This window comes from Camelus ferus, chromosome 2 (assembly GCF_009834535.1).
Source record: "Camelus ferus isolate YT-003-E chromosome 2, BCGSAC_Cfer_1.0, whole genome shotgun sequence".
Classification (NCBI taxonomy): domain Eukaryota; kingdom Metazoa; phylum Chordata; class Mammalia; order Artiodactyla; family Camelidae; genus Camelus; species Camelus ferus.
The window spans coordinates 37,690,211-37,762,299 of NC_045697.1; the positions used below are offsets into that span (position 1 = coordinate 37,690,211).

At 41.7% G+C, this 72,089-nt stretch overlaps 1 protein-coding gene across 2 annotated transcripts; it reads right to left on the minus strand.

The window, feature by feature from the left end:
* Window positions 1-12,428: 12,428 nt before the first annotated feature.
* KDR (kinase insert domain receptor) lies at window positions 12,429-55,993 on the minus strand. Of its 2 annotated transcripts, XM_006177337.3 has the most exons (30): window positions 55,613-55,992; window positions 51,879-51,972; window positions 49,770-49,966; window positions 46,734-46,864; window positions 46,262-46,430; window positions 45,548-45,687; window positions 44,765-44,942; window positions 43,229-43,343; window positions 42,976-43,139; window positions 40,982-41,138; window positions 39,730-39,853; window positions 39,100-39,208; window positions 37,937-38,278; window positions 35,762-35,908; window positions 34,930-35,061; window positions 32,516-32,622; window positions 31,951-32,086; window positions 31,486-31,590; window positions 30,021-30,134; window positions 29,352-29,440; window positions 28,594-28,747; window positions 26,583-26,680; window positions 24,111-24,233; window positions 23,856-23,967; window positions 23,451-23,550; window positions 22,942-23,047; window positions 21,642-21,793; window positions 16,656-16,755; window positions 16,062-16,147; window positions 12,429-14,304 (listed from the first exon to the last, which is right to left on the minus strand). In XM_006177337.3, the coding sequence occupies exons 1-30, from the start codon at window positions 55,677-55,679 to the stop codon at window positions 14,082-14,084; spliced, it is 4,071 nt and encodes a 1,356-aa protein (XP_006177399.1). In that variant the 5' UTR covers window positions 55,680-55,992; the 3' UTR covers window positions 12,429-14,081. The 2 variants fall into 2 exon arrangements, with proteins under 2 accessions (XP_006177399.1, XP_014408443.1); XM_014552957.2 differs by lacking the exon at window positions 16,062-16,147 and having other exon boundaries at window positions 14,115-14,304; window positions 55,613-55,993.
* Between the last annotated feature and the right edge of the window lie 16,096 nt (window positions 55,994-72,089).

Genomic DNA, 72,089 nt, shown 5'->3' on the forward strand with positions numbered 1-72,089 from the left:
CTCTTAACCTTAAGTCTGCCACTCCACCTTTAGGAATAGATCTCTAAAAGAAAGAAAAAAGTGACACCACTATGCTTAATAAATTAATATTCATAATGTAACAAACATGGGTAAAAACCAAATGTCAAACAACAGGTGACTGATTATTATCATACATTTAATAATGGAATACTATGTGACCACCAAAAATCAAGATTTAGAAGAGTATTTACTAACACGGGGAAATGTTCACAGTACATTTATAGTGAAAAAGCAGATCTACAAAACACCACGCATAAGGGGGAGGGTATAGCTCAGTGGTAGAGTACGTGCTTAGCATGCACGGGTCCTGGGTTCAATTCCCAGCACCTCCATTAATAAATAAATAGTTAAATAAACAAACCTAATTACCTCCTCCCCATGCATATCATTATGCAAAAAAACACCATATATATCCACATCCCATTATATCCTTATATATCTATTTGTACTTATACATACAAATATACACACATATGTATACAAAATACATGTCTCTGTGTTATTAACATTTAGTCTCTATATATATTCTAAATATACACATATATACTAAATATGTATAAAATTATTTATTATATGTATTTAAAATATATATGGTTAAAACCAAATAAGAATAATGTTAGGTACAAAGTTATAAGTGATTTTAATTTCCTGAATTTTAACAATTTTGTACAAGGAACATATATTACTTTTATGACTTGAAAAAAAGGCAGTAAAAAGAAAGATAAAACCAAACAAGTCACTCCAGTTCACCTCATCACTCACAGTGAATGGTCTCCCTCATCCAGACTTGATTTTCCTTCATAATAAACCCAGTTTACTCAGGCACACGGTCCAGTGCTTCAATGGCAAAACCATGGGCTTCAACCACCCAACTCTTGTTGTGTGGGGTCATACATTTGCTTTCAGTTTAAACCAGTGTTTCTTTCACTGTGAATCAGAATTGCTAGGGAGTTCAAAAACTACTGAACCCCAGGATATTCCAAGGTCAAGCCAAGGTTTTCAGGGGCAAACCATCTGAGTCAGAGTTTTCTGTTCACTGCACCTGAAAGCATTTTGACAGGTAAATGCATCTTTGCAGACATCTCCATCGTTGTTTTCCTTAAATCTTCAAGGCAGGGATTTGCTTTGGGGTTTTCCCACATAGGTTCCTCCTGGGCTGAGTTCTTTGCCTCTAAATTGCACCACTACTGATGTCTGTTTCTTGGGGACCTAACAAAACCCATCCAAAGCCTGTTCCATGGGATTTTGCACATTCGTAACACATTAAGGACCAAGGATGTGAATGGATCTACTCAATCATTCCAAAATTTTTATTTTGTGTTTTCAAAGAATGTTTTGTGAAGAGTTATCTTTAATACAACAGTTACACTGTATTTCAGTCAGTGTTGACTTTAGGTATAACTATCAAATGAAAGCAGTATTTGAATATCTTATGTTTTTGGTTGGTACATTGTGGAAAGTTTGGGGCACTAGGATCTACATATTCCACTTTTATAAGTTGCCAAGAAGCTTCAAAAAGTTTTTTTTCATGCAAGTGTATTCATAAAATCATTCTTAGTAAGGAAGCTGTTATAAATAGGACCTGCTTAAAAGACTTCAATAAGCTCTTGGAAATTAAATCTGCCAGAGCATCAGTTCTCAATACAGACCATCAAAAGCACCGCGTCTGCACAGTTGGTGGGTACAATGGAGAGGGAGGAGGAGGGGGATATCAGTATCTCATGAGATACAAAGTGAAAAAAAAAAAAATTCAGAGAACCGCAAATACGAATGACAACTTTCAAACTGACCCACCACTCTATCCATCCTGGCGCTAGAAAGCAAGCTGGTCTGAGGAGGGACAGCCCTGCACCTTTCAGGGACTAACCCTTCCCAGGGGTGGCTGTACAATTAACGCGAGTTGCGGGCTGCCAGTAAAACTTAATAAGCTGGGCCCACAAGATGGCAGGGTCACTGTGGGAACCTGGTCAGGCCCACCACACTACTGATGGTTTTCATGCCATTAAACAGCAAGTAAGTTAATAATTGTGGTGGTTTATCTCAACACTCCCTGCTGCTTTTAGTGCTTAGCTCAAACGTGATGCTCATCAGCTTCTGCTGGTAGCAAGAGGGAGAGTTTTATCAGGAAATGTAAAGATCACTTTGTGATGATCATTTCGCCTCTGGGCAAGGCTACCCTAAGTGTCCCCACAAAGCTCTTGGTGGACGTTATCTCCTGAAAGCTCTGGAAATGAGTACCATGGTGTTTAGTGCCTGCTCCGCTCCACACCCCACACACTTTTTTAAAAAATTTAATACTGGGCTGTCTTAAATCACACAAAATGGCAGTTGATAAGATATGGAGGAAGCTGTGTTTTTGTCTCAACCTTGCCCGGACTCTCTCCTCCAGTCCCACTTGGTTCCGGCTGGCCACAAAGCCACTTATGTTCTTGTCGTCCTAAGTCTACTGCACAGACTCCATTATCTGGTTCGCTAAATGCTCAAGGCAGTCATACTGTCCCCTCGGATGGACTCAGGACTTTACATACAGTGCAGGATCTAAGGAAGACTGTGGACTAAGAACCCCAGCAGGCAGTGGAGGTCAGCAGTAGCTTAAGACTAACTTTTAATGAACAAGAGATGTCACTTAAGAGAAATCATTAGAGCTTCTACATAGGGTGAATCAGTCTCTAGGAACTGGCCATCACAAATCAGAGGGTGGAAAATGTGGCCAACATCCTTTTAAAGAGAGCAGTTACATCACTAAGCCGTCACATCACAATTTGCCTCAGCAGGGGATACATGTCGGATTCTCAGATCAGACCTTGTCAGTGTTCAAGTATTTCTGACTGGAAGATGCATAGAGGAGACCAGAAGAGAAAGAACGTCACCTCGCTGAAATGTCACTGGCCAATCGCTCACCCTTAAGCATCTTCTCCTGCCAAGCACAGAAAAGCCTCAGAGCCTGACTATTGGAGTGCTAGCTGGCTAATTCAAAGGAAAAAGACTTTCCTTAGATTTTGCTTAAAAATCCAGAATTTTAACTTGCAATGATTTCCTCGCCATCCCATCCCAACTGCTGGCTATTTGCCTGAGAAACCGTGTCTCTATAAAATTTGAAGACACTCAGAGACATAATTACAAGTGTTTTCATTGATTGCTTTGTTCTGATGCCATCTCAAAAATTCCCAAACAACATAAAGTTAACTATGACAGAAAAGCCCCAGATGAGTTTACAAAGGTCAGGCTAAACGAGGCTGACAAAGAGAGCGGGCAGAGAAGAGCATATTGTAATGGGCTCTCCCAGCCTGTTTTTCTAATGCATCTTATTTTGGGTTGATCTTAATACTGATTGGAGTCTGAAGACTGACAGATTTCTCCACAAGCCTAATGACAAGGTGTTCCTAACGAGTCCTAAAAATATTGACTATGAGTTTAAGCACTTGAATCAGCTTCTGGGCTTAAAACCTGGATGCACTCCTTCTTACTAACTGTACAATTTTGTACAAATAAATTCACCTGCCTAAACCGCAGTTTCCTCATCTGTAAACTGGTGATGATGTTAGTACCCGGCTCACAGGGTTGTCATGAGAACTGCATTGGGTAACAGATATGTAACAGACACATATGTATGCCCTGTCGGGCATCCACCTGGTTGTTCTGGACGGGTGCTTGGCCTCACCGAGATCAGGTGGCAACCTCATGCCACTGTACCAAACCCTGTGTTAGCAGGAAACACTGAGTGGACTGGCTGCTGTATGGAGCTTTGGTAGGACTTCTTCAGAGCCTCCCTCGGAGATGACTCTTTCGCCCTCCCGCTATCAGGGAAACAAATGGACCCCCCCACCCTCCTCCCCGGCAACCCAGGTCCTTCCTCCTCTGGAGCCTAGTGGCTGCTGATGCTGCAGAAAGCTCAGCCTCTTGATCCATCATCAGTCATCATTATCATGATCTGGCAGGAAGAGATACCTGCCCGCGGTCCCCCCTGGGGGGGCCTCACCGTAATTGACGAACCAGCCACACACGCCCCTTCCTCACGACTTAATATGCTCAACAGCTACTCACACCCCTGTAGGGATTACACTTTACATTGTGCAGCTTTACGGAAACAAACCCTGGGCTTCCTCAGATTCCCTTAAACAGCTCCTTATCTCTGAGGGGGAGATCCTTATCAGGGCCAGATGGGAGAGGGCCTGTGCTGGTGCCAAGTGACCCCAGGAAAGCCTGGGGCCTAATCAGTCTGCAGGCCTGAAGAGGGGCCTGAACAGAGTCCCAACCTGAACCAGCTGGGAGGCCAAAGCCAAGGGAGGAGGCTTCCTCCCTGCCTTCTGTCCTCCATAAACCTGTCAAAGACCAAGTCTGGGCCAAGATGACCCACATCAGCTCCTCTTTGCAGGTGACCAGGGCTTCCTCTGTTGACCTTCATGCAACACGGAGCTTGAGCTTGCAAATCCCAGGAGACGACTGGGCACCTTATCCAGAGTCAAAGTGAAGCCTTGGCCCTCTCCAGGGTGCTGTGGAAGGACTGTTTTGGTAGTAAGACGGCTTTTTCACTCATGAGCTAGCCAAGCCCCTCCAACCCCCAAAGAAACAAATCAACACTACTGGTTTCCTTTTGCCGAGATGGCAAGGTAGACCGAGGTGGGAGAAGCAACTCACTTCCCACACAGTCTTCTCAGGGTTTGGGGGATTCCCAGCCTTGACAGGCACTGAAAACACTTCTTTCCCTGGGTTGTAACAACTCAGTTAAAGGCCTCGTCTTAAGGATCCCTTGGGGGAGGGCTGCAGCCCACTGTAAAGGGGCCCGGGGGCCAGAGGGGCCCTGCTGGAGTTTCCCAGGCTGTGACTCACAGGGCCGCTTCCCTGCTCGCCCCAGCCTGGACTCCAGCTCCTCGGCCACTGTGTCTCGGCGCCTCTTCCTGTCTCCAGGCCGCCCAGGCCCCTGGACAAAGCAGAAGTCTGGAGTCCACGGCAAATACTGAAGTGTTGTGTATATATTTGGGCGTCATCTGTGGAAGCAGCTATTTTGAAAACAAACCAAAAAAAATAATAATAGTAACTTCCCTGCCCTCAGAAGAACTTGGTGAGCTCTTCGAAGTGTCTGCTTGAACGATTTGAGACTGAAACCTTGCTTTTCACCTCTTGAAAAAAGAAAGGAAGACACAGTACATTCTTTTTCACTGATCCATGATAACAGGTAAGGGAATGCTGAGTGCTTATATGCTGAGCACTGTGCTAAGCACTTACATCCATTACTTTAAATCATCCTTAGAACCACCTTTTGAGATGTGTACTGCTGTTATCTCCATTTTATGAATGAGATGAGAAAACGGAGGCTCAGAGAGGTCAGTAACTTGCACATGATCACACAGCTAGTATATGGTGGAGCCAGGATCCAAACATGGGTCTGTTTTACTCAAGAGCCCAGCTTCCTGGTCTCTAATATTCTGGGCTGAAAGGGAACTTGGAGACCAGCTGATCCCACTGGTGCTTTGGTCCTCAACTCCTCATAATTCCTTAACACCTCTCCGACAGCCTTACAGAACAATCTCCACTTACTCCAGGGAAGGGAGAATCTGTGAGGCGTAAAGGAATGGGCATGTGATGGGAAATCAGATGCCCCAGGGTCTGCCATTCCCATGGTTTCTATCCATTGGTCCAATTGCCCTTTGGGAACAGCAAAGAAAGTCAGAATACTTTCCATGGGAGCCCCTTCATATACTAAAAGTGATCCCTTGCGTATTCCCTTAAATCTTCCCCAGTCTAACTAGTTCCAGTTTCCCAGCCATTCTTTATGTAAGGCCACCCTGGTCACCTTCCCGGGTTTGCTGCAGCTTGTTCTCTCTTAGGTGTGGTTGCAAGAATGGAGTGTCAAAATCAAGTTGGTGTGACCAGCTTGGAGACAGTGGGACAGCCCCCTCCCCTGATCTACACATACTTATCTGGTTACACAAAGTAAAATTTCCCTCACCTCTTTGGAAACTCCAGCATACCCTGAAAAAACAGTCAACAAAAACCCATAAGATTTTTTTTTTTTTTTGCTCTTGCTGGTACCCAGGAAAACAGACTAAAATGCCAAAAATCAATTTGCTGAGAGCCAATGAGCTAAAATGCTGTTTACCGACTGGCCGAGTGTATTGTTGTATTCCACAGACACTGAATGCCCGTGCTTGTCCAGACACTGTTCTGGACACTGGAGATAAAGCAGTGAACAAAATAGACAAAAATTCTTGTCTTGGTGAAGCTAACATTCTTAGCATAATGGAATTGCTCCAGCCACTTTTGAGTTCTTCTGATTGCTTTGAATGTCATTTGAACAGTGCTTCAATTGGCATATGTCTTAATTTTGAATTTCTGGCAGTTAGTAAGAAAAATTCAGCATCTCATATCGATGGGATTAATTTGGATCTCTTTAAGGAATTTACATATAAATGGCAAATATGTAATACAATCTTATGCTGAAATTGATGAATTTGAATAAATCATTGAAAATGATTAAATATATTCATGGGATTTAAGCTTATGTCCACCAACTTTTGAAAAACTGAACTTTCCATAAAATGAAAGACATGAGCGAAAATCAGTCTATGACATGTTCACAGAAATCTTCAATACAAACTGACGTAAACTTTATAAATGATTCTAAAAGTCTGAGGTCTATTGATAAATTTAATTTGATGAGTTAATCATTGGGCAAACTGGCCATCTGACAAAATTATTTTTAGCAGATTGGTCAGTCCAGCTGATTTTAGCAAACTGACATTTATTAACCAATTTAAAGCTATTGCTAAGCCATGGTGCTCCATTCCAAAATTTGTGCAGAAAAATCAAATTAATTTATTGGAGTCAGCCTTTGAATCCTGACCAGGGCACTTTTCTGAATCCTGACTCTGCCATACTACAATCCTCCCAGGAACATGGCATCCAGCCACTATTCCTCATGCCGTGAGTCCTCATGACAGTCCTCAAACCTAGTGGACCAGGGACAGCAGAGAATTCCACTGGAGACCTCCACCCAGTTTGTCAGTGGTAAGTTAATTAACAATCTTTGAGAACTACCTATTATTCAACAGGTTATAAACCTAACTTCTCTACCACCAGCATCATCATAAAAAAATAGTTACCTTTAGTGAATACTTTCCACTTACCAGGTAGTATGGTGGGTGCTTTCCATAAATACCTCATTTAATCCTCATCCAGCTGAGGAAAGTAAGACTCAAAGAGGTTAAATAACTTGCACAAGACCAAACGGCTACTAGACAGTGACCCACTTTCTTCCCCTTGCAATCAGATGTTTATTGTAACACTAAGCTTTCACATTTGGTCAGAGTGGATTTGTCTTATAGATAAAGCTGCCTGAAAGATGGGGCTATTGAAGCCAACACTTATTAAGACACTGAAAGGTAGCCGGCCACCTTCACATGTACCTTTTATTTGGTTGGTTGATTTCTCAGAAGACGAGTCAGCTCACTGCCCCCCATCAGGAGAAAGGATCCCATCCTGGTTCCTATCTCAAACATGAACACGTCCCCAGTGTGTAAGCAGACTGTGTTCAATCCTGGCATGACCTTGCCTATTGCAGGAGCTTCAAATCTTAACTGCAGTCTTCACTTGTACCATGGTGAGAATAACACCTAACACGAGCGCCCATGGCAAGGATTTAATGAGATAATGTATGAGTACCTTGCTGAATGCCTGGCATATGGTAGATGATCGACAATCAACATTAGTTCTCTGCCCTTTAACCTACTCAGGTCTGAGTGACTGCAGGGCTTCTTCTAATGTCCATCACCATGACACAGAGAAATACAATGACAGTTGAATCCTTAATATACATCTATCTAAAAATTCTATTATCATGATTAAACATGCTCTCATATATACGTCATCCAAAATTAATACTTACTGGCATTTTTTAAAAGTGAACATTATGAACTAATTCTATAAGATCTGACTCAGGAATGGTTTCTGGCACAACAACCTCTTGTCTTGTTCCTCAGTCAAAGAAGCAGTAAGCTCTCCAGCAGTACAAAAGACTACAAGAATGAAGCTGGGCTGAACACTGAAATTTACTGATGAATGTGGTGATAAGCAAAGAATGGGGGTCTTTTTTTCTCTCTTCATGACAGGTCCTCAAGGCAATTCGCCAACCATACTAAGAGGGGGAGGGGGGAAAAGCACAGCAATATGTCATGATCTAGTCATGGCGACTGAACTAAAAGCAAATTCATTTCTACTGACTTCAAGTATATGCTGCTTAAAAGATTCTCAAGGTGGTTTAGACAGGAGAAAACTTTGATTTGTAAAACAGACGCATTTGTGAAATGTTGCAGGTTACCTGATAGCATTTTGAAATGCCCAAGGGGAAGTCATTACATAAAACAATCCTTACTGAGGAATCCTAGTTAAACTAGTGACAATGATGAAATGTATTCTTTCTGTACTTTGGATTTTCACCCACCAGAAAAGTTTAAAATGTAGGACAATAGTATAAAGGTCAACACAATGCTCCTTATGACAAAACAAAGGATTCCTCTGGATTGCCATACAATGCCTGCCAGCACGGAAGTCTTCTAGAAGCACTGTCAGAGTCTCATCTTGCTTTACAAGTGAAATGTACATTTTTCAACATGAGATGAACCGGACAAAAATAAGCCTCATTTCCTCAACCTTCTGTAAGAGGGTGTCCTACTTGGTTTTTAACTTGAGCATCCTGACTCTAAAGCCAAATTAAGTCCCCCCACAGTGGAATCTATGTTTAGAATACCTTGAAGGGTTCTTGAACTCAGCCCTTTATTCAAGAACGACTAATAAAGTCAGTAATGAGAACTATGCTCAGCTTGTTAAGGGGGAGCCCTGAGACATCTAGAGTTCTGGTATAAGATTGAGATTCCTCCTCTCTATGGTTCCGTCAATAACTCTTAACCTATGCAGCTCAGAAAACAGTTCTGACCACGGCCAGCTAAGGTGCCTGGCTTTAGTGAATGCTTAACAAGCATTTGTAGGAACCAGCAATAAGGACCCTTTTATATCTCCTACTCTGGCTTGTCACCCAGTCTACACTGTGATGCCTCCATCTTGCTTTAAGGCCCCTATTAATAAAATGAGTCAATATTAATAAACTCTTTACAAAAGAGTATCTGGCACACTGAAGCATTTTTAGAGTACAGTTAAATATAAACAAACACATAAATATTTCTTGCTGGAAGTTTAATGCTAAGGGCTGAATCTTCTGTACTTGATTTCCATGGAAGGTCTTGCTTCTGCCCAGTATGTGCTGCTGGATCCTGTCTGCCGGTTCTCCCAGTAGCTTGGGGGTTGAATGTGGAATGTTGCTGCTCACTGTAGATCTAGCCTGAATTCTCTGCTTTTGCGTCTGGGTTTTCATTTCCATTTATGTTCTCTCGGTGGCAATGAATGGGATGTTTTCAACCCTCTTTGTCAGAAGTCATTTCAGGTTAAAGAGATTCTTCACACCTAGTAGCAGGCTCGCACCAAACTTCTCCCTATACAGTGGCTCGTGATGAGTCATTTCATACCCGATTCCTCTGAAGTGCAAATGAGATCAGTCGGTGAGAGTATCTTTAACACTGAAGAACTCAACCCACTCACAGGGATTTATTCCCAGGAAATGTCACTGCTTGAAGAAGGGAGAGAGCAAAGAGCAAAGAATGGAACAAAACTGGAGCAAATTTCAGCTTTCTGATTCCCTGCCCTTTTCCATTGTATCTAAAAGGTGAGCGCTTCAAACCACTGAAGTGTGGCCATGTGCTCTCACCGGTTACTGGTAAGTCCACTGATCACAGGTTCTAAAGTCCTAAGAATAAATAAAAGGTGAAGCTAACCTAACAAATTAAACCATATATTTTCATTCTTCTATTTTTAAACTAAAAACTATGAGTGAAGCTATTGAATCTAATGTTGTTTTACAGGTGTCAAGAAGTCACATGGAGGTCGTAGGTTGTGTTGTAAAGAAAACAAAATCTAAGATACAACTTGACGCCTTCTCAATAACATTCATTTGATAGCTGTCAGCGTTTACTGTAATCCTTGTCTTATCAATAGCCTTCATTAGACTACTTTTTCCCTTAATTCAGAGCTCTTATCTCTGACTCAGACCTCAGCTGAGCCTGCTCTGTTCTACTCCTTTAGCTCCAGAACTTCGGGCCCGCTTGGCTGTGACATTTCTGTCTGGGTGGCTCCCCCCCAGATTCCTCTACTTCTCTCCAGTCAGATCGAAACCAGAGTAAATGACTTTATTTTACCTTTTTAACCTCTATTACCTAGGAGCATTCCATAACTTTTCCCCAAAAGAGTTGGACTTAAAACTGCTTTCACAAAGGCTGCCCAGATTTTTGCTTAGATCTAAACCCTTACTGTGGGAGAGACTCATGTAGAAAATGCACTTTATAAAAACAGGTTAGAACCCCCTTTGATCTGCGCTCACCACTCACTTGAAAGCACGGACATGACGTGCCTACTGCCCCTAAGGGAAGAGGGCACACAGATGCGGGAAGATGGGTGTGAAGAGCTCCTCTCTGAAAGGCTTTAGCTTTCTGGGTTTGCCTACATTTTATCACCTTGGTGATAAATATCTGAGAGAGGTAGAAAGAAAGACATACTAAGGGAGACAGGAAAACTGGGTTCAGTACAAAGTTGTGGGTTTAAGATTGTTACTTTTCTTCTCTCATTAAAGCAGACAAAGGAATGTGCATTGATAGGAAAAGTTAGTCTGGGGAGTAATGAACTTAAACCTCCCATAGCTCTCATCTCGTCTGTGATGTGGTTGAGGAGAAAGGCTGCTGGGCATGGAGGTGGGAGGGTTCAGAGGAGCGGAAGTGTAGTGGAAAGAGAGAAACAGAAGGCCAAGGGATGGAGGAGTTTGAGAGGAGGGAGAAGAACAAGGCAAGTCAAGGGACAGAATGAGAGAGGCCAGGAGCCAAGGGGAGACAGTGTGGCCTCACCTAAAACACACCAAACGCCTCCAAGTGAAAGCTTTGAAAATAAGACCATGCAGGAAGCACTTTAAAAAGCCACAAAGTGGGGGAGGGTATAGCTCAGAGATAGAGCTCATACTTAGCATGCACGAGGTCTGGGTTCAATCCCCAGTACCTCCATTAAAAAGAAAAAAGCAAAATAATAAACCACAAACTTCTCTTTGATACAGGGGCAAGTGAGGAGTGAAAAGGAGCTAAGAAAGGGGGAGAGGGGTGTGGAAGACAGAAGAGAGCAGAAGGAGAGGGCCAAACCTCACCTCCAATCATTCTGCCTGAGCTGCCGAAAGCATTTCTTTATAAAGTGCGAAGTTTCAACTGAATCCAAATTCTTGGCAATGGAAACAGCGCCAGGGGCTGTTATGAGCAACAAAATCTCTTTTTCCTAAAATGAAGAAAATTCTGTATTTCTGTGAGGTCTTCTCCATCTTGAAAAGCTTAGACTTTTCTTCCGTTCATTCACTGGACAACACTGGTTCCAGGGAAATGGGAAAGATAGGACCAAGAGGCCTGATGCACAGTTTAATGACATCTGCCAGAAGACCCTACTCTGCTAATTCCAGCTAGTGCCCCAGTCTGTAAGTGCAGCCCCAGGAAGCACATACGCCTGGAGCTACCCTCTTTTCCATCATAAAGCTGTGCAGAATGTCTCAGGGAGATGACAGGGTTTGAAAATGCTACAATGTATATTTTCCAACCCAGGGGAAAAGAGAAATAAACAATGCTGCCATGATTGACCACTGCTTGATGAAAACAAAGCTAGATCCCTACCTCACTCCATATAAAAAAATAAATCCCCAATGGATTTAAGCGTATCAGAAGAAGGAAGATAATTTAGAATTTGGGCTTAAGAATTGGGAAGACTTTCACCAATATTTTAAAAACTTAGGAGATATTTAAAAAAATAATAAAAGATAGGCCTATCCTCTGAATATTTAAACACTTCAAACGCTTGTATAAAAAAAATCCCACAAAGAGTTGGACTACTTTTTGGTGCCAATGATTTTTAGATAATTTCACTCACTGAATTCAGGCAAAAGTGATCATTCAAAAGGGCAGTGTTGGATCTGAGGTTCGGACACTGTACGGACAGCATAAACATTATCAAAAACAATAAATATGCCCCACACTTTCCTGCACTGTCAGGTCGGGCCCCTGTCTCGGGATCTCTTACCGCCTGATTTTCATGGTTGGTGATTCTAAGAGGCCCAGGGATTCCTCCAGGGCCACAAATACTGTTAGAGTACCTATCACGTGTCTCTCAGTCCATGTTTTCAGAATCTCAGAAGTGCTCGGAATAGAACGTGAGTGGGCATGCGCATGAATTACTTGTGTAATGCAGAAGAGGAGGGGAGAAGCAATTACACCTCAAGCCAGAAATAGTCACCCTCAAAACAGTTGGGATAGTATTATACCATTGTATTTTTTTTTTTACTAAGAATATGTTTATTGGATTATAAAGTATATAAACATTTTATGAAAATATCCTTTATCAGAAGAATAAGGGAACCAGTGAAAATAAAAAACAGCCACCTGGAGATGATGTCTGAGTCCCCCACCTCCAGCTTAGAAATGAGAGAAGTGACAGGGACAGTCACGCAATCTTGCAAAGGGATTCCTTCATTTTTCACTTTTTTTTTTTTTTAATAAAATGGCAACAACTGCTAAAAGCACTATGACCTTTGTTATGCTACATAATACTGATACAAAATGTGAATAGTACAAAGTTCATTATATATAATATAAGGTTTTAATATATTACATTTGTTTCTACATAAACAGACTATAAATATATGTGCCATAGCATGTTTTATAGTCATGGTTCCCAGCATCTCACACTATGGTACCAAACGAAAAATACGTTTTCTTTTTTAAAAAGGAAAGAACAAGGGCAGAAACCAGTAGAAACAGCTTTACATGTTAAAAGTCTAAATAATACAAGATGTTGTTATAACTTTGGCTACACAATAACTGTGAAATCTGGCTAATAATTACTCGGAGGGTGAACAAAACCAAATTGGCTTTTACTAGGGTGTAGAGGCCAAAGTTCTAAAATACTGACTGGTTCAGTAAAATACTGAAGGGAGCGGGGAGGCACGGAGATGGGAGAAGGAACAAGAGTCAAATCCTTCCCAAAGCTTTGACACCACAGCTTGACACAGACCTACTGCATTCAGGCTCAGACGTGTCACATCAGGACAGATAAGTGCGTATCCGTCCAGAAGCCAGAGCTGGTTTATACAGCCAGAAACCTTCGCCGCGCCAGGGAGCTTCCATCTGCATGTCCTCTCTTTGTGCAGTTCTGAATCAAGGATCAGCCTGGGAGACAAGGAACCAGGGCTGCATCACTTCCTTCCTGGGGCTTGTCCAGGAGACACGTAAGAGTCCGGAAGGAACTCTCATTAGGAGTCGGAAACAGCGCAAGGAACTCTGATTTGGCCCCAGTGGGAAGAGCACGCAACCTTCTAAAACCAGTCGCCTGTCTGAAGCCTTGACGGTTCCTAACAGACCCCACGCCCACCCCACCAGAGCCAGCACCAGGCACGCAGCACTCTCTAAGCCAGCCAGCATCTTCCTTTCCATCGGTCCAAACCCGCCATGTAACACGTGGCTTGGGACCCACATCCTAAACAAAGCTTCTTACATGGACTCAGCCCTAAAAGTCTTTCCCATCTTCAACACCTAAAGCACTTCCATTGCCTGATTTATCGTCCAGGTGTCGACTCCCCAGGTACTGCTACTTCTTGGACGATGACGCCATGTCTTGAACATCTTTTGCTGTAACTCACGGGGAGACCCACGGTAGGGGGCATGATACATGCTTTTTAAATGAATGAAAAAAAAAAGAATAAGGTCAACAATAGGGGAGAAGACACAAACACATTCTTAGGTCACAAGCATCTTCTCAGGAAATGCCTAGAGGACTGGCTCCCTGCAGTTCAGCAAGGTCTTTTTTTTTCTTTTTTTTCCTTTCTTGAAATGAAAATCAAATGTGGCTACTTCCTGGTGGTGGAAAGAACAACACTTGAAAATCTGAGCAGCACCTCTCATGTGATTTCCAGGAAGGGGGGATGTAAGTGCCTCCTTTTAAACAGGAGGAGCGCTCAGTGTGGTCCCAGACTCAGGCTGGAGAATCTGAGCTGCACTGCCAGCTTGCGGTCCCATCTCCACCAGCTTTAAAAGTTCTGCCTCCTCGCTGGAGTACACGGTCGTGTCTGTGTCATCAGAGTGATACCCGGACTGATAGCCGCTCGTCTGGTTTGAGCCTTCAGATGCCACAGACTCCTTGCTCTTGCTGGGCATCAGTCCACTGGGGAAGAAAGGGCAGCTAAGTGAGTTGGCAGAGAGAAGGTGGTTCTTTTGTATCTTACCCTAACCCCATCCCCAACCCCGTGTGGGTTGTAATCTTCCTGGAGACACCAGCCCCTATCTCTCCCACTTGTTAGTCAACATATCAGGTTAACTCAGACAATGTCTGTTTTCAGGTACCAGCATGAATTTGTAGTTTCAGATAAGTCCCCTTATTCAGGTCCAAGTCTTTCAAGCCTGAGATGAGATGAAAGGCAGTTCTCCCGAGTTATGCAAAGGCTCCAACCAATGGAACATTTTTATAGCCTTGCAGATTGACAAGTTTGTATACAGCGATAGGAGCCAAAGGGCTCTTTCATGACGGGAAAGGAAATTGGGATGCTCTGCAAGTCCATTGGTGCTTTCCCCCCACTGTCGATTAGGGGATTACAAGGCATGTGGATGGTGTTAATAAAATTCTTAAGCAACTTTAATAAGTCAAATCATGTGTGTGCAATCAAGCCAGACATGTCAAAACTGCTCTTTACTCATCAAACCCACATTCTTTGGAAGGAATGAGAACCTGGATCACTCAGCAGCAACCAGAGAACATTTTCAATGGCGTGGGATCGTGACAGATGGTAATCACGTCAAAGCTTAGAAAAAAGCTTAAAAAAGCTTTTTGTAGTTTAGTGTAGGTTGTATGAACCCTAAGCCATTTGGAAGTGTGGTGTTTTTTCCCCCTTAATAGGTGTTTTAGCAAGTTATTCATGTTAAAAATTGCAAAAAAGGATTTTATTAACTCTGTACTCATATACAGGTTAAAAGTTATTTCAAATAACTGGTAATACATTTTTTTCTTTCAATCAAATCTGAATCAAATGGACTTAAGTCTCAAATAATGGTGTGGTACACAGTCACTACTGAAAGAATATACTTTGAATCAATGAGTGAAATATGATTGGCTCTCACAATATCTTACTTTGGGCCCAAGGCAAGTAATAAAATTGTACAATGAAGTGTTTTAATGTTTTGGGGGTTGTTTTTACACGAGCATCACTCAATAGCCATGAGTGGTCCCATATTATCCAACAGTTAGATTATAAGTAGATCAAATTTTTTTTCTATTCTCACCTAGAGTAAACCTGCTAGCAAATAAATAACTACCCTGTATATTATTATTCTTACAAACACAGTGTCTCATTTATTTGTTAAGTTAAAAGCAGGTACATCTATTCAAAACAACTACAAATTCCTATGGAACTACATGGGGGAAATTATATTCAAAGCCAAGTTTAGTATTTTCCCCACAATTAAGTACTTAATAATTCAGTCAATAGTATTTAATTACTTTAAACAAATAGATATTGGCTTATTTATACATCATACTTCTTAAGAACAGATGCACCCATTTCTGTACAAGTTTCAAAATTCTTCAGAGTCTGCAAAGATGTCAATCATCTCGGTGGTGTTAAGGATCACACCCAATGACCTCTTTGTTTTAAGCCAGTACCACACAAACCACTAACCATAGTAAAGATGCCCAGAAATTCCCTACTATTCACAAATCCTCATAAAAATTGATCAAATCCTCTGATTTCAGATTCCTTTTTTAGACTTGCCAGTTAATTTGATTCGGTTCCGCTCTTTCTTAGGTTGATGCCAGTTTGCCCAACGGACAGACACAAAGAGGGAAAGCTCTGAACCTACACTGAAAGTCCTAAGTGCCTTCCAAAACTTTCTGCGGAAATTTGTCTTTTCTCTTTGGCTGAGCCTTACCTAAAAGATGGGGCTAATTTGGTTCTGTCTTCCAGGGTTTTCAGCTCTTCGGATGCAAGAACCATTCCACTGTCCGTCTGGTTGTCCTTTTTTAAGAGACAATGAGATGGCACAGTTGATTGAGCTTGTCCACTGACCAACTCCTTAATTAAACTGATTTCCTAACCCATCTATCGGACCACATTCCAAAGTTCTGTAGAGGGAGGTAAAGGCATCGTGACCCAAGAACCATGCAGGCTACAGGAGGAAGCAACTGCTTCCAAGAAATAGACCCAGGCCTGGAAGAAGAGAGGCACTTAGGATGAAGGAGCTGAGAAGACCCATTTCCTTCCCTCTTTCCACAAGGATACTATTCACACTTGAGTGGAAGTGGGCATGAAGCTGGACTGTCTGGAACCTTCTGCCAGGGGCTTCACTTATGGAAAAACCAAGGGTTCCCAAGAAGTTCCATGTCTATAATGACCCCTTGACACACGCCCTCAAGGACAGCCTTATAACGAGGCTCCAAGACTCTAATGCTTAGGCTAATATTTATCTAGCTAACGTTTCATCTTCTGTATTATTCCTGAGACTATTTTTAAAAGATGTACTTACATCTGGGATTACTTTTACTTCTGGTTCTTCCAACGGGATATCTTCAAATGTTTTTACACTCACAGGCCGGCTCTTTTGCTTACTGTTCTGCAGATACTGACTGCAAAAGAACAAATATTTATATTTGAGTGGTGGTATATTTGGCTACAGATCCCACAAGAGATACCTAAGTTCATTATCTTTCAACCACAAGTTTAATAGCCACCTTCAAAACATCCTCTGGAAAAAGAAAAACCAAACCAAACAAAAATCTTTCTCTGCCTGCACACACACTGAAGGCTTAATTTCCTGTGAAAGTCCATTTAAAAGTATAATACAACTGAAGGGCCTAGAAGAGCCGTTTTTCCTTTGAATCATACTTCTGAGGTCCAGGTCTGGACTGAAGACAACACAAGCAGACTCAAGATCAGCTGCCTTCTGCTTGGCTTCCTGATTGCCTGCGATTCCTCCACTGAGCTCCCTGCATATTACCGAGCATTGCACATCTCTCTGGCCATCTCCTAGGCAAGTTGTGCTAGACAATGCTCACAGAGCAACCATTCAATGAAAGATGGCCAGAGGAAACACCTGCAGAGCTCACTGAGTCTCACCTGGGTTCAGTGAAGGATGCTGAACCCAAAAGGGTCTGGAGACAATCTTCTCATTCTCCATGTAACAGAAGCTTACTGGGTGGAACGGAGGTGGGCTGAGTCTCACAGTCTCCTGTGTTCAGCTCACAGAGTTGGGGCTGTAGTTTGAGAGTTGCGAGATAGTTTGTCTATTTCTAAGTCTACCCCGGAAGACACAGATTTGGGAAAGTCATTAATTATTTCTATATCTCTGTTGCCCCATCTTTAAAAGGTACTGGCAATAGCTTTCCTTCCCTTACTCACAAAGATACCTGGAGGATGACTGACGTGATTAATGGTGGATGGTAAGTGGGTCTTAGAGCGACACGCCATCAAAGCTTGTTTTCCTCCTTTGCATTCCAAAGGGTACCAGTTTCTTTCAGGAGTCCAAAGAACAGGACTTGTCAGACATCACATCACCTGTTCCCTAGGGGAGCTCCTTCCCTGCCATGTGGCTTTGGGTGAGTCTGAGTGATTCTGTTAAAATCAGCCCAAGTGGAGAGAAGGAAGTCCTTTCCCAGGAAAGGACAGCAAATTCACTCTTCACTCTTAACCCAGTGTACTTCGATAACGGAAGCCCAGTCTCCCTCCCCTGCCCCAGGAGGCTGGTTCCTCCTCTTACATAGAAGAGAGTGAGGCTCACCAGTGACGTCCTCACTCAGGAAACTCCACAGGACAGAGAACATGATATACAAGAAGAGAGAAGCACCTACTTCTACGTCCAGTCCCTGAAAGTGGTGACTATCAAAATGTATTGGTACCACAGTCAATCATTCATTCATTCACTTATCCAGGAATCCTTTACTGAAACTCCCCCACGTGCCAGGCACTGTGTTAGGTGTTCCTCAACCACTGTCTCATGCATCCCCACAAACGGGGCCTCTCTAGGGGTGGCTATTATTCTCCCAACTTCAGATAAGGAACTGAGGCATAGAAAGGCTAAGGAGCCTGTCCAAAATCACCTATTGGAATATCTGAATTATTATCTTGAGGGCAATGGCAGCCGCTGAAGAATTTTAAGCAGGAGATTGACAAAGTCAGCTATGCCCTTTAGAAAGATGACTCTGGGTTGAGGAGGGTAAGACCAGAGGCCATGAGACCCATGAGGGGGTGGTTCCACTACTCTAGGAGAAGGAGGAGTGGCCTGACTAAAGAAAGGTGATGCCCACAGGGTCTGGAGGAGTGGACAGATCCCAGAGGTATCTGGGATGTAGCATCAGCTGGAGTTGGTGAGCTGGGACAGTCATGCGACTGCCCTAGAACAGCCAGCTCCTTCCTTTCTGAGCCCAGTAATTCCCAACACTGCTTGACCCTTCAGAGTTGACAGGGCATTTTCATGGACATCGTTGCATCTGCTCTTCAGAAAACTACAAAACAGGGCTTATTATTATTATTATTTCCTATCTGGAGATGAGGAAGCTAGGCCTTAGGGAGGAAAGGGCCAGAACAGGGATTCAAACTTAAGTCTTCAGACTCTGAAGCCCACGTGGGGTTGGCTTTGTTTGTTTTCACCTTATTCCACATGGACTCCCTTGGACAAGCATCAGGAAGAGGAGGAAGAAGAGAGCAGTGGGTATGACTACGCAAGTCTTTATGAAGCACCGAGTGTGCGCCCAGCCCTGCTCTCACCCACATGTGCACTGATGGTGCGGTGAGGGGGGGGGAGGGGGACCGTGGGCTGTGAGACAGACAAAGGGTGGAGAAAGGACAGCTTCACTTCAAGCAGTCTAATATGAGAGCCAAATTCAGGGACATCTAGCCAACAGGCCGTCTCAGGCATCAATCTACAGGGACCATTTAAATCATCACTAGCAATTAACCAAAATGAAAAAAAAAAAAAAAAAAGTTATGTGCCAGAACCTTTCTTTGGGAGAGAACTGAAAAGAAATCTTTGATAAGCTGCTTGGAGTGGGAGGTGAAACTCCCAGGAGAAATGGTGGAGCAACCGCAGATGGTCCCCAAACTGCCCTCCAAGAAAGATGAGTCCAATAAAGATGTGTTTTCTTGCAAGAAGCATGCAAACCTGGGGCTAGAGCTGATCCACAGGGGAAATTAGAGACGAAGCTAAGTCTAGACACTAGTGGGCCTTCCTCCTCACCCTTCCCCCACCTACCACTCAGCCTCTTCTCTAAATACATGCTGAACAAATATTTTCAAAATAGTTTAAAGGGGCAAAAAATCATGAGGTCGGCTCCCACTGTGATGTCTCTGTCCAGCTCTATTTATAACACAATGAAACTGAAAATTATAAGGAGGAAGCAAGTGAGAGACTCCTTGGCTTTTCTCCTTGACGGGAAATGTGAAAGATGAGTGAACAAGTCCCCTGAGAGTCACCCCAGCCTCACCTCTTCCTCCCCAGGGAAGCAGGACCACAAGAGAGCATCAAAATGAAATGTGCCGTGTGCAGACACCTCGATCTTGCCTTTCATTTAACCCAGATGATTAAAATGTGACCGTGGTCTCTTATTTTTATAAAAAGGGGGAAAGGAGGAGGGGGTTAAGTGGGGAAGTAGACATAAGGCTCTGATTTCCATTTTATTTTTCAAATTATGGCTGGATAAAAGAGAAACTGGACTGGAAAGACCAATTCGAAAATCACAGACAGAAAATCAGAGCCAGGCCTGTGTTGGGAGGGTGGTGTCACATTTGTCCACGCTTCTGGGGATAAATGCTAGCAGCCCTGTTGCAGAGCCAGCCTCACACTTGGCACTTCCATTACACACGCATGACTTCATCGACTCTCGGCACCATATGCAAAGCGCCCGAGTGAGCCAAGAGGCTGCCAGCTTGGGTCCTCACCCCACCTGGTCACAGAAAACCCAAGAAACATAGCTCATGATCAAATGGCATTGCGATAAAGCAGAAGGCAATGGTGTTGTGGGAATCATTACCATGCTGGAAGGCCAGCTGAACTTGAACTAGGACTTTTTAAATGTGGGAGTGGAATGATGGGTTTTCATTTCATTACTTTTTCTCTTTGAGGCCTCCTCCATGGTATGGAGTTAGGTATCAGAGGAACTGGATTCATCCTAGGGATGTGTATTTAACAGCTCACTTAATAGCTATCATTGATTGAGTCGTGTCTAGGTGCCAGACACTCAGAAATTCATTATACTATGTAATCCTCAAAGTACTCATTTTTGTACAACACCAGCATCCTGGCCTGGCTCATAGTGAAGATTTGTGCCAGGTCACAGCTGCAAAGAGCAGATTGGGAACCCAACCCAGTTCTCTTTAACTCTAAAATCTGGACCTTTAACCACAGTGTTGTATTCTCCCCGGGTAACTGATCTGAGCCTCATGTTTAACATCCACATCATAAAAGATAACAGTTTCTACCTTGCCCAGTGCTGGCCACATCTGATAACACAAGGAAAAGTTCTTGGGAAAATGCTGAAAGTTCTTGACACAAACGGAATGGGCAGCTCACTAGTTGGCTTCTAACCGCTTGGAGCTTTCTCCTGTCTCATGACAGTGTCCCTGCTGTCCTCTCTGTGTGCCTCCATGAGCCCAACTCTCCAGGGTGACTCCCACCTGCCACCCGGCAACCTGGCCAAGTGCTGGAGCCCTGTGCCCCTCCCTACAGCCCCAGCACACACGGCAGGGAGCGGCCAGGCTGGGCCCACGCTGTCAGGGGTCCGGTTGCAGGAGGAAAACACCCAAAGGGGTGGGAACAGCAACAAAGCAAAGTGAAGTAGTCCCAGGCTTAGTAAAAGGCAATTTTAATACCGTATTGTAGAAGCCAGTTCAACTCTCTCCTTATGCACAGGTGCTGGGAGAGAATAAAAGAAAGCTGCCTTTAGAAACCCCGCTACTTATCAGAAAAACACTGCAATACATATGTTTTAAATAAGCCCAGAAGTTCCATTATGCAAATAAAATGCTGAAAATCAGACTTGGGAGGGGCTTCTAAAGATGCACTGTCCAGTCTAATTCAGGACGCATCCCCGTGGCATCCTGTATCCTAGCCAGAGAGGCAGAAGTGTGTTTTCATAGATGCAAAGAACTCTTCCTTCCTGAATCTTTCCTAAGCCATTTAATTCATATTAATAAAAGAGTACATGGGGATAATTTAAATACAGATGTCTTTGTAAAACTGGTCTCTTTTGCTGGAGATTAACAAACTGTGGCATTCCAGTTATTTGCAGCTGCAGGGCCTAGGATTCTGGAAGGAAGAGCTTCAGCAGCAATGTGGACCACAGATGGAGGGAGATTCACCTACCCAGACCCTCTTCAAGGAGCACTTCTCAGGGTGAAGGTTAAATGTGCAAGGGAAATGCAGCAGCTTTATCCAATGTCCGTTCCTCCACCCCCCTCCCCAAGACTACCTGGAAGCCCTCTCTCCACCCCGCCGGGGGATGTGGACCAGATACAGTACCTGATTCCTGCTGTGTTGTCATAATGGAATTTGGGGTCACACACTTCCTCTTCCTCCATACAGGAAACAGGTGAGGTAGGCAGAGAGAGGCCCGAGTCCTCTTCCATGCTCAAAGTCTCGGAGATGGGAAGAACAATGTAGTCTTTGCCATCCTGAAACAACAAACACAGAGCGCTGTTGTTATGGCTTCAGTCCTTCAAGAGCCTTTTCATGGAAAACAAAGGCCATGGGGGCTTCTTGTTTATGGGGAACGTGGCTTTCGTATCTGAAGGCAAAACTTTAAGATGACTTTAAAAATGGCTTGTCAAAAACAGAAGGGCACTTGAAAGGGACGTGTATATGAAAGGATATTAAAGGAACTAACAATAACCAAGATGGGTAAGGGGACCACAGAGAGAGATGGCTACAACGAACATGCGGAGCTGGGAAATCATTTCTTCACCAAGTCCTGTCGACAGAAGCCAGGTCCTTGAAAGGGCATGTCATCCAGTTTTAGCCTCTACACTCCAAGACAATGGGAAAACTGATGACAGTCTAAAGAAAAGCAATAAATGTGCAGGGAAATGGGTCTTCCAAGAAAAGGCTGCACAACTTTAACATTATTTCATCAAGAGAAAGAAAGAAAGGGCAATTTGATGCCGTTAAATGTTTGGAAGGTTTATTGATAAAGACAGATTTGACCCATTGTCCCCCAGCTGGTCAAAAGCAGGAGGATATTGGTTTCTATTCACTGTAGTAAGAGGTGCTGACTAGAGATTAAAAACTTCCTAATGCGAAAGGCTACAACTCTAAAATCCTCCAGTGGAAGTTATGGAAGCCTGGGATTTTACCAAGGAAAAAGCCACCTATTTTGCAGGGTTCAAATGTATTTTTGCCTGAAGAATGTATTTAAAATTCCTTGAAATTCTGTCCACTGGAGATACCCGGTGTATCAACTAGGTTTTGGTTTTGGTTTTGGTTTTGGTTTTGGTTTTTATGAATATGAGATACACTCTTCTAAAGTTAAAATACATCAATATTTTATCAAATGGATACATCAGTATGTATTTTTACTGGTTACCAAAATACACATTGGTAAAAATAAAAGTGATCAGCTCCCAGGTTTGAAGTAGGATCTCATCTCTCTAAAGGGGTAATTATAGCTTTTAGAGAAGCATTACTGCTCCGACTGGGAAGAATTGTAGCTCCCTGTGCAGTGGCTGAGAGGCTGGCGTGGTGGCTGTGAGAAGGTCTAGGCAGCAGAGGAGCCCCTGACACCTAAGAACTCTTCGTAGAAATTTCTTGGATGGAGGTCACAAACCTGCTGAGCGTTAGCTTGTAACAGATTCCCCAAATGTTCCACCAGCTCTGAAAACGTGGGTCTCTGGTTGGGCTCCCCATGCCAGCAGTCAAGCATGGTCTGGTACCTAGAGAAGCAAAACACTGATGTCATTAACTGCCTCCTTCCTCCTGATCTGATGCTGAAAAGTAGCACGGGAATGAGCAAACATTTCTAAAAAGTCCACTGTGATGGTAAATAGGGATATGAAAATGTGTAAGACACAGAGCCCTACACTTGGAGCATCAAGTGTGTCGAGAAAAGGAAACATTATAAATCAACATCCAATAAAAACTGACTGGCTGGTATAGATAAAGTGCTGTCATTTCAAGAAGGATGACTCTGTACTTGAGATTATCAAAGAAGACCTCAAGGGAGAAGTAAGACACAAACTGGGCCATGAAGGAGGTTTATATAACAGAGAGTCTTCTCAGCAGGGCAAATTTTTGTGAGCAAAGAAGGAGGATAGGAACATGCTTGTAAAGTCTTACATTTCTGGTGTGGTGTAATCAGGGGCTCTCATCCGAGTTCCTTCTTTCAATCGCCTACAAAATTCCTCATCAATCTTTACTCCAGGATATGGAGAAGCACCTAGAATAAAACAGGAATGGGACATGACTGATTGGATTTTTCTCTTGCAGAAAGCCCTGAGCCTGATTCCTGAACACCTTCCTTCCCATACATACCTCTTTTCCTTCCTTTCTTTTTGCTTTTCTTTTCTTTCTTTCTTTCTTTTCTTTTTTTTTTTTTTTTTTTTTACATTTTACAACCCAAAGCCTCCAAGTAAGTTTCACCCAATAAAGGTGGAATACAGGCAAGGGAAAAAGCACACTGGAGCCACAGACATTTATCATTCTATTTGGGTATGGATGGAGGGACAAAGAGAAGAGACTTACCTAAGGAGAATATTTCCCAGAGCAGGACACCAAAAGACCACACGTCACTTTGAATTGTGTACACTCTGTCAAAAATTGTTTCTGGGGCCATCCATTTCAAAGGGAGGCGAGCCTATGGGCGTAGGGAACAAGGGGTGAGAACCCAACTCAGCAAATATCCGAAGAAAAAACTTCCTTTGTCTCTGAACACAGCTTGCTAAGAGAAGTTTGAATTCTGCAAGTTAACAGATCACTGGGTACATCTTTGAAACTTACATCGCCTTTCCTGACATAATCTGGGTCTTTATAAATGTCCCGGGCCAAGCCAAAGTCACAGATTTTAACTACGTTCTTCTCCGACAAGAGGATGTTTCGTGCCGCCAGGTCCCTGTGGATACACTGCAAAAGAATCGTGTACGTTAGGACTAGCTCGCATAGCTGATCTCTTCTACATCTGTTGTGACCTCATGCTTTAAAAAAATAAAAAAACCCACATCAGAAAACCAACTGATTAACAAGCACTGGGTTAACATCTTTTATCAACACTTCAGGAAAAAAATCTGTGAGTTTCGTTGAGACACACATCTGTTTATTCCATAAACAGCCCACGACTCTGGAATTAAATAATTAAGTTATAGCCTGATGATGGAGTCATAAATAGACTTCTCTTGGACACAATTAAGAATGTGTTTCTGGTCACATCCACACATCCCTTTTGCCTGGCACCATATACGGTTAAAACGTGTTATCCTAAGGAGGCCCCAGAGTGGGATTTATTTTGAATGAATGCATGGAAATCAGAAGCAAGGGGCTTCCCTTGGTTTGGTGCCCTTTGTCGGTTTCTCCGTTCCATATGTAACTGAAGCTGGACCAGCTCTGAGAAACAGTTCCCAGGGGGTGCTCATCCTCTTTTCAAAGTGCTGGATTGTCAGAGATGTCGATTAAAGCACGTCCAGCCTCTCACCTGTCAAGTGAATTCTCTGGTGCACTACAAAGGGAAACCAAATTCTCCTTGGCTTTCCTTCTATTCTTGCCTGTTCCTCAGTTTCTCTCTTCTCTGTATCCCTTAACTTCTTCTTCTTATTTTTTTTTTATTTTTGTATCCCTTAATTTCATCTGACTTCCTACACCTGAAAGATTTATGAGAGCACAGGAGTCTAGGGGAACTTTTAGAAATGGTGAAAACTCAAGTCAGTGCAGGAGTGCTGAGCGAGCTAGGCATAGCAGATCCCCCGCCTCCAACTGCGCGTCTGTATAGCACTGCCCTCTGAATGAGGCACGTTCAAAAGCACACTATCTGGCATGACTGAGCGCGACAGGAGCTTCCCCAAAGCACAGTCCTTTCTACTTTGCCCCCAACCAAAGAGCTTCCTTTTTCAAGCCAGCAACCAGGTGCTACTCAAGAAATCAGCTGGTAAATAAGTTCATTTGTACCATTTTTTAAAGATTCTGCATATAAGTGACATCATATGAGACTGGTGCCCTGAAATAAAAGCTGCACTTTCCCTTAACGACAGAAAAAGAAAAGAAAAGAGAAAAAAGAATCAGATAGTAGATACAAGGGAAGTTACAGGATTGCCCCCCACCCCACCCCCTATTCCCCTTCCCATCAAAGGAACCCTGCCTAAATGGGAGACTCTGGCCCTAAAAAATAATATTAATAAAATAAAATTAGAATCTTCAAGAAGGGCCTTTCTCTTTGGGAAAATCCGATAAGATCCTACGTCTCTCCCTTCCTTTTGGGAGAGAGAAGACAAGCGCTCCCAGGCAGAAAAATCTGAGATCCTGAGACTCTGGAAGTTGTGAAAAGCTTTAAACCTCAGAAAAAGAAATGGGTAAGGGATTCAACTCATTTAGAAAAGAAACCAGAACTTTAAGTCTTTCTTCCCACAGCAGGCTGCAGCAAATGCCTTCTGTCAACTAACAATTTCTCCTGTAACTTAATTTGAATTTTGTCTGGTTTGATGTCAAACCATCCATTTTACTCTTTCCAGGGGGTGACCTGCTCCCTCCGCAGTGTTTACAACCTTTGGAATGTTTGTAACTTGTCACGTACTCACCTCAGCCTTTGTTTGGCCCACTTTTCTAATTTTAGCCCTTTTAATCGCTCTCATCTAAAGCCTGTCCTTCCTGGTTTCTAATTATACAACTAACAAATACTTTTTGATGGATGGAGATGAATGTAAAATAAATTAAAAGGAGACTCTCCTGTGCCAAGATATCTGCAAGGCTCCGTCCCTCACCTCTTCCAGGTCATTACTCAAATGTCACATTCCCCTAAAGCCTTCCACGTCCACTTTGTTTAAAATTGACGTACGCAAACACAAAGACATACGAACATACAAACATACCACTCCTGTCTACTCTGTAACTCTTTCCTGCTTATTTTCCTCCACAGCGCTCACTCCCATCTACCCCACCAGGCATTGCACTTGCTCTATTGTTTGTTCCACCCACTAGGATGTCAACTCCATGAAGGTGGAGAGTCTTGCCTACTTGTTCACACAGTATCCTTAGTGCTGAGAACACCGCCTGCCCTTGGGAGATGCTCAGTAAGTATTCATCACATGAATTAATTTCATGACATTCTAATACCCTCTTATTTAGCAGAAATGGGGCCTCCTCAGTAGCGCTCTTTTAATAGTCCCAGGAGTGGTGAATGAATTGCAGTCCCAAGCAAACGTCGATGGACATCTAACTGGACATCTGACTTCCAAATCTGTGCCGTGAAGGGATGCATGGTCTCACCTTCCGTGATGCCAAAAACTCCATGCCTTTAGCCACCTGGAAGCTGTAACAGATGAGATGCTCCAAGGTCAGGAAGTTCTTGTACAGATCTTCAGGAACTGTCAGAAGTACAGGAGGACAGAGATTGGTATTTTGACCAGAAACTATGTATTTCTAAGTGTGAGAGAGTAATCTTCATTTTAAAAATTGGGAGTCAAATTTCAGGAAGTAGAAGCACCCGGAAAATGTTTCTATCTCCTGTAAATATGCTGAATCCTGGTATATCCTTAGCCTTCATCAGACCCCTTAGCAAAAATACTGGTTTTTCCATTTTTGCCAAATTGGATGAAAAAATCCAGGAGGCAAAATGGAGGCAAAATTGTCACAGACGACAGAGATGTAAAAGAGGGCTTTTCCAAATTTGCTTTTGTAAACTGTTTTTTTTTTTTCATGTATCCAGAGGGATAAACAATAGTTTCATATCAAGAACTCTAAAAATAAGACAACAATATTCAGGGTCATTGAACCTTTTCTCTCCAGGCTTTGTCCTGGAACAAAGGCGAAAGGTCAAACCATAATCTACAACGGATAACTAAAAATACCAGAAATATGTTTACTTCTCTCACTTTCAAGCTGAGAAAGTGCTGTAAGCACAGTAAATCTGGCCCGTAAGGATGCTGTTTCTCCTTCAAGGATATGAATGAGATGACAGGAACACAGAGCGAGAGATGAATTTACGTAAATTCGTGGTATTTACTTCCGTGCAATTGGTACAAATAAACATTAAGACATTAATGGGTGTTTCAGATAAGATAAGACATGGCTTCATTCCTGGAGACAAATACCAGAGTAAATGAAAACTCAGTTGTAAAATAACCTTGTATGTATTAAAAAAGTTTATGAACCTTTTTTTCAATGATTTTCTATGATTAGGGTGGAGGGCTCTCGTGACTAATGAATGAAACCCCTTTATTTTCCAGATGAAGAAATGGAGGCAAAATCCCAGGTCAACACCCCCTCTACTCCAATTGACTCCCTCACTCCCTTGGGTTTCCAGCTCAATGACTGCCATTTTGTGAGAGAGCAGATGGGGCAGAGCTGGCTCCACTCAGCGTGCGCCCAGTTATGTGAGGTCTACACAACCTCACCACGCTTTTTCAGACCAAGTTCCAGCCTCACACTGCCTGCTCAGCTTCTATGGGGGAGAAGTCAAATTCTAAGTTCTCTCTGTGGCCTTGTGTCAAAGGAAACCGAAGCGGATTTCTTCCAATATTTCATGGTTTTTCTTCTTTCGAGCTCACACTTCAAGAAGGGCCAGGTGTCAGGAATCCCCACCGCTCCCTCCATGGCACCGTCACTGCTCCCTCTGCGGGAAGCAGATATGCAGTGTATCCTGAAGCTGGAAGAGGTCCTGAAAGTCAGGCTGCGAACACAGCTCCCGTCATAAACAGCACTGAAGCATCAGGGGAAGCATAATGGGCTAAGGAAAAGTGGATTTACCAAGACTCCTCTGAAGAAGTGTGGAAGACTTAATGAGCCACGTGGGGAGGGGCAGAAACAAAAGATGCCTGCGCTGCCCGGGAGACGGCTGGGTGTGACTACGTGGATGGCTTCTGTTGTGCTGGTGAAGCAGGCGGTGTGGGGCTGAACTTCCGTGGGCGACGGGGAGGCTGGCAACCACCAGTGAGCCTCCTCTGCCCGTCCGGAAGATGGCACTGAGCCTCTCTTGCTGATAAGTGCTGACCCAAAACTTGAAGAGCATTGGTTTGACAATGCCAACTGCTTAGCTCTCCTGAGGGACAGAAATTTCTCAGGCTGCCCGTGCTCTGCCTCTCAACCTGGCCTGCTGCTTCTGTCGGCCTTCCACCCTACAGCTCTGGGGAGGCTGAATGGAGGATTCTAGAAATTCAGGCCTCTTTTAAATATTAGGTAGTTGTGGACTTTTCTATGACAAAATTCCTCATAACACCCTGTCACCTTGTCTGTTCCCACAAGAGCACGCGCTAGGTGTGGAAGAAGCAGTGGCAGGTACCTTCTTCTTCCTCCACATCACTGAGGGACTTCTCCTCAACAAATCCAGAGCTGGCTGAGCTCTGGCTACTGGTGATGCTGTCCAGGCGGCGTTTAGGGTCCACGGTGATTTCCCCAACGTACTCTTTCCCTTGCCGGAACCGTGCCCCTTTACTCTAAAATGAAGCAAATGAGCAAACTCCTTGAATATCAGAAAAATCTCTAAAACGTAGTAAACTATACAAACAATTATAACTATTAAAAGAAGACAAGTGGGACATAAAGTTCAAGACCATGGAACCTCTGGGCTGAAATTTTGGGTAAGTGTTCTACGTAGTAGATTTTCTTCCCTAAAGCCTGGTTGCTTTTTAGCTTGAAGAGCTAAGGGCCTTGTTTCAAGTTTCACTCAGACACACTTCCAACATTAGGCCGCTTTTGAGAGAGGGATTAACACTCCATAGGGCCAAATATGGCCAGGGTAGAGACAGAACAACCCAGAGCTGTCCTTCCCCTGTCATTCCTGTCCCTTAATCACACCCACCTTCCCCCTCCTTAGGCATCATCCACAACGGGTCAGGAGATTAGAGTCACAAAGATAACACATGAGAAGTACATGTCCTCCAGAAGGGAAAAGAGGATGTGACAACAGCCAAGAGGTGATGTGAAAAGATTCCTCACAAGTTCTTCACAGAATTTTAATGAAAAAATTTAACCTGAACAACTTTTGAGTTCTCCTCCATGTGTACAACGTGGCCACAGTTGAGTTAGGAAATGACATACCTTGTAGGGAACAAATTCATTTCTCTTGCTCCTTAAGTAAGTTGATAGGTTTCCAAACTTGCAGAATTCCACAATCACCATGAGTGGCCCTGCGGACAGCACAGTGTGCCAAGAAGTGAAAATGTGTTTTCACTCATGTTTCTCATCAAGTGCTTAATACATCAATGAGCCAGAAAATAATCATAGAAGAGGCTACAACCTTTCCCTGGAAATAGGATCAGAGAAATCAGCTGGTTGCAATTCCCTTCTGTTGTAGCTTTTCTTTTTCCAAAAGGTGATTCCACAACAAGATTAACCAACATTTCAGAAGAAAATCCACCCACTTGCTTTTCAACACAATCCCCTAAGATGACTCCATTTTAGAGTGAACTACTCTTCAAGTCTTTTGCTTTCAACTTTAAGGGGAAGTTCTCTTTTCTCATCTGAACACCTATTCCAAAAGTAGACAACTGTATTATAGTGATGTAGCATTTTTTTTAATTCACAGGAAGTTCTAGAATAATTTACAGCACCCCTTAAACCTCCATGAAATATGCTTATATCCAGGAATCTGCCAAAGTATCCTAAGGGAAGGGAATGAAGGCCATGGGAGTTGGGTGGTTTCCCTCAAATACTAACAGAGAAGTAGACGCCAAAACCAGGCAACCAGAACCATCCACAGACACTCACCCCCTGGCTTAGTACAGGCACCGAGAAGATTGACCACATTGAGGTGGTGACCAATATGAATGAGGATCTTGAGTTCTGACATGAGGGCTCGATGTTCGCTGTGTGTTGCTCCTTCTACAAATACAGAACAAAGAGGGAAATCACACATGTGGGCTTGACCTTAGCAGGATAATGCCCCACTGCATGCATCTCTGCAACTTCCCCTCCAGGGGTAATACCACTGTAACCCAGTTTACAGACTAGGTACATTAAAACGCAAATATAAATTATACTTTCTAATTCTAAATCAGATTCTTACTCTAAGTGCCCCCAGAATGTCTGCTACTTGAAGCAAGCCATCGTGAGGTCTTTTACAAAGTGGAGAACACATCTGCAGATGAAATCATGCCCAGATTTTCTTTTACAAAACCGGATTTTCTCATACCAGGTTGACTGTGCTTCTTAGCTCCTGATTATTTCAGTGCTTCCTCATAAGCATGTATTATATTCCCTCACATGTTAGGGGCTCTGCTGAAGTTCCCACCAATCTAGGCTGAGCAGGAAACTTAACAAGGGCCAGCTGGCAAAGCCAGATGGCACATGAGGCTGATGAGGCTGAGTGTGAGTTTGATCCTGCACAGAGTGGTACACTTCCTTCTAATTCACAGACATGGTCCACACCCCAGGTTTTGATGAGCCACCTCAAAATTACATACCCCCCTCAGCCACAAGGGAGAGGAAGCAAAAGGAGAGAGATGGCTTCAAAAGGCACATGACTCCTGGCAAAGGGTCAGTAGCACTGTGTCCACCAATGAAAGCACGTCACAATTCTAGCCAAGAGCTTTATACGCATCACCTCCCCAGATTAAAATGGCAAGACCAGAATCCCATTACTGTTAGGTTTAACAGTTGTTTATGCAACTTTTAATTTCAAAATGTCACCCATAATCTTTTTTTTCCCCAGCACAACCATTCTTAGTTTGCATATTATCTTTTATATGTGACCCTCTTTTACATGTTCCAATTCTAGGGAACATGCTGGTTTTTGTGTGTGTGTGTGCTACTATTTTTACTTATTATATCAAATTTATTTTTCTGTTTCCTGATGGTCTATAATTATCCTACTAATGTACCATAGTATGCTAAGAAACAATTTTGATGAAACCAAGGTATTTTTTTTTTCCTATAGCCAGGCCACTAAATACAGTTGTACAATCTGTGTCTTGCACAAGGGATCCCAGGCAAGGTGGGGCAGTAGAGGAGCTGAAATCCATTCTCAACTTTGCTTGCCAGGCTGTGGACCCTGGCATGAGGCTATAAAAGAGGAATTTTTTATCCAGTTTGCACAACAGCAACATACAGTGTGGCTGCATGCTTGGCTAGTGGGCCCACCTAGCCACAGAGCCACTGACACAAACCTTTCATTATGTTTAGAGATGGGGTGAAACAGATAGAAGGATATATCACCATATAAATTTGTTTTTACCTTTCAACATTTTGACGGCCACTGTCTTGCAAGTTGCTGTCTTGTCAATTCCAAAGGCATCTGCTTCAATCACTTGGCCAAAGGCACCACGGCCGAGAGGCTTACCTAGAGTCAACAAAGACAGGAACAACAAAACAGACTTGGACTATTTCACCACCAAGGTGACAGGCAGAGATTCCAGCTTGACAGAGTGACATACATCCCAGTTTAACATGGACGGTCCAGCTGACACCCTTGTCCCGGCTGAATGATTTAATACCTCCCTCTTCACTCTCCAAAATGGGTGATTATACAGGGCTCCTACTTCTAAGTGACTAAATGGATAATCACTCAAAATCAAGAGATGGAATGAATATTTCTGAATCGGAATCTGACATTTAAATAGACTAGATTTGTCACCATCCTAAAAGTAGAAGAGATGGCCTGGTAAACCCAGTATCAAATTAATATTCCTTGAAAACACACCTAGTTTCAGCCGGTCTCTGGGGAATTCCCATTTGCTGGCATCATAAGGGAGGCGTTCACAGTGTTCGTCCAACGGGAGTTCATCTGGATCCATGACGATGGACAAGTAGCCCGTCTTCAGTTCGCCTCCATTGGCCTGGAAAGCATTACTCCTTCCAGTCACACACAGCCTCTTGTTTGGCTGTTGTTTTTGTGTGCTTGTTATTGTTGTTTATAGAAGCCCCATTCTTAATGTCTCATTTTCTAAATGGCTCATGGAGTCTGAGAGTAGTCCTATTATAATCCTGCTTCCAGTGTCCCCTCAACCCCTAAATGAGCTCAGAATTAAATTCTTAAATCTTAATTACACTAGACAGTCCAAGCCCATTTCTTCTCTAGTTGCTTCTATCAATTAAAGCCCAGTGGTCCAAGCAAAAGAAAGTGGGCAAGAATGTTATTGTATAGAAATAAAATTGTGCCTATTGAGCCAACAACAATGGGAAGAACCAACCCAAAGAACCCTAGTCAGCTTTCATTAATCATGAAAGCCAACGTGCATGGGACAGAAGGGAAACTATTTTGTTACCCGCTTAACGGTCCGTAGAATGATGACAAGAAGTAGCCAGAAGAACATGGCAAGCACTGCAGTGCCCACTAGAATAATGACTTCCAAGTTTGTCTTTTCCTGGGCACCTGGGAAGACACAATTGAATGAGCGTCAACAATGGAAATTTATACCCTTTGATACAGAATGACAAAGTTCAACACTAATGCAAGATCTCAATGTTACCAAGTGGGGAAAATCCTAGACAGTCAGTCACACACCTCTAACTTGGATGGAGTTTACAGTATTCTTAATGGATAATTAAAGGTTTGCAAGACATTGCTCATGAAAACTTCCAACAATATATAATTCTAAAGTAATTAAGGAGAGAAATATTAATGTCTCAAAAGGACAAACAGAAGGTGTTTGGGAGAAGAGCACACTTTGACAGAAAGAAAACAGATCACGTTCTATAAAGAAGAAAGAAAGTACTCTATTTGGGGTAAATAAATGTCTGATTTTACACTGACAGTCTATGTTTTGATTTGTATGGAGTTTGAGGGAAGGATTAAGACAACAAGTAGGGAAATAAATGTAGTACTTTGGCCAGAAAGCAATGGGTGACCAGGCACTCACTAGGTGCTCATTACTTCAAATATGTCACATTTAAATACATCACTTTGTTTTCTCAACAACCCTCATTTTTCAGGTGGAGAAGCAAGCTCAGAGAGGTTAAGCTACTTCATCAAGGGCACACAGCAAGTTGGTGGAATGGTCAAGAGTTAAACAAGGTCTGTCCAACACCAGATAACATTACACTGCACTGTCCTCATGTGGCAGGAACCTCGGGGAGGAAAGAGAGCTGACGTGAGTACATCCCACGTGCCCTGGCAATATGAGTTTAAAACCACTCAAGAAAGGAAAGAGAAGAGAAAAAGCTAGAGGTCAGCAGGGAAAGCTGCAGATGCTCAGGACCCCAGAGGACAGCTCTAAGTGGGAAAAATTAAGTCCAGAGGAGGCTTTCAACTAAGAGTGATTAGCAGAGCAGTGATAAAGAAGCAATGGCCACTTAAGGCCTCCCATCGGATGAGGGCGGTGTGAATCAAACCGGGGCCACAAGCTGTGAGAGTGGCCCAGGCGGCCTCAAGAAGGCAGGAAGACAAGTAATTAGTTAGCAAAATAAGAGTGAACAGTTGAGAGACGAGCACCAAGTTTGCTTGGAAGTAGATTTCGTTTCTTGGGGGTATAACTGAAGTAATTCTCTATTTATACATAGAGATTTAAAAGTCCGTTTGTGCATAGTAAAAAAGTTCAAAGATTCGACTGTCTATATAAGCTGGTGCATTAATATTCCCATATTAACATTTTTGAACCTAGCAGCATCATTAAATATTTACCTTTTACTTTCTTAGTATTCTCTTCTGGTGAGAAGTAAATAAAACGTCGGTGCCAAGGTTACCTAGTTAAGCCTCGGTCACCAGCTGCAGACAGCTAACGGAGCTGAGGCAGGGCACAGCGGGGAGCTGGAAGTCTCCCTCCGGATTTGCTCTAAAGCATGAAGCACTTTGAAAGTGACAAAACCACCATGTCACTTGAAATCTTTATTTACTTCATGCATTTGAAATCTTTATTTGCAAGTGCAGCTGATGAAATGGAACTTGAAAAGAAGTCAAGGTATCGAGATGCAGTACTTGGCAACATAGATTTGACAGATTAAAGGGACTGAAATCTAGACTTTGAGAGACAAATTAGGATGAGTTCATAGAAATCCATCAGTTCCTCCATCCATCACCGCCCCTCTCACTCCCCTCCCTGCATACCATTCCTTCACCCACACAATACTGTTTTCATTGTGCCTCTGGTAGGTTAGTTTAAAAAAAGACATAGGAATATACTTTTGAAGATAAAATATTCTGTCACAAATTACCTTTCCCATCTGAGAATATGTCAGGACTCTCACATCATTCTTGCATACACATTTAGATAAGAACCTCAAATTTTTCATTTTCAGAGAAGCAATGGTCTATTGTTCACAAATGAATCTTAAATTATCTTTAGTCCAACAAAAACTATGAACCCTTGTGACTCTCTGGATAGCACTGATTTTCATGACTAGGCAGTAATTCTACCTAATAGATATAGAGGCATAATTTCCACAACAAGTTAATTGAGCCGTTCAAATGGAGAACGAATCACTGAAAGGAGGGCATTCCACCTGCCTGGCTGAGAATTTTTCCACATTGAGAACTGCAGGGATAGAAATGTGATGCAAGCAGAATTAAAATAACATTAATCATGCTTTCTGGTTAAAATAATATATACTTAAACTAGGAAATTTACAAAGAATATTAAAACCTGCCCATTTGGCTATGGTCCTGCCCAGCGTATACGAGTGTACGTAACATACATGCGAACTTTTTTAAAACCACTTTATGTGCCCGTGAATTCCCACTGACCTTCCACTATGAAAAATGCCTCCACTTGTGCACACCCAAGAACACTGCACGCCTGGCAGGTGTAGAGGCCTTCATCCTCCTTCCTCACCCGGCGGATAGTTAGGTTCCGGTTCCCATCTTTGAGCACGATGCCTAAGCGAGGAGGATAATGATGGTTTTTATTACGAGGTGGTCTGGTGGAGTTTTGCAGGGAAAAACTTTAAAAATATAAATGATGTCCTTTATCTTGGGCTATTATCTAAATCCAAAGAGTCACAGAGGATCAGCTGCTGACTTAGCACCCCTGGCTTCCATGAGAATTCAACAAGGCTCTGAATATTTGGATTCCCACCAAGTGAACCAGACCACGGACACTACGATGGCTTTTTTTCCCTACCTAAAACAAATTAAGAAATAATATGGCTTTTATACTGTATAATATAACTTATATGTGGAATCTAAAAAGTACAACAGACTAGTGAAAATAACAAAAAAGAAACCGACTCACAGATACAGAGAACAGACTAGTGGTGACCAATGTGGGGAGGGGAGAGGGAGGGACAAGACAGGGGTAGGGGATTAAGAGGTACAAAGTACTATGTATAAAATAAATAAGCCACAAGGATGTATTGTACAGCACAGGAACTATAGCTAATATTTTACAATAATTACAAATGGAATATAATCTTTAAAAATTGTGAATCACTATGTCATACACCTGAAACTTAAATAATATTGTACATTAACTATACCTCAATAAAAATAAATAATTTTTAAAAGAAATAATATGGATATTAGACAACATTTCCAGGAAAATTCTGCAACTAAAGAGAGACAGACATGCTCAATTCACCTGAGTCTTCCACAAGTGTCTCGTTATCTTTAAACCACGTAATCTGTGGAGGGGGATTCCCAAACGCTGTGCAGGACACTTCAATGGTCTCACCAATACTTGTTGTCTGATTCTCCAGGTTTCCTGTGATTGTGGGTGCCATGCGCTCTGTGCACAGGCACCAAAAAAATCATAGAACATTTAGCTATAACTTTTGAAGTGCTTTTAGTGTCAGTAAACTATTAAACCATTTACTAAACTGTTGATTTACTAAGCTGAAAATATGCAGAGGTTGGTCACTGTGATCAACCTGGTCACTAAAGTTAAGTGGAACAAGTCAGTTCAGACAGATCACTGCCTTTCTTTGAATGTTCATACTAGTGACCTGAGCTGGTAATCACACCACAAAATAAAAGTTGTCATATGGGCTTCCTGCCCATGAAATAAATAAATAAATCCTAGCCAATGACACCCAAAAATTCTGCCATGTTTCTCTCAGAATGTGCAAAACCTCAATGTAATTCAACAAAAAAAGGCTTTATATTTATTTGGTACTTAAAAAAAAAACTCATACTATTTCCATTGCTCACCATCAGTCCTATGGTAGGCAGCATTAGCCTGATTTTGCAGATGAAGGAGGGTTAAACAACTTGTCCAAGTCCCTCTAAGTAAACAGATGAACTCATAATAGATTTACATGAGCCGAAAAGACTAGTCCAGTACTATTTCCTCTAAATAAAACGACACTTGAAGGAAAGTCAAAGATTTAAAGAAAACAAAGCCCATGGGTCCTTGTTTAAATATACAGGACAGCTTTAGATTTACCCCTTTCCTACAAATCATCAAAGTGCTGTAGAAATATCTTGTCCAAACATCAAAAGGAATCTTGCAGAAGAAATCCACGTCAACATTTAGCAAAATGAGAATACCTCGACAGTGAACTACACTGGGGTTTAAGCAAATGGACTCTAGTTTATTTCTAAGAATAATTTTTGGAAAACAACTTGAGAGTCCTTACGAAAGCAAACTAGCTCATCGTGAGCACTATTTCCTGGGCATGGCAAGCCCGCAGCCTCTTTCACATCTCTGTTGGAATTTTTTCATTAAGTTGAAACCAGACCAGTCACCAAGGTGAACAGAAAAACCATGGTCATATATATGTGGTGTGATCTGAAGAGCTCTGGGATGACTTCACCCCAAAACATCTCTTCTTCTGCCACCTGAGTCTTAACTCTAGCAAAATCCATCCTAGTGGCTGTCGGAAGATACCTCTTAAAATATGCCAAAGCCTCTGAAGATATTATTCCGCTAAAACTTAAGTATAAATTACTTTATCTGGGCAGTTCCCTTTCTTCACAGTGAAAAACCAGAACATAAGCATCCCAGAAACTGGGTAAGAAAACAAAGGAGAGGAAAAATTAGAAGGAGATGGCAAAAAGAGAAACTCCCCAAATTTGCCTAATTTTCTCAGAGACAGAGCCATGGCTGCACAGATTTTGTGCAAGGAGCAAGGTTAGATGAGGTGTAGAGGGTGGCTTCATGTGGAATTTACAAAGCTCTCTGCTGATTAAAATGATCATCTCATTGACCCTGAGCTGTACGGCAGAGGTACAGGCAATGAGGGTGGCACCCCTCCCAGGGGCTCTCAGAGGTGGTAAGCAACACCATCACCACACTCTTCTGGCAGCAGATGTCTTATCATGCACCTAATCTGTACCACTGTGTCTGGAGCCAACCAAGAAGTAAAACAGAAAACAACCCCTGTCCTCAAGAACACAGAGACCACACGGTACTGCGACAGGCTGGTGGTGGTCTGTGTTCTCACCCTCCCCACCTACTCCCCACTGTGAAGTTCCGGCACCCTCCTAGCTCATGGTGGGCATTCCACAAATATGTGTCTCTTTAAATAAATGGATGCCCAAGAATAGGGCAGAACTTGACCTGGTTCAGGGTAATCCCTTGCAGAAAATAGTGAGTTACCCCACCATCAGGGTTGGAAAGAACCGTGTTGTTTTCTTTTTAATACATCACTTCATCATGATGAGCCTCCTCGTGCCTCGAGGACTTTCAGTGAGTAAGATAAGTGTTCACGAGTCTACTTCATAAGCTCCTAGCAGACAATCTTCACACAGCCCCCTGAACACTACCTTTAAGGATTTCCAACCATCTCCGGGTGGTCCAGAGTTACCTCCTTACCTAGGACTGTGAGCTGCCTGGCGACACAATGTCTTTTCTTGGTCTTCCTGTCCTGAGCAAAGCAGACGTAGTCTCCCTGATCTTGCAAGGATGCATTCTGGAGCTCCACGATCAAAATGTCATTGGTGCTATTAGAGAACATGGTGGCGTTCATTTTCCAAAGAACATCCAAGTTTTTGCAAATAGGTGTGGGCAACTCTCCTGTGCGGACTGGTAGAGCCTGGGGGCCAAGCTTGTACCACGTGAGGTTCTCAAACATAGTTCTGTCCGCGGAGCACTGCAGAGACACGCTCTCCTGCTCAGTTGGCTGAGTGCTGGGTTGCAAGGTGATTTCAGGACCCCCTGAAAGGTAAACCCCCTGTTAGAAGCTAGTGACTTAACTTGGGCAGCATGCTATTATTTTCTTGTTGCCTTCAGCCTGTGATAAAGCCCCACGAGAAGTGAAGCTCCAGCAATCCCAGACAATGTAATATAAGAAGACAGCCAACTGGACAGTTAGGTTTCAAAATGTACTATTTGATGAAACTATATTATTTGGAAATGTAAATTAATTCCTCAGATATTTATCAAATCTTCACTTTGAGCTCGAAACATGGTTTATAAGATTTTATTGAAATCCAACAAAATTCAAAGCAGATAATTATAACATGGAATATCAAAAATTAATTCTTCATGAATACCTAACACTCACTGAGAGGAAAGCTATATTTATTACAGTGAATTAGCCTAGACTGCAATATTTTATCCTGTCCGGTCAGCTAAAGCTTAGCCACGAAATGAAAGATGAACAGAGAAAATCGGCAGACTTGGGAGGGCACTGCTCCAATGTCATTACAACTGCTTCCAAGACACTCACTCGTCAAGTGTCCAGCAGCAAGCACATAAATATTGGCTGAACCTCAATAAGCCAAGCACTGTGCTAGCCTCTGATGATGGAGACAAAAATGTGACATGGGACTTGAGGTTCAGAAGCAGATGTGAAACCATATTCTCTCTCCTGGGCAGTCAGATGGACTGACTTCACGTTGAGCTGAGGAGTTCTAATTCATGAACAAAAGCATCGATTATCCATCCAAGTCCCCTTCCTAAAGTCGTGCCGCTCATGGGAATGGCCAGGACGACAGAGTATCAGACAGCCCACCCCCAGGGAGAGCCGGACTTACTGGTCACGTGGAAGGAGATAACCCTCTCTCCTCTCCCAGCTTTGTTCACCGCTTCACATTTGTACAAAGCAGACACATTGGCTGCCTGGATAACAAGGGTACTCACAGTCTGTGAAAAAAAAAACAAATCCCAGGCCATAAACAATGGAGGCTGTGTTTATGCACACGCATTCAGACTAAAATTCAGCGTCCCCACAACCGCCGTGGCCTGCCTACCCGACTCCTACTCCGGCACTGACCGCGCTCAAATCCGTGCCATTGTAATTACGCTGCAGCAGCTCACACATCATACAAAATGAGCTTTGGAAACCAGGAAATAAAGCATGTGTTTTAATACAACATTACACTCATTTTCTCATGTGTATGTTTGTAAACTCAGAATTACCTTACAATAGATGTACAGGGCTAATGGCAGATATATCTTCCCTAGCTCTGATAAGGCGTTAATAAGCCAATGGTGCTTCTAAAAGTCAGTGGTCTTTTCAAACTGACTTAATATGCTAACATTTTATCGCCCAGTTTATTTGCTGATCAGTCTCCAATGCTCCTCACATGTTGTTTTACCCTACTTTCACTCCAACCTTCCGTGAAAGAGAGACAGATTTTCAAATTAAAGAACTGCCAACTCACTTTGTTCTTTCCTTCAATTAAGGCAAATTGATTTTTGTTGACTTCAATTTTATTTCCGCTCTGGACGTCCTCCACGTTTCTCCATTCTTTACAACTATATGGGTTTGTCATTAAGGCAGCTTGGCTATAAGAAAGAGATAACAGATGATATCGTGACTTAATTTTTCTTAAAATTCACCTCAATAGCAAAGAAAGAGCCAGACTTTGGTATTTTGTTCTTGGAAATAACTGTTCAGTGCACCCTACCCCGCTACAAGACTTGGCGCCAATTAAAAATAGGCCTGGGCAGTGAAGGAAAAGGTTCTAGGTAGATTCATTCAGGATACGGGAGGGAAGCAGCTATTTTGGGAACAAACCTCCATTCATAAATTGGATCGACAAGACAATTCAAGTTAATTTAGTTCAAAGGCAGGCAAGGAAACTGAGAAGCCATTGGGCTTCTTAAAGCGATCTCCCTGGGACTGTGGCCTTTGTGTGGGAAATGGTCAGCATCTGAGGAAGCAACCAGAAGGGGTCATCCCAAAAACAACAACAGGAAGTGAGCTGCCTAGGGTGGTGGTGGGTGACTTGTTGTTGTTGTTTTTCCTAAGGATGTCTGGACTTGTGTTAGGACGTGATAAGCCGGGCCTGAGGCTCCGAGGTCTATCGCTCCCTCGCATCCTTCAGCACTTCCTCTGAGATGGACCTTCTCACAGATAAGGAGATCGTGGTATTCACTGGTTGATTGGTACAAGGAGAAAGACCAAAGACTGGCAATTAACAAAGTGAGCAAAGAAACTGCACTTCGAGAGGGGTACAATTGGGGCTAACCTAAAGAGAGAGCTAGCTAAGCTCAAAGCAGGATACCTCAAGGAATGACATCTCCTATAAATGTAGCCACAGAGAAGATGGAAGGAGACTAAGAGTGCCACCTGAGGAATACCCTTCTTTGAGAGAGCCTTCTTGACTTAGAATGGAGTCATATGATAGCCTGGCTATGTCCATCAACAGATGACTGAATAAAGAAGATATGGTGTATACACATATATACACAGGCACAATGGAATACTACTCAGCCATAAAAAAGAATGAAATTCTGCCATTTGCAACAACATGGATGGATCTGAAGGGCATTATGCTAAATGAAGTAAGTCAGACAGAGAAAGACAAATACTGTATGATATCACTCATATGTGGAATCTAAAAAACAAAATGAACAAATAAATAGAAAAAATGCAAAAGTGCAGCAAAAAGAGGGTGTAGCCCTACTCACGTGGGCTTGTAGGTGCACTCTGTCTCCAGCTGCCAGTACCACCGGATGTGACTTGGGGGAGGAACGGCATAGACCGTGCACGTCAGTGTTTGGGAGGTGCCATACTGGTAAGAGTCCACAGGAGAGATCAGAGACTTCTCACCAATCTGGGGTGGGACTGGAGATGAGAAAGACAGCTTTTGAGTTGTCAATCAGCTTTGAAGAATGGAAAGTAGAAGTTTTCAGCAACCAAAGCCTGTGTTTTTCCAAGCCCAGGATTCTGCCCCCATCTGATTTTTCAAAGAACATGTAGATTTGGAAACAGGACACTCTGAGTGATCCTCAGAGTGAGCCTCATGATGATAATAATAATAAATGAATAAGCTGAGTGACTTTGTGCAAGTGTCACCACCCTGCACACATTTTCTCATCTACACTATAGGGACAGCTCTCCTTGTCCTCCCAATTTCACAAGATCGGGCAAGGCTCCAGAAAGGAAATAATTGTGAATAATAAAATGCATGTATTAGGTGCTGGCCATTGTTCTAAGTGTTTTACATCAGTTAATTCATTTAACCCTCAAAACCACAATTATTATCCTCCACTTTACACATGAGAAAAATGAAACAAAAAAGTGAAATGACTTGCCCAAGGTCACTCACCACACCTCCTTCTCCGTCTCCCCCTCCTTCTTCCCCTTCCTTCCTTCCTCCCTCCCTCCCTTCCGTTCCTTGTCTTCTCTCCTCCTCTCCTTTCCTTCTTTCTTTCTTTTTTTGGCTCCAAAGTCATTAATGTGAAACCATTTTCCCATCATGATCAACCTAAAGCCTCAGATTATACTTTCAAAACTTGACTTCTTTTTAATGTTTGTTTTAGGGAGCAGGGTCAATATTAGGGGGAATCAAATGTTTAGTGACTTCCTGGATGAATGAAATGGAGTTATTCACTGTCCATTTTCACATCATTATTTCTTGTTCATTTCCTTCTCCTAACCCTACTTATCAGCTCCCCAGCTTCTCTCCACCCCCTCAACCTCCTACACCCAAGTGGCTTCTACATGACATTTCTGGAACCTGTTATCTTTAAAATACTCCCGAGGCTGATGTCCTAGCAAAGAAGTGAAACCAAGCTCAGCAGACATACAGAGCTTGGCAAGATCTATGGGGAAGCACCTTAACGTCACATGAGAAGATCCTAAAGTTTTAATCTGTCGTGCCAGTAGGAAAAACAAAGAATTCCTACAGAGAAGCATTTCCCCAACTGTGTTTGAAGCAGGATATTAATGGATGTATGGGGTGCTCTATGCTATGTCTCTGCCCCTGGAGAAAGACAATATCCTATATCCATCAGCCTAGCATCTCCCACACCTACCTGACCATAATGCTCCTTTTCCCCCACCCAGAACACTTATTTACATTCTTCAGTTTGGAAAAATAAAGTTCAAATCATTCTTAAATCAAAAACTTAATATCTCCACTTTACAGCTTCAGAGTCAGATCCAAGACTCCTGCTGAAAAAAAAAATTAAAACATTTCCCACCAGCCAACAATGTCAGCCTGCAAAAGCCTCCTGAGTTGGAATCTGTCTGTGTATCATGGATACATCAATCCCCAAATCAAACTCAAAGCCTTCTGCAAAATTCAGGAAGAGTCATACACTTTTGCGTGCCCAATTCCATGGATGGGAGCAAAGTTAGTGCATCTTGAGTTTGATGACCATCCCTGCCAGCCTTCTTATTTCACAGCATTTGGCCATTGGCTGTACCATCTCCTTTAGTCTCACATTTGACCACCAAACGGTTCAATCACATGGCCTCTTAAGCAGACATACCTAGAGCACGCTGTCCTACACTCCATTTCAGCCTCACTGCTCTGGATCATTTCTGTACACAGGAGCCCTCATGATGCGTGTGCAGGAGCAGGCTCCAAAGGAAAGGTGGGTTGGCTGTCCAGGAGGACATAATCATACTCTTTATAATAGATTAGGGGCAGAGAAGGAAAACTGAATGGACTTACCATTCACAACCAGAGATACCACATGGCTCTGTTTCTCCTTTGAAATGGGATTGGTAAGGATAACGGTGTAATTTCCTGTGTCTTTTTCACTCACTTCCATAATAGTCAGTACATGCCCTACTTTAATTGTGTGATTAGACTCAATGGGTCTTCCATTTTTATACCTATGGGGGGAAAAAAATCCCAAGAATTAGTACAATCTAAGGATTTGTTTTCATGGGAATGTTGCTTTACATGTATTTCCAGTAGTTACCATTTTATTTCTGGGGGAGGATAACCAAGGTACTTCACAGGGACTCGGACACGGTCTCCCACTGTGGCTTCCACCAAAGATTCCATGCCACTTACAAAAGCAACAAAAGGCTTTTCTGGAAGAGAATTAAAATATTTTTTCTCATAAATATCAAACTCTTTTAAATAGTCATTGGGTTTAGTTTTTCGTTTCAAGTGAGCAGTCAAAGACTTTTGGGGGGTCCAAGTCGCTGCAGCTCAGAGAGCCCCCAAACCACATTTCTATAGGTCACACTTCAGCTTCTCCCTCACCTCTGGTCTTCGCGTTAGCTCTTTCTTCTCCCCCAGTCCAGTCCGCAGGTCTACCGATTGCTTTCAAGCATTTGCTCCTCTGTGAAACTTTCTCTAAGTCCCCTGGGGGTCCTCGGGTGCTCCTTCCCCTCTGCTCCCCTGACACCCTAAATGTACGCCCCACGTGCCCCAGGACTCAGTCCTCAGACCTCTTCTCTTCATCTACACCTTCGTTTCATCTCAGGCTTAAAGTATCAAGTACATTCCTCTAAATTCACATCTCCTGCCCTGACTACTCTGGGTTTCAGGTTAACATATTAAAATCTCTATCTGAATGTTTAATGGGCATCTCCAAATGAAGCCACCTAACCCTGTGTCCCCAAATCTTCCTCTCCACCTTACCTTCCTTATGTCAGTTAACAAAACTACCATTCATTCAGTTGCTCATGCTAGAAACTCAAAGGTCATCTTCCATTCTTTTTCTCTTACATTCCACAGTCAGGGAATCAATTGGCAGATCCTATTGGTTCTATCTTTAAAAATATATCTGGAATCAGATCACTTCTCACCTCCTCCACCTCTACCACCCTTGTCCAAGCCGCCTACCATCTCTCACCTAGATGAGTGCAATTAGTCTTCTAGCTGGTCTCTACTTCTGCCCTTACTCCCCTAAAGTATTGCACATTTCAAAAAAACACACACAGAGTAATTCCATGAAAACATAAGCCAGAGCATGTCTCTCTGCTCAGAACTTCCCTGTGCATTCCCATATTATAAAATCCAAATCCTTACCAGGGCCTATAAGTTGGGTGCCATACAAATTATCATCTAAACTGAGACATTTATGTCAGTGAGAACCAATGAGAAATTAAATTATTTCCTCCAAGCCCCACAGAAAGTAATTAAATACAGGTTTTCCCAATTGCAAAGCTCAGGCTTATTCAAGGAAGTCTCTCTGCCTTGCAATTCAATAAAAATGTAAAAACTATCTTAGTTAATAACCCTCAGCTTATTATAGTAATAATAATCATAGCAGTGACAGTAAGTGATATGTAGTGAGCACTTACTCTATCAGCTCAGCTCATCAATTAAACTTGGGATTTGAACCCAAGCTATGCTCTTGACCTCTAGGTCATGCGGCCTTCCTAGCAAGAGCTCAAAAACACCTTCTGAATGAGCAAAATAGGAATTGCTAGCTGACCTAAATGTATTTAAATTATCTCACTTTTCAAGGTACAGGGTAATTCCAAACGAAATCTCAGCTCACCGTGGACCGTGATGAATGTGCTGTTCTTCTTGGTCATGAGGCCACTGGAAGCTGCACAGGTGTACCACCCCTGGTCACTCCGGGTTACACCATCAATTGTCAAGGTGCTCAAAAACTTCTTCATCTCACTCCCAGACTGGGTTTTTAGGTCCCGGTTTACAAGTTTCTTGTGCTGATGCTGAAAAAGAGTTTACTGAACTTCCAAAGTCCAGCATAACATGACCCAATAGCTTCTAGATACCCACAAAAGTCTTGGCCCTTGGTGAACTCTTTTGAACACTAATGAAGGGGACTTCAGAAATCTTAACATCATGCATACAGCAAATATAGTTGGTTTCAGATGAAATAAATGCAACCAAGTGAACCAGGAATTTTAGAGCCTCACATAATGGGAATGAGATAAAAATGAACTACAGAAACACAAGGAAGTGTGCCCAATGTTTAAGAAGTGAGTTTCACGTCACCTCTTAAAGAAAAATTCCCTTAAATGGAAAAGAGATCGAGGACTTTGGAAAACAGAGAAATAATGCAACCTGGAAAGATGTAATCACCTAAAGGAAACTAATCTTCACGGCCTGGACAGAGTTCTTGGCTTTGCAGCTTTTTTTGCATGGGTGTGTTCTGCAATGGTCTTAAAGTGTGTGTGTGTGCGTGTACGTGTTACTGTGAGTTAAGGCCCTTACATTTCATCTGGCCAGAGAGGTCCCTATTTGTCTCAAGCAAACTTTGTTGGAGCTTATTATCAAAGTGTTTAGAGATCTGGCTTTGAACTGTTAGTGTTACCTTCAAAGAAGGGTATTCCCAGTTGAAGTCAATTCCCACATTCAGCTCAGTTCTTGCTGTACAATTTAAGACAAGCTTTTCTCCAACAGACAGCTCAACTCCATGAGGGGGGCTCAGAACCACATCATAAATCCTGTACCCTGGAGCAAGTAAATTGGAAAAACAGAAAGTAAGAGGGAAAGCAAATCTATAACTTGGCACACATTTTTTTTCAGAAATGATGCAGCTTCAAAATGTGTCACATCATTTTTCCCTGAGGGCCTCCACAGTCCTTGGTAACTCCCAGGAAACTGGCCTACAGAGATTTACAACGCAGCCCTGAAGGGATCTCAAAAATGTTGTAGCCCAGTGAACAGAAAAGCTGTAAAATCTGAGTGGCCGATAATCAATGGGGCCAGCTTTAGGAAGTCACTGAACTTCTCATAAAATAGGTGTAATTAAAATTGATGCCAAGCAATGCTCTGAACATTAAATTTTCCATAAAATATGATCCCATAATAGTACTCTTTTTCATCCTTGGTTTTGGTAAGAAAGGAGGAAAAACTCTATTGCACATAGGTTTCTTGGGTAGAGAAGAGCAGATGTAATGAATTGCCTAACACCAAACCGTGAATTAATATATTTTTCAATATCCCTTGTCCTCCAGGATCTTAATACAGTAAGCCAAGCTTTACTGTCTGATATTAATGATATGGAAAGGAACTGTCCTCTTACCTACAACCACAACTATGTACATAATAGACTGGTAACTTTCATCATTAATTTTTGCTTCACAGAACACCATGCCAGCATAACTGATCATGTAGCTAGGAATAGTGAAGCCTTTCTTGCTGTCCCAGGAAATTCTGTTACCATCAGGAACAAACCTCTTTTCTGGATACCTCTGGGTAGAAAAGGAAATATCAAATATTCAATCAAGTGTTATCCAAAGGCAAAAACCATGAACACTAAAGAATTCATGTAATTTTTTAAAAGGCAAGTTGGTTTTATTTATTGTCATTTTGACCCTTCCTAAAGGATCTTTACAACACATTGCTGACTTAATATTATATAATATAATATATAACGTATGTACTATAATATGTATTATAATAATATATACATAAGGTTATAAACAGGCTACCCATCTTAATATTAGCTTAAAATTAAGAAAACGTAAGAGATGATGAAAGACGATTTAACTTACTGCACAAAGTGACACATTGAGGTTTGAAATGGTCCCCAGACAAGGAATCACCACAGTTTTGTTTTTGTTCTCAGTGATATACACAACTCCATGTTGGTCGCTAACAGAAGCAATAAATGGAGATCTGTAATCTAGAAGAAAATGTAATTCTGCTAGTTAATGGCATTACTGGTCATCTTTCAGGTTCGTAACTCTAACAGAGAAGTGCCTCATGGGGAATGATATTTCATACCAGGGAAAGGAATCCACAGGTAGGTCTGCTGGTAGATATCTGGCTCCAAGGATGCTACAGAGGGGTGTGTGTGTGTGTGTGTGTGTGTGTGTGTGTGTGTGTGTGTGTATGTGTGTGTAAAAAATCTGGAAGAAAGTCCCTAGAATGAGACTGGCTTCTTTTGCAAGGGTTATCAACAAGCAGATTATATTTTGTAGGTTCCACACTTAGGCAGATTAATCATTAGTTTTTTTCAAAATGAAGGTGCATACATCTTCATTTTCACATACATTTTTGTATACACTATATATAAATACTGGAGTAAATGTAAAGTTAAATCTGTATAGTTTACCTACTGAGTTTTATTGATGTTAAAGAAATTCCTGCTCTCTCTCTTTAGGCAAATAATGTAAACATCACAAAAACAGATTAATGGTCCCCAAAGAATCTTTAAAATAAAGAAATAACTAACAACTTTTAATTCAATTATTCAAGAGAAAGCTTTGTGTACTTTAAGATTGTGAAGACTAGATTTAAGGTTCTTCATAAACTCATGTTTAATAGTTATGTATTTAAGAGTCAGCAGTCATCAATACCTTCAATGACAAAAACTTGAAAAGCCACCATGGCAAAGACTGAGAAAAAAAAATGAGAGAGAGATTCATTCAAACACTGTTCATATGATGTTAATAGGCTGCTGACTCCTTTCCCCAGAGATAGAGTTGGTGTGAAGTCATGCTTGAAATCCCAGAGAGACAATTGTCCTTACTGCCATCCCCAACTCCCCTGACCAAGCATTTTCAGAGTGCTTCAGGATGGCTGGTCCAAGTGAAGAAAGAGTTAATTAAACCAAAGGGGAGAAAAGCAGCTAATTCCCTGCAACAGCAGAAGTTTGATTTCCTTCCCAGCTGGAAAGCACAGAAAGGCAGCCAATCCAGCCCACCACATGCCATAGCCATTATCTTACGAGGCCAAGACCCACTTCCTGGCTCCATCCATTGCTGGAGGGAATGGGGGTCAGAAGATGCAGGAAGTAAGGTGGAGACCAGAGGGGATATTAAAGGACTGTCCATAGGGAATACTTCAGTGTTTTCTTTTCCATTGTTAAACTTCACCACCAAAATCTTAGACAGCTCACCTCCTAGAACATTAGGCTTAGACAGGAAGCAGAATTTGATGGTATACCCAAAGACAGGCAGTGTACAAATAAACAGTGCTGGAGATCGCTACTTCTTAATATTACCTATCTTTTTATCCACATGCTGTGAAATATTACAGAACTTGCTTAGAGAGCAAGCCTTGGGAAGCTAAATTAACCCCTTGACGTCAAACTAAAGCTATTCAGTCAATCAGTTCTATTTCGGTATCCTAAAAAAAAAGGAAATAAACAAAAGAAACCCAAACAACCACCCATCCTCTCAAAATAAAATATTTACTGCAACTCACGAAATGAATTTTCACATGTCTCCAGGTTTCCTGACTTGGGGAGAAGGAAATAACGAGATATTATGGGAGAGGTTCATCTTGTAGTATTTCCAGACAGCCTAAAAGCAGGAAATCCTTGCAATCTTCTGAGAAAGCCTGATCTCCCAAGACTGTCAGATCAAAAGGAGCCAGAAATTCTCCAAGATCTAAGCCATGTCTCTCAAATTCTGCAGAAGGGAGGAGGACGCCACAGAATTCTATCTTGGATTGTGCTCACCCTGGGTAGAAATAAATCTCAAATACTGTGCAATCCGGGAGTGACATACGTTATCTTGATGTGGCCTCCACCTTTCCATTGCACTAACCATACTGCACATTGGAATGTAAATGGAGACAAGCGAGTGTGTTTTCCAAAGCTGATGAAATTCCTGTTCTGCACAAGATGCTTCTGGAAAAAAAGTCTAAGCCATCTTCACCTGCTTCAAATCCTCTGGGATGTAAAGAGGTATAGAAAGGTATAAATAAAATGTCTAAAAAGTTTATCCTTACTGAAAAGAAAATATTGAGTATATCTAAGTGAAATGCTAAGCAACACCTACACTCATCAAAATTATATGATTGGTATCTCATGAGTTAAGTCAAGTTTTTCCAGGAAAACTAAGTTAATGTAAGATTTTGTAACACAGAAGAAAGACTAATTCAGATTATAAATACTAAATATATGTGACATGTATTTTACCCTACACAGATGTTAAGTTGGCCTCCACGGTGTCAATCTCAAATTGCAAATTCTAGAAAGATTTGGCATATCATCCAAGATCTCAGACCACACCAGCAAAGGAAAGAAACACTGTCCCTGAAAGGCCGTTTGAGGCAAGGTCTTCATTTGCACAAGTGTATGGAAATTGTTTTTTATGACGTATACGTTGGGGGAAGAAAGGTTCCTATGTACAAAAAACTCCAGAGCCCTTGGCTGAATCCCTGTGCATTCTTGGGGAAATCTCCAACTCTGCAGTAGATAACCTATCTCTCCACAGAAACCTCTCCATAATTCACCCCTGAATCTTCCTTTTCAAGGATTTCGGGTTTGTTTTTTTCTTCCCTCAAACATCAGAAGGCTTCTTATAAATCCCCATAGCCAATTGTGAACACAGATTTCCCTTAGAAACAAAGATCAGAACCCAACGAGTTGGGCAAAAGAGAAGTAATGGGGCCCACGCTCCAGAACAAATCAATGAGTCTTATTCTCCGAGGAAGCCTTGGGAGAGAAGAATTTTGTTTATTCCTGTTGGCAGAGAGCCCTCAGAGCGAGACTTTGTTGTCCTCGATTCTTCTTTGCACCCATTGTGTTTTGTAACCGGTAAATCAACTGGGGAAGTGAATTCCATCTAACCACTTACCTTGAACGTACACGTAGACAACAGAAGCCATGTCAGTGTCCCGGTAGAAGCATTTGTAGGCTCCAGTATCATTTCCGACCACTTTTGGAATTGTGAGCATCTTACAGAAGATGCCCTCACTGCACTCGGTCACCTCCACTCTTTTCTCAGAGCCGCTCTGATTGTTGGGCCAGAGCCAGTCCAAGTCCCTTTCTCCCCTGAAAAATTAATTCCAAGCAAATATTCATGTGAAATGCCTCACTAGGAGGCTGTTTCCAAGAAAACAGAAGATTTGGTTCTCAAACTTACATAAACGCCTCAACAGACAGAAACACAGCCTTCTACTAACAATGACAGGTTATATGGATGAATGACAAAAAGTCAGAGGCTCGGCTTCAGAAATCACTTATAGGGATTCTCGAGTTTTCTACTCATTAACTCATTCATTCATCCAATAAATATTTATTAAGCATGGGCTGTGTGCCAAATGTTGTTAAAAATGGCATACAGCAGTGAACAAATCAGACAAAAGCCAATGTCTTCATGGAACCTCAGTCAAGTTGGAGGAGACAAGCAGTAAAAAAAAAAATAAGTACATTTCAATAAAGCTGAAATTTTTCAAAAGTAAGTAAAATGTGTACAAGGTGGCAATAAGTACTATGGAGAAAATTTAGAAGATGCAAAGAAAAGAGTGAAGAGTTCTGGAGGCTTGATGCACTAGGCCGTATGAATATTGGGGGGAACAGAATTTCAGGCAGAGGGAACAGCAGATGTCAAGACCCTGGTGTGGGTGCCTATCTGGACCATGAGGGGAATGGCAAGGAAGCCAGAAAAGCCTGATAAAAGTGGGTAATCCGGAGAGTAAGAGGTGAAGTGAGGAACGAAGGGGACTCAACTATCTAAGAGACTCATAGAAACTTTGGAGGACAACGTCAAAACCTAGATTACTTTTATTACAGCATTTCTCTACAAAACCCCAAGGAAGAGAGTCAACATCAAGAAAAATGTAACATCATGGACCCTTCTTTAAAGAACTTGAAATGTCCATGAGGTTGCAGCTACATTAATGAAGTCACTTTTAACATACTCCATAGCTTTTTTGGGATGTAAAGGGAGTATGGAATCTTGGGTGATTTTAAATAACCTTTGTTGTCAAGGGTGGGTTAGAGGAACATCTACTGAGAAACACATCTTGAAATAGCAAAGCTAGGGAAACAGCACCTGTTACTGTGCTTTTTCCCGAGGGCTGGGTATTGGTGACCAACCCTGGATAAGAGGACTAGAGTATCCTTTACACTCGGCAAGCTAAAATAGATCTGTGTCACTGTGTTGAACACTTGGCATTTGTCAGGCATAAACAATGGCAACAAGCTTCCTAGGGCTGTTTGTGGACGTCAGCACTCTCCACCCACCGTCTCTGCCAAAACCTCACTGGTCCTGAGAAGCCTCTGCGTCTGTCATGCATACTCATACATGAAACCCTAAGGTCCTACTTTTCTTCCTGAGGTAGGGGCTGGAAGGTTAACAGTTAAATTGGAAGGCAGAATTCTTCTTGTCAAAGAGGCTTATTTCCCCAGTTAGCAAAAATCAATAGTATGACTTCTTGCTAGCTAGTGAGAGACAGACATGCCGGAACACCAACCTGCAGCAGGACATGCGTTCAGTAATATTAATGGCTGAATATTAAATTGCTACTACGATCAGAATTTTACCATAAAATAAAGTTCTTGAAAAGTGCTGAACAGATGTCCAAGAGCCATTCTGAGTATAAACAATACATCCCCAAACTTCTTTAACTCTAAGGGTACATCCTCAATTTCATTTATTTATTCAACATGTATTGTGTACTACATACTATACTCCAGGTGCTATACTGGTTATTAGTGTATGTGCATGTGTGCATGTGTGGGTTGGCAGGGGGTAGCAGGGAAAAAATGCCAGCAAAATTGTATAGAATTTTTGGGGAGAAGACCTTTTTCATTTTTTAATTATTACATCGCTTCTTAGAAACCTCAGTACTTATAAACAATTACTATGACTCTATTACAATTCTGCATACGGAAATTATTTTCCTTCAATAAACAATGAAATATTTAACACAGGAAATCTGAATCTAAAAGGAATCCTTACCTGCAAATAATCTGAAGCGTTGTATTGGCCATAATTGTATGGATGTCTTTTTGTATGCTGAGCCTGGGTGGATCAAGAGAAAGACTAGGCAAACCTAGAAACAAATTAAATAAATGAATGTAATTGCCACTGAGTCAGACCCAATAGGAAACACCTTCCATAAACAACGCATACTCCATACTTTAAAAGGCTTCTTCAGCAATTCATTGTGTAAAACTTGTGAATTTACTTTTCACCATTCCCAGTAAAAGTTCACCAACTGTGTCATAACAGGAAGAATGGGCAGATGGTCATAAACCAACACAACAGTTCTGCAATTCATGGAGCTAGGGTGGAGTTCCTGTTTTCCTGCATTGCCAACTTCAAGGTCTTACAAAAGGATATGGGACATTGAAACCAAATGAACCTTCATCTGATGATCTCACTCCCTTGGGAAAGGACCCACTGACACTTCTTATAAAACATAGGATGCACACATTCGACTAAATTGCTGATTAATGAATACTATTAGAGACATTTCTATATAGTTCATCTATGTACTTTGAGGGGAACAGGAACGTCTCATCTGCCTTTATCAATTTTCTAGTGCCCTTCCTCTGGTAACTGAACTGCCAAGGTTGAAACACTGCACGTTGAAATTAGGTGAGAGGAATTGAGGAAAGAAACATTTTCCAAATGCATATTAATATACTTTCCCTCAGAGAACAGAATTAGAGTAACGCTAATGAATTACAATTGGGGAATCTCAACTTACTAATCAAGGCGCTGAGCTTGTCCTGATACCAAGCTTGGAATACACAAAAAAAGTATCTTTACCTAAATATACCATGGGGCAGATTCCTCACCATGGGTCACTCCACAGCAAGAAAACTGAGTTCTCTGTCAACTAAATGCAAAAAGCTACCAGGTGCTGAAAAAGCATCAGCGAAAGAAAAACTGTCCACCATCCTTGGGTCTTAACTGATAACCAGATCTTCAAAATACCACCTAAAAAAGTGATGGGTGCTGGGTAAGCACCGAGCTTCATAGGATCCTTAACTCACATCCACTAAGAACACATGACTCTCCAGGCCTAAGCTGGCATTGACACTGTTGTGCAAATAAAAGAGAGGACTAGCAAATACAAAAGAGTATGAATAAGCAGAGCATGAGCAAATATCCAGTATAAATATCCAGAGCACTGAATCCACGGACCCCAGTGTGAACAGCTGCAGGCAAAAGGGGCAACTGATCACACGTATTCTCAGACGCTCACTCAGAGGTGCAAAATCAAGTGCTGACAAAACTGTGGATTTGTTGATCAATATCGAATTTTTTTTAAATTGAAAATTAAGTTACAGCAGTAAATCTCAGAAACTAACTGGCATTGGAAGTAAGGTGCTCGGGGCAGTGGTTCTGAAAACTTTAGCATGTGTCAGGATATTCCTAGGCCTACAAAACTGCATTTTAACAAGCATTTCAGGTGACTTGGTCATAGAGGGTCTACGGGCCACTCGTAGATAGCTATTGGTCTGGGTGGTCATGCTCAGTTAGTCAACATAGCACTTTTCAATATAAAGGAAATAACTGCCCCCCTCCCAAGTAGGCAAAAATAAAGCAAAATGTTTAAAAGCAAAAGAAGAGTCTTCCAATAATGGATTCCCACTTTGTCTAAGTAAAGGAAAATGAAAACAATTTGTTTGGATGAGCACAGATATCACACGTGACTGGGAAATCCTATGCTGAGAAACATGTCAAAACCAGTAACTTAATTTGCATGATGACCCAAATGAGAAAGAGCCCATTATCTGGGCACAGTGATGTGAGAAAAAAAAAAAAATGATGGTAAAAATTAAGCTCTAAATAAGCTATAGCCACCAAAACAAGAGATTCCTGAAGATCTCTCATAAATCACTGCCACAGATAATCTCACACTCTAGACACACTTTCCTATGTTCAAAAAAAAAAAGTTCTCCATTCATCGGGAGCCAAAACAACACCATACTATTCTAGAGACATGTCTCCAACAAAAAACTATTCAACAAGGCTATCAATAATGGTAACTTCAAATTCATATCTGTAGACCAACGCTCAATTTCTTTTTTGCTCCAATAAGCTTCATTCATTTTCATTGGCAAGTTCGAGGTCTGCTCTTCAGAAAGTTCTAAAGAAATAACTCTAAGAAGTACATACGCTGCTACTCAATAAAGCTCTTCTATGTTCAAATCCCATAACCAAAATTAATTCATTTGTGCACTATTACCCTTCCAGCTCAAAGACAGGAAGGAAAAACAACAGTGCCTCTGTCTCTAGAATTTGATGGCATCAATTATAGCCCAATCCAATTAAGCAAGTCACACACTCCAAAAGGGCAACCTCATCGTTATATTCAGGGCAACCCGATTTCGGTTACTACTGCTGCTCTATGAAACACCCCAGGCTCAAAAGCAACTCATGTCTTTGTGGGATACAGTAACAAACCACATGTTCCAGACCTTCTTTCTCTTCCCATAAAGGAGGAGAGAGAGGTCTTGTCAGGGACAGATGACTGTCCCTGGTGGAGCTGGCCTGGATGAAACAAGTCATTATTAAGAAAATTCAGTAACTATAGACAGATGATCTTGTTACAGTATATGCATGTCTTTTTTTTTTTTTCTTTTAAGACAGGTGATTCTTTTTTTTTTTTTTTTTTTTGATACAAGGAATTTTCCCCTGAACCATTTTACTTTTTCTGCCTGTTTCACCCCCTCCCATTTCTCACCCTCTGAAGAGTGGAAATCTAGAAAGCAGCAAACAATGGCTACAGAAGAGATTAGAAAGAGATGTGAGAAAGATGAGACAGAGAAAGAAGGAGAGAGAGAAAGGGAATTTATTTACTTCAAGGCCGTGTGTGTTCCTGATCTTGAAAGAGACTGAAATTTTAGACCTCAAGGAGAGTGGCGAGAGGCGCCAAACTTAGGTACCAAATCCCTCAGAGTAGGTTTTCAGAACGTGAACTTCTGACCATGCGCTTACTCAAAAGGACCAAAGAGCTTTGAAAGATGTTAAACTGTTTTAAATACGAAGGTGACTACTGCCTGGAGACATTTTGGGAAGCTGTCACACAACCCCGGATCCAAGCCCCAATTTCTCTTTCTCTCTGCAAGGAGAGAGGTGTCCTGCACCAAGAAATAAGAAAAAGTTTCCTTCCCTCCTGGACCCCACCTTATACAGTGGGTGTGTGTGTGAGTTCGAACCTAAAGGGAACAGTAGACCTGGGTCCTCGTTCGATTCCTACAGAGGCAGAGCGAGGCGCACGGTGCCATGGGGAAGACCTGGGTCGCGCGGCTCCTGCAGGGCTTCCTTTCACGAGACCGGGCTAGGATGGTGCGCGCAGCCGGACAATTTTATCACCGCCTGTTCCCGCCTGCGGGGGCATCTCCTGCCTGCCAGCTCCGGGACTCTTCCCATCCCCGCCTCCCGAGAGCCCAGCGGTGTATCGGCTCTGTAGACGCGCTCCCGCCCAGGATTCTGTCCGAGACTAGAGTCGTGGAAATGGAACTGGGCTCACAAGACCACCAACTCGCTGGGTAATCCTGGGTCAGTCACTGAGCCTCAGCTTCCTCTTCGGTAAATGAAAGAACACAGTGTCAAGTCACTTTCACCTCTCCAGCTCTAACTGCGAGTTAGAGCCGGCCTCCAGGTCCTCTCCGCATCCCCATCTCTCCGCCTGCACCCGACCTCTCCTCCTTCCTTCTAGAGAGTGGGCTCCTTACCCACAGAGGCAGCCTGGGTCTCCACGCAGAGCCACACAGCGAGGGCCAGTAGCGCCTTGCTCTCCATCCCGCACCTCGCGCCAAGCGCTGTGCCCAGAACTCGGGCCCCGGTTCTCTCTCCCTGGTCTTGCTCCGCGGAAAAGGCGCGGAGGTGGAACCCGCGCCGCAGCGCAGGACTCCGGGGAGCGCAGGGCAAGGGTGCCCCGGCTCCGGCCGCGGCTGCAGGGGGGGTCTGCGGGTGCCGGAAGGAGAGGATAGCCTGGCTGAGGAGCAGCTCCCTGTCTTCTGCAGCGCGCAAGTGATGCCCCGCGCGGGCAGAAGAAACACAACCATACACCTCCAGCTCTCCCGGGGTCCCGGGACTCAGTGCAGGGTGGGAGCCAGGGCCGAAACTCTAGAGCGCGGGGGCGGGGCTATGCTGGTCGGGGCTGGGGCGGGGCTTCCCTTCGCAGTCGGCTCCGCCCCTCAGCCGGGTACGGTGCCTGGATCCGGTGCTTCCCACACCCACTATATCTCCTAATCTCCCTGCTTTGCCCTGGACTGCGTCTGGCCCGGAGTCGCCCGAGGGAGAACGTCCCCGGGGCACCAACCCCATTGCTGGCGGAAATAAAATGTAGCCCGTAAGGGGTTCTGATCCACTCAGAGGTTCGGTCGGTTGCTGCCCCTCTACCCGGAGGTATTGGAGAGCAACAGCGGGAGCGCGCGAGGGACACTGCGCCCTCAGGAGGTGCGCCCAAGTTTAGGGCAGTCTTCGGCGCCCCGCGCGCCCAAAGTGGCTGGGGGACAGACTGAGGATCTGCTGCAGGTTGAAGCAACGAGGGAGAAGCGGATATGAGCCGAGACGAAGGCAGGATCGCAAACTGTCAGTGACTCCGGCCAGTATGAGTGTTTTGTTTGGCCAGCACAGTGGTCGTTTAAAAACTTGAATTTGAATGCCTTTAGTTAGCATATGCACTTGCCCAGTTCTCCAAAGTTCCCGCTGTTTCCTCTTATACCTGATGCCTTCAAATGTTTTTCAGTTACCTGCCTAGCCCCAAAAGCATTTAAATTTGAGCCCCTAACCGGCTTTCACCAAAACCCTAGCTCAAACCTCCGGAGAGCTGGCGGTACCAGGGCTCTGGCAAACCCGCGGCGTATGAGAGGGTCTGCTTGGGAAAGGGCTTTTGTCCACGGTGTTATCGACCAGGATTCCCTAAAGTGACGCTTCCTGGGCCTTTTCAGAGCCCAGCCAAGATCCCCTCAGGCCGAGGGGAAAGAAGCCTGACTCGGCGGGCTTCACAGGAGAGGCAATGAAGCAAAGCTCCCATACCCAGGCCTCCCAGAACACTATGGACCAAACCTCCAACTCTCTTCGCAGGTACAGAATCGTGGCTCTGTTTAGAGGAAAACTTGGATTCCCTTCTAACCACATTTGCCCTTTTTTCCTCTCCATTTCTCCCTACACCTGGGAAGTGACAGCAGATGTCCCTCAACTTCATTAAATGGGATCTTCCAGATCCCTCAGTCTCTTACTTTCCAGGTGCTTCTTAATGACAACTTAAAAGACCATCCTTTAGGGAGATGAAGACGTAGAAATGTTTTATTTCTACATCTAGTCCGAACTCCTCCTCCTGAAATACACCATTAATGCAAAGTGTTGCTTTTCTTCCAGTATTTTTTAAAATATTACTGTATTTACTCTTCTATTTTGTCAGGTTGGCAATTGAAAGACTTTGACTCTGAAATACAACATTTATGGTTTAATTTTTTTATATGAAAAGGTTTTGAATAAAAAGGCTTTTCTTCAGCAGAGGGAAGCATTTTTACCTTTTCTTTTTTCCCCAAGCAAGCTCTATGCACATACAGGTATGGGTATATCACCCTCCTTTTCCCACAAAGGGTAGCCTTGGTATAAATACTGCTCAAGTGCTGACTTTTTTCACTTTAAAATATAACTTGCAGATCATTCTATATCAACCCTTAGGGCTCCATCTCGTACTTTTTCGTAGTGGCATGGTGTTGCGCTGTATAGATGCACTAATATTTAATCTAGAAGGTATTTATTTGTCAGGGGCAGAAGTACACTTAAAGAAACTCTTCTTTTCCTGCAAGTAAACTTAGTAAGGAAAACAGGATGGGCTCTGGCAAAGCTGGATAAGGGGGAGGGAGATGGAACCTGGTTTGGAGAAGGCAATTTTTCTCCATCTCCATCTCCAAACAATTCTCTCTCAGCGTTATTTACAATTCATGACACTTCCTCTTCCACGTCTCACTTAAGAAGATAGTGTCTCCTCTGAATGCAAACCAGAACCTGCAGGCCTGTGGTAATAGCCCCCTTTAGAAGTCTTGGAGGAAATGATGCGTCTTTGATGGCCACAAGACCAGAATTTGGCAGGGTCTCAATGAAATCAGTCTACCACATTCTCTCCCACACAGCACTTAGAAGTGCCTTGTGTTCATGAAAAATGACAAAGTCTGTTGTTGTTTTTTTAAGTCTATTCCATGTGCAACCGCCTCCCATTATCTGGCACCGCCGCAAAGGAGTGATTCGTGTGACTTAATCAGGCACTACAGGTAAGATCACCGCCTATCAAAGTATGCAAGAGTATTCAGTGCCCCATAAGTGGTATTCAGGCACATTTGGGGGATGAAGCAGCCAAGAGTGGTGCTAAGTACACAGTGGCCACACTGGCTGGGCTTGCCTCCCAAGTCTACCTTTTCCTATCCACGTGATCTTGACTAACTTATTGGTTGCGTATCTATGAAATGCAAAAGATGATAATAATACCTTCTTCATAGGGATCTGGCAGGAATTAAACAAGTTTCTGCAGATAAAGCATGACCTAACACCTGGTGAGCACAAGCGCCTGGCGCACAGTAAGCACCCAGTGCACATTAGGAAGCATCTGCAAAGGTTAGTTATATGACAATGCACGTGCTGCTGAGATCTGAAAGGCAAGTAAGGCTCATTTCTTCAGCAGCAGTTTCTAATCACCTACTATGTGCTAGACACTACACAAGATACTAGGGTTACAGTGGTGGGAAAAAAGGCAGTGTGGGCAGAAATGAGCATCCTCACAACAGCTCCACCGAGGGCATATTTAAGTTAATCGCAGAGCTCTGTTTCTCCAGCTGCTTCTTCAGGCTTTGTGCACACAGAGTATAAATTGTTCCTATCACCAAGCACACTGCACAAATTACACTCCACAATGCCAGCTTTGGTCCATCACCACCAGTATGTTGGACTTTATATCTTAAAAAGTAAATATGAAGACCAGCAAAAGATTAATAATTGTGGAAGCTAGATGATGACCATAAAGTTTCATTTTACTATTCTCTCTACTTTAACACATTTAAAATTTTCCATGATTTAAAAAAAATCTGTTTTAATTAACTACAGTCAAAGTATTGCATGATCTTGTAAAACACCTCTGACTTATCCACTGTCGGTGTCTTGATGTTACCTCTGGGAAAAGCCTGAGGCAGAGAGGCAGGTGGATGAGACCTCGCACTTTTTACTTCATCTATTTCTATAACATTTTGTCAGAACAAGAAAGTGTAACTTTTACAAATAAAAAATACAAATCCAGAGCAACTCTCTCTTCTAGTGGCTGTTATATTTTCAAATATTGTCACTTGTTGATTATGAATTTGCATGACACTTTCTCCTGTTTGCTTCACTTAATTTGTTTCCAGCATTTGTTTATGCTCTAACTGACCAGAGCCCTGACTACCTCGCCAGATGTTGGCTGGATTTCATAGCCCATTGTACTCATGACTATCATGCGCTGGGAGATTATGAGTACCTTTTATCTCTCATTATCCACCTTCCTTTCACACCCATGTATATTTTACTCTTTGTGTGCCTGCTTTTTAACTTACATATTTGTATGTCCAAGGGAAAAAGGCTATGTTACCACAAAGTCAGGCTTGCCTTGGATGTTTCTATCAGTGTTTGGTTTCATTCATAAAGTCTTATATTCTAATAAATATAAATCAAGCTCCCCATCCTTTTTGTAAAATACATGAAACAGACCTTCATTACTTGCCACCTGCACAGGAAAAATCTCGGTTACTATAAATACATACGCCTATGTGCTCTCCCCAACTTGCGCACACAGTTTTTTGTTATATCTCATAAGGGGTAAATGTAACAATTTTAAAATGTGGAAAGCATGCAGAGAATTTAAATAATCAACTGAAAATCCAGAGAAGGATGTTAGAAACTAATCAAAGAGCTAACACCACTAAGCACACACTGTGAGCAGGCACTGTTCTGAATGCTTCACTGCATCTCTGGCTTCATTCCTACCACATCCCATAAGGGCAGCAAGCACTATTAGTGATTCCTAGTGAAGAAGAAGGGTGAAGACAAGAAATTGTTTATCCTTACGTCAGTGTTCCTTTGCCTTCCTAAAAGTCTTGCAAAAAAAAAAAAGTTGTTTTATGTGTTTGCAAACGATCGATGTATACTTTCCCACCATTAGTTAATGATTTGTTAAAAGTCAAGATATTCTTTGCTTTTTAAAATAATAATAATAAAAAACTGATTTTTGAAGCACTTACTAAGTGCCAGGTATTTTCCTTGGATTATCTTATTTTAATGTTCACAATAACTCAGTGGAGAAGGTACTATCAATACTTTCATCTCAGGACAGTGGGGATGAGATTTGAAGGTTTAAGTTAACTTTTCCAAAGTCCCACAACTAGAAGGAGTAGAATCAGGACCGAACAGAAGAGAGAGAGACATCCGAGACGGACCCCTCCAGGCACTTACGGTTTCTTGTTGAGGATGGTCTCCTTCAAGGGACGAGGCTGAGTCAGTTGATGCCACTGGCTTCCTCAGCTTCTCCTTGATGATCGCTTCCATTGTCCTAGGTGGATGGAAGGCCAAGAGTGACTTAAGACAATCACTCTGCCATGGACCATCAGGGCAGAATTCAAGGCAGGTAACTAGATCACCCTCTCCCTCAACCCCACCCCAGGAATCCCAGCCCAACTGGAGCTTCACCTTTACCCCTTCACAGAAAAGCAGCTGCTCCTATACACATAATCACATGTGCAATGGGGGCACTGGGGGTATTTTTTTTTCTGCCGTAGATTTTTTTTTTTTTTTGTCCTTTAGCCTCTTAGAAAACTTTTTTTCTGTCCTTCATTATCCAGCTTAAATGTCCTTCCTATGTAATATGTCTTAGTTTTTCACTCAATTGCTTTCTTGAACTGAGACCCTCCCAGAAGAAACAGGCAGAGGTTAAATCTTACCAGAGCAGGTAGTTGAGTTTAGAAGGATAGTTGTTAAGGTATAATAAGAATGGTGAAATGCATGATGTTGATACTTATTTAATAAAAATGTACTCTGTACTTTACATACTTATAACACATCTAATTAAATAGAGCTATTGCAAAGATCTATAAGTTTCAAATCGTATGTGCTGGAAATGTAAAATGTACCTTACAAATCATTCTTAAATTCACATTTAAGTAATAGTCATACACTTAATAAATACATCTAGAACAATACTGGATTTAAACTTTATCCTAGACAAATTAGTATGGACTATTTTGTTAGTCACAGAGCTAGCAAATTACTTTCCTTTTCCTATACACACACAGCACTTACACGACATCATGTATAATAATATGACTATGCTTATGTGACTGTTTCTCCCTAAAAGCAGAAATTAAGTCAAATGTATTTTGTATTCTCAGCACCTGGCACAGTCTCTGTGCCTCCTCTCCTCTCAACACATTGATGAAGTTAGAATTATTATTTCCCTTTCTTCTGTTCTTTGTTTCTTCACTGTTTTTTCCCTCAGAACCACAGGCCTCTTGGATATCCACCACAATTATCCTCACAGAAAGCAATTTATTGGAGAGGGGAGGGTATAGTTCAGTGGTAGAGTGCATGCTTAGCATGCATAAAGTCCTGCCTGGGTTCATTCCCCAGTACCTTCATTAAATAAACAAACAAACAAACAAACCTAATTGCCTACCCCCCCCACACACACACACAACAAAAAAGTGTTAAAAATTTTTTTAAAAGAAAAACATATCCTTACATTTAAAAAATCATAGTCATTAAGAAAAAAAGAAAGCAATTTATTGGAATAAATACAACTATACAACATCAACATAGACACAGAGTGAAAAAGTTCTTAATGTATTAATCAGTTAAGACTGGAATTTTGTTTTCTTATTTTGAGTAACCAAGAAAAAGAAAAAGAGCATTTATAAGATTTGCATGTGCCATACAATAAATGGGTGATTTGAATTTCACTTCTATGTCTTTTGCAGATTGTAACCATTTTCCAGTGAATTAATACCATCTCCCCTCCTAAACGATTATCAAGTTTTCAAAGAACTGAGTAGTGCAAAAACAAATGCTTTTGTTTCCCAGAGAATTGTTATAACTCACTCACCCCTCAAGATAAGAATATATCCACTTCCAATTTAGTGGTATTAGTTTGCAGTGCTGTTCACAGTTCTACAGAATCAAGATCGCGTTTCCCCATAATGTTGTTTCACCAGCATTGAGAGCCAGTCAATGACAGCAGGAAAGTTTTATGTTCTTTGTATATAAACTTAGTCCTAAGGTTTCCAAAACATTGGTGAGTAGTCCCTTGAGGCACAAATAAAAATTCTCTTTCTGTATGTTTTTGAACATTCATTTCCAATACATCACTGCTTTGCTGTACATAATAAAACCAAGCGGAACAGCTCACCAAGGAACACCTCACACAGAGAGAAATTTTTAAAAGATTTTAAAAAATACAACTTCGGATCTAACTGATAATTATCTAGAAATTGGTCAGGCTGGTTATAAGCAGATGAAAGACCATAAGGGAATTATTTCATGCATCTGACCACATCAAATAAATAGAAGTTCCATATGTGGAGAAAATGAGTCTAGTAACAAAGCAACACATCGAAAATATTAGACATTATAAAAATTCTGGAAAGAGAGAGGCTATCCCTCATCTTCTGTCTTCAAATATAATAGCTTCTTCTTAATCTTGACTCTGCCCAGCATCTCCACCACATCTATCCCACGGTCCGCCCCATCTGTCTTTGCTTGATTCTCGTTACACTGTACACACCTACCCATCCAGCCAATGCGCTTCACTGGCTTAAGCTCCTTTGCTCAACTCTAAACGTAGGAAATCTCCAAATTATTTTTGGGCATCATCCCTTTTTCTCTTCGTCATGACTTTCTCAGAGATCTCATTCCCCCTTGTGCCTTCAACCATCTTCCTTATGGGGAAAACATGCAAAGTTGCACTTTCCAGCTCTGATTTCTACCCTAGCTCCAGACTCCAGCCCTCCCTGGACATCTCTGGGTGTATGTTCCCCTGGTCTCTTAAAGTCAAAGTGTACACAACTGAACTCTTTCGCTCTTCACTCCTACACAGCCTCCTGCAGCCTTCTTAAGTGCAGAGTCCTTCAAAATGCTTATACACCATACCTGACAGCCGTGTTATTCCCCTGCCCTTTTCCCCCACCCAAATCCAATACTGTCTACATTCTTTACGTCTCTCATATCTATCCCCTATCTTCATTCATCAGACTGCCCTGATTCATGACCATTTTGCCTTTGTCCTGGAATTTTCCAATCCATCCATCATTCTGCTGCCAAAGTTATCTTCCTAAAACACACGGTTCATCTGTCCTTTATCTTTGACAGTTGGCATTTGCACACAGCATAAAGCCTCAAATCCTAAGCCTGGTGTTCAAGGCTTCATTCTTTGCCTGCTTCCTGTTTTTCCAGCTTATCTTCTAGTATACCGTAGATATATTCCATATTCCAGCCATACACAGTCTACTAGCCACTTCCAAAAAATGCTTTATGCCCTCTTATCTCCAGGCTTGTGTTCAATATGTTTTCTTTGCTTAGAATGTACTTTACCCCAATATCTGCCTATCTGCTTCCCTTCAAAACCAGGCCCCAAGAAGTCTCCTCAATCCTTACTGCTCCTCCCTTGCCCATCAGAATGACTCTTTTCCCACCTGCAATAGCCAGGATTCTTCAGATTGTAAGCAACAGAAAAACCAACCAATCTGGCTTAAACACATAGGATCATGTTGCTGTACATTATGGGCTGGTTTCAGGTAGTTTTATCTAGAATCTCAGTGTGTCATCCTGCCATTTTTCTGTGTGATTTTTCTCAATTCTGTCCTCAGGCTCTCCTCATAGTAGGAAAAAAAAAAAATGGCCGTATATCCTCACACCACACTGTCCACAGAAAAAGAAAATTCTTTGCCAGAAGCTCTTGAGAAATAATGAGGAGGATTCTTGGTCTTCAGCAAGCATCTCCTTGCATCTCATTTGCTCATCCCTACACCGATTACCAGGGATAGTGTCTTAGTCCCTTTGGGCTGCTATAACAAGAAACCACAGACTGGGTGGCATACAAACAACAGAAATTTATTTCCCACAGTGCTGGGGGCTGGAAGTCTGAGATCAGGGTGCCAGCATGGTTGCTCAATAAAATACACCTCTTGATAAAACAGTCACTAAAAAGCTTCTTCTTGTCTTTCAGCCTTCCAATTCCAATTATCCCTCAATCTTGCCTGTTCTTCTTTCCTAACATATTCGTTTTTTCCAGCTTATTCTTATATTAAACTGATCATGAAGTTCTGACCATCTTTTGGCTCAACTTCTAGAACTTCTAGAATAGCATATTTGAAAAATCAATCAATCTCATGTGTTGACCCAAAACTGTCCTCCTGTCTCAATATTCTTCCTCCTGACCTGATCTCCAATATCAAATATTTAATGTCTTTCATCTCATAATCATATACCATGAGGAACCAATACAGCATCATATTTGGATTTGCTCCTGACAATAATTCTCATGAGACAACATGTCAACTGACTCCTTGAAGCTGCCCCTCCCATGAGATGGAACCCATAGAACTACAGGATCCCTTAAGAGATTATTCAACCCAGTCTCCTGTCTTCAGTCAACAAGTCATTAGCCACCAAGAAAGGTCTTGATTATCTGCACCTTGAAGAATTACTGAAAAGATTCTCCATAACCATACTTGGCAATGCAGAATCCCTTCTAGCATGTGGCTATGACATAGTCTTATGAAGATTTTAACACCATGAGGCTTAACACCACACTCTGTACCCAGAAACTCGCTACAGTACCAGAGGTCTGTTCCTTGAGGCACTGCTATTATCTCCACTTCATAGGTGTGGAAACTAAGGCTCAGAGAGGTTAGTTAAGTAAGAGGTTAACTAAGGCTTGAGTACAAGTGGCAGATTTCTGAGCAATCCCTATTCATTCAGCAAATGATTAATTTACTTTTTAATAGCAAGGTAATTATGACATATCTATGCAAACACCAGAAGTTCAGACTTTTTAGAAGCAAATGAACTGGATATACTGTTCATGATTTTTACTATAGGCTTTATTGAATATTTATTATTTTAGTTTTATTTTGTAATTTATTAAATTATTTTATTGACTTATTTTTATTTATTAGAGAGTTTATCTATTAATGTTAAAATAGTGGTTCTCAATTCTGACTGCACATTAGAATCTCCTAGGTCTGGGAGCTTTGAAAAGGATATGGTACCTGGCACCAGCCTACATTAATTAAATCAGAATCTCTGGGAGGAAAAGTTGACCAACAGATATTTGTGTGTGTTAGAATGTGATTCAAATGTACAGCCAGAGTAGAGAAACATTGTGTTAAACTCTTGTTCATAAGAACAGAAAAGATCCTACTGAAACTCTGAAATGAAAACATCACAGCTCCAGGACTCTCTCATGCATTGTATAGTACCGTCACAATGAGCTTCATAAAGAGTACAAAAATATGTGAGCAATTTTAAAAGGATAGCTCGTAAGAACAAAATTATTCTTAGCATACTCAAAATTGTTAAAAATACTTTTAAATATTTTTCAGCCTAAAAAAATCTATTTAACGTGAGATGGCAGTGCATTTTAATGTGTTTGCCATGATTCAGGGTGAGTCTTCCAAAAGTAAGAACACCTATAACATAAAAAGATCTTAAAGCATCCCCCATAGAGTGTTTTCAATTACAATTCAATATTTACAGCATGAAATGTTCCTATCTACTGCTGAAGAAAATGTCAAAAAAGTAAGAGTCTGAAGTCAACAGTTTGGCAGCAACAATTCATTTTGGTAGAAAGAATTATAGCTTCAGACAGAAGATAAGCTTTTTATGTTTATTGAGGCAACTCTCCCATTCTTTCTGAGTTATGTTTTTTGTTAAAGGCTATTCTGAATGAAAGAACCACTTAGGGGAGGTTGGGAGGGAGGAAGACACCAAAATTGAGTTTCAAGAAAGATGAATTATCTAAGTCAGTTTCTCTGATCTAGAAACACTGCTGATCGCAATGTAGCTAGTACATAACGTCGTGTTTCGTCCTTCCTAGCTGCTAAAGTCAAAAGCCAAATTCCAATGAACTGGAGTAGTATGTAGAGCTAGCTCTTATATCCAGTTACAAGAATTCTCCAGGGTCTAAAATGAAGACCCCAGACTACAAACATCTCTACAATTCTTTATGAGCTTGCGTTTCAAAAACTTTGGAAATGTCTGTGTGTGTGTGCCTGTGTACAGGAGACAGACTAAAAACATACACGTCAGAATTTAACAGTGATTATTCCTCAGTGAGAGAAATCTGGATGACAAATGTTCTTCAAGAATCACAGGATACTTTGTATACACATAGGCAGAAAAAAAATTATTGAAGGGCACACATGAAACTTAAAAATAATTACTCCTGCGGACCAGGATGCGAATGGGAGACAGAAGAGGTTTCATTTATTACTCCATACTCTTTTATATTTTTTAGTATTTTCATTGATACTTTGTAATTTATAGTCATAATGTAGATATTAATAAACTTATGATAAATTTTGGATTTTTAGAAAGCAATGAAAGCCCATACTCATCCTCTCTAATTTGGAGGTGTCTTTATTAACATCTCATTTGCCCAGGTGGGTAAGAGAATATGAACCCAAGTGCTTGCCCTTCTCTCTCCTGCTTAGAGAGCACAGAGTTGATCTTCTGCAACACTCCTGCTGCCTCGTGGGTTTCGTGGGAGTGCCAAAGCAGGATCGTGGCCTCAGAGAAGCCCTAAGTAACCAATAATAATTCATCTTTAAAGCTGAAATATATTCTGAACCTGCTGTACAAAATGTTTTTGTTGCATTATCTCACTTTCTCTTTAATACTATGAGACTCAGAAGAAGTAAATATCTTTAACAGATATTTATACACCGTTAGTCAATTGAAGAGCCAGGATTTCAATCTTTCTGACTTCACAAACCACAAATAGGAAGAAATTAAACTTGTGAAACAATCAGGAAGTTTGAACAGTAAGTGGATATCAGTCTGAGCTGGTAATATTTCTGCTGATAGAGTCCTCTATAAACTTTGTAGTTCTCCTACAACTCTCCCTGAGATTTACTCTGTTAGTCAAAACCCACAGCTGCAAATCCCTTTGAGGTACGTGTTTCTCTCTGCCTTGGACTTCTGCTGAGACTGCTGGGGGACAATGGCCTCCAACTGTCTTAGAAGCTCAATTGTTGACTGAATAATCCTCTGAGAAAACACCTTCAATCTTCCTGCTAAACTTTCTGCCTCCAGTGAACAATAATACTTTCCTTTACACCCTCACTGGCAGGCTTCTTAAATGTCATCGTGCTTTTGCTAACAATCTCATCGATATTCTTTTTATATATATAATTACTCCCATACATACATATTGTAATAGTTTAGTAAAAAAAATTGTGTGAAGAAGTTCGCTATACAGGGTTTGGTCCATATTACTTTTTAAAAATTTTGCATTGATTGATTGCAATTTTTTTCACTGATGCCTGTTCAATTCTTCAGCATAGGTCTTTCTTCATAATAAGCTTCTAAATAACTAACCCCATGACTGAAAAGGGGGAAATCCTTCTAAATATATTACCTATAACTGTGAAGGGGGAAGAATCTTCAAAATATAATAGGCTATCTAGAAAATAATATATATAATATATTAGATGTATGTACATAAATAGATATATGGATAAAATAAAACCTTACGTGTAAAGGCTGCCATTGTGTTTTTTTGAATCAATTTCCTATGGAGTAACATACTGTATTTAGTTTCAAATGGCTTATTCTAAAGATATTTTCCTCTTCCAGTTTCCCATATTTGTTTGAAGGGGAAGTGTGGTGATGTAGTGGAGGAGTGGGAGCTTTGGCGCCAGATGAACCAAGATTAGAATCTCAGCTCTGCTACGATGGCCATTTTAACTGGGCTGAGCCCCAATTTTCTCTTTTTTAGATTTGATTCTACTTTTTAAGAAATTTCTTGTCGTAAGAACATTTAACATGAGATGTATCGTCTTCATAGATTAAAAAAAAAATTTCCCAGCTTTATTGGGAAACAATAGACATATAACATTGTGTAAGTTTAAGGTATATAGTGTGATGGTTTGATTCAAGTATATATTGCAAAATTTTTACCACAATAAGATTAGTTAACACAACCTTCACCTCACTTAATTACCATTTTGTTGTTTCTTCATAGGTTTTTAGTAATAATATAGTATTATTATCTACAGGCACAACGTTGTACATCAGATCTCTAGAGTTTATTCATCTTGCATGACTGAAATTTAATTCTACCAAACATCTACCAAAAATTAAACCAAACATTAAGAATTAATACCAATCCTTCCTAAACTTTCCCCAAAAAAACTAGAGGAGGGAACATTTCCAAACTTGTTTTATGAAGTCAGCATTACTCTGATACCAAAGCCAGACGAAGAAAAGAAAACCACAGGCCAATATCCCTGATGAACACTGATGCAAAAATCCTCAAGAAAATACTAGGAAACTGAATTCAACAGCACATTAAAAGGATCATACATCACAACCAATGGGATCTACTCCTGGGATGCATGGATGGCTCAACATATGAAAGTCAAGTACTGTGATACAGCACATGAACAGAAAGATAAAAGTCACATGATCATCTCTTCAATATTCCTTAGGTTTTCACTAACAAGCTTGTCAAAGTTCTGACAGCCTCTTCCAATCGCCCCATTTGAATTCCACTCCCACATTTTTAAATGTTTGTTGTGGCAACACCTCATTTCCAGGTACCAAAACCTGTGCTAAGTTTTCTATTACATAACAAATTACTCAGAAACCTAGTGGCTTCAAACAATAAGCTTTCATTATTGCCAAGCTTTTGTGGTTCAGAGTGTGGTTCAGGAGTATGGGAGCAGTTTCACTGGGTTGTTCTAGCTCCAGGTCTCTCATAAGGTTACAGGCAAGATGTCGGCCTGGATGCAGTCATGTGAAGGCTTGGTTGGGGCTGAAAAATCCATCCCTAGTGTGATCCATCCATATGACTACTGGCAGAAGGATGCAGATCCTCACCGAATGCTGGGATTCTCCATAGGACTACTGGTATCCTCAGACATGGAAGCTGGCTCCCTTACAGCTACAGATCCGAGGTAGCAAGATGGAAACCACAGTGTCTTTTATGACCTAGAATTGGAAGTCATACATGATCATGTCCACAATATGCCATTACACAGTTCAGCCCTATTCGCTGTAGGAGGACATTAACACCCAGTGCTTAAATATAGGAGACAGGGGTCACTGAGGATTCTTGAGGGTTTGACTGTGATTTCTCTTACTAGTGTTGTCTAATTTTAGCATCCAAATCTTGACCACATTTTGATAGATTTATCCCGAAGTATTTCATGTTCACTGATGTCACTGTAATTTCTAATTGTTTTTTGCTACCATATAAAAACACAATTTTTGTGTTGTTCTAGTAACCTATGCCCTTGCTAGACTTACATAGAAGTTCTAGTAGCTTCTTGGTAGATTTCTCTGAGGTCTTCTTTGTAGATAATCATGTTTCTGTGAATAAAGGCAGTTTTATTTCTTCCTTTCTTATCTATACTTTTCATCTGTTGTCTTCTCATACAGGCTAGGATCTCCAATATAATGGCAAATAGAAGTGATGAGAGCAGAAATCTTTGCCTCATACCCATGCTTGAGAAGCAGCCCCTCATCGTTAAGTATGAAAGTGTAAGTTTTTCATAGATTCCTTTTATCAGGCTGAAGAAGGTCCCTTCTAGTCCTAATTTACTGGAAGTTATTATGAATGTGTGCTTGAATTTTGTCAAATGCTCTTTCTGAGTCTGTTGAGACAATGGTGCAGTTGTTCTGGTGAATCACATTTATTGATTTTTGAATGTTGAACTAAACATGCATTCCTGAGATAAACACCACTTGGACATGATGTGCTATCTTTTCTATATATAGTAAGATTTGATTTGATAATAAGGATTTTTTAATCCATGTTTAAAAGGGACATTGGTCTATAGTTTACTTTCCTTGTAATATCATTTTCTGTTTTCTTTTTAAATCACAGTAGTGGTAGCTTCATGAAATCAGTTGGGAAGTGTTCCCTTCTCTTCTATTTTTCTGGAATGAATATATATATATATATTTTCATATATATACACATATATATATATGAAAAGATACCATTATATTGAATTTGCTTAAAAATAATTTGGAATGAAGAGAGGAATGAATGTGAATATAGATAAAACAAGATAGACCAGCAGTTGATAATTATTGAAGTTTTGCAATGGGTATGTAAGGATTTACTAAACTTTTCTCTGCTCTTCTGTATATGCTTGAAACTTTCAATAATAAGATAAATGTGTCCTTTCCACAGCTCTATCCTACTTCCCAACGAATATGCTAGAGAAAAGGGTACCCTAAAATTTCAGCAAAGAGGGAAGCAGAAGTTTAGACATTGAAAGTTTCCAAATCCTTTTAAAGAGCATACTAATCATTAGCATCCAAATGTGTATTTAGAGAAGAGTAGGATAAATCAATTACAGCTTCAGTTTAGATGTGGGTTTAAGACCATCTTAATTTCTTGGCTATGTCTTCAACTTAGCTTTGAAAAATTCTATCCTGTAATGCAATGGTTGTCAAATTTTAATGTGCATAAGAATCACCTGGAGGGCTTCTTAAAACACAGATTACTTACTATTCTATATGATACTGTAATGGTGAATTCATGTCATGTATTTGTCAAGATCCATAAAATGTAGACCACCAAGAATAAACTTAATGTAAATTAGGGATTTGGGGTGATAATGATGTGTCAATGCAGCTTCATGGATTATAACACATGTACCACTCTGGTCGGGGATGTTGACAGTTGGGGAGGCTATGTGTAGGTAAAGTGGGTATATGGGAACTCTGAACTTTCTCCCCAGTTTTGCTGGGAAACTAAAACTGCTCTAAAAAAATAAAGTCTATTTAAAAACCACTAACAAAGAAACAAATTGCTAGACTCCATCCTTAGAGTTTCTCATGCAGTAGATTTAGGGAGCCCAAGAATTTGCATTTCTAGTAACTTCCCATGTGATAATGATGATGTTGGTCCAACACCCACAAAAGAACTTCTGCTTTAATATAAAGACTCAATATTCAGAAATTTCAGGCTTTCTCACAATTAAATCCTGGGTCCAATCCAAGCAGAACATTATTTAGTTCAAAGCTATACTGACTCTAACTTCTGTTTGTTTCATTTTGGCAATCTTTGTTTGAATACCTATCATGTACCAGGTGGCTAGCCTCTGGAGATACAAGGATACATATTAATGCATTGTCTCTGCCATTGAAGACTTTATAGTCTGATTCCTTATCTTTAATCCTGTTTATTAATTTTATAGGATATTTTGTTCAATTTTGATCTAAGCTGTTTCATTTGTAACAGATTATTTTTACCTTTGCTGTGGTAAATTAAATTAACAGTTGAGTTCAGCTGGCAGTGTCAAATATTACAGTGTTTTTTCTAGATCTTGATCTTATAGTCCAAGTCCTCTCAACTTTCTCCCAGAAGAGACCTTAGAAATCATCTCGTTCATAGACCTACCCGCATTTACAGTTGAGGAAACAGAAGCCCAGAAGAATGTGGCAACTTTCCCAAGGTCACTAAGCTAGTAAGTGATAAAGAGATCCAAGTCACTTCAAATATGGTGATCTTCCCATGACATCTGGCCTCAAGACTTAAATTGTAACATCAAGGAAAATTATGGATATGGGAATATCTAGGAAACATTTCACAAATTTCAGTGGAATCTCGTGATTACATTAAATTATTGAAGGTCTTTGTGAATTACGGGAGAAAAGGTGGAGAGAAAAAGATGAAAGACTGGAGACTGGTGGTTGTCATAATGGCATCAGTAGTGGTAGCAAAGTGTAGCAGTATCCAATGACACCTCATGTGACATGTACTGTGACTTTCTTAGAACATCCACTCTTCTCAGTAACCCCATGAGACGTGTGCAATTATTTTGCCCATTTTACAGATGAGGAAGCTCAAGCACAAAGACATTTAGTAACTTGCCCAAAGAGACAGGGCTTTTGTAGTAAATTCCATCCAGTGGCCTTGTGTATAATTAATCCCCCAAACGTAACTAA

What these genes read in the sequence shown, in the direction of transcription:
- KDR (XM_006177337.3), bottom strand. Translation starts at nt 55,679, where the DNA reads ATGGAGAGCAAGGCGCTACTGGCCCTCGCTGTGTGGCTCTGCGTGGAG. An exon ending in CAGAGACCGGCTGAAACTAG is followed by an intron (nt 31,591 to 31,950) that starts GTGTGTTTTCAA and finishes TGTTGACTCTAG; the next exon opens with GTAAGCCTCTCGGCCGTGGT. An exon ending in TGATGTGGAGGAAGAAGAAG is followed by an intron (nt 26,681 to 28,593) that starts GTACCTGCCACT and finishes TACTTCTGACAG; the next exon opens with TTCCTGAAGATCTGTACAAG.